The sequence below is a fragment of the Humulus lupulus genome, chromosome 6 (genome assembly GCF_963169125.1).
Source record: "Humulus lupulus chromosome 6, drHumLupu1.1, whole genome shotgun sequence".
In the NCBI taxonomy this organism is placed as follows: domain Eukaryota; kingdom Viridiplantae; phylum Streptophyta; class Magnoliopsida; order Rosales; family Cannabaceae; genus Humulus; species Humulus lupulus.
In genome coordinates, this window is record NC_084798.1 from 220,548,397 (window position 1) to 220,620,485 (window position 72,089).

Here is a 72,089-nt window from a genome sequence, read left to right on the forward strand (position 1 = left end):
AGCATGCATATTCACACAAATATACGACCTTTCAATCTCCTCATCGATACTCGATCTCTTTTGGTACGAAACACAGCATCTCTTTATTCTTAATATATTTTTTCATCTAAATATATAATTTATTTATTAAAAGAAAAATTAATATGGAGTGGTTCTTGTTGAACCCACATGTCTACTGCCAGTGCTAAATGCAGACTCTGAAGCAACAGTGCTAATAGGCACAGCAAATATGTCTCTGGCAATCTTGTTCAACATGGGATATTTAAATCCTGTTACCTTCCAATAATTGCATATATCAAAGAATTCATCAGTCCTAGGTAACACTTTCTCATCCAAATAGGCATCTAACTCTGACTTTACACTCTCGGCACCAGATGCAACTATAACATATGTATCATAGTTAGATAGATCATCTTGTGTTGAAAAAGATGTTGATGCATTATCCATTTGCTGACTTCTTTCGCTCAAATCAGGACATTTAGACTTATACTCATCTAATAGATCATAACAAAGCTTGCGGGCCTTCTCAATTTCAATCTCATATAGATCATTTCCATAAAGTTTAGGAAAAAAATATTCAATCAACATAAATTTGTACCTTGGATCCAAAACAACTGCAACGGTCATAAGTCCATGAATCTCTTCCCAATACTTTTGAAACTTAGACACCATTTGAGTTGCCATATTCTTAATAAACAACTCATCTGATGTCATCCATGCTTCAATTTTCATCTTAATTTTACATATCATTGGGAAAAAAAGATTAGCAGTAGGATACTTAGTTCCAGAAAATAACTCTGTCACCTCATAAAACACTTCCAACTTGTCACATAATTTTTTAGCTCTAATCCAATCATTTTCTGATGGTAGACATTTATACTTTGGATCACGTAGCTTTGATCGTTCAATTACTTTCTTGTACAATAAAGCAGTTTTGAGCATCAAGTACGTTGAATTCCACCTTGTCACACAATCAAGTGACAACTTTTAAGTACATGTCACACCGAGAAGACGAGCAGTGTCCTCAAATTTTTCATACCTCTTTGGTGTGCCCGACCAATAAGCAACACTTTCTCGAATCTTGTCAATATTGTCACCAATAACAGACAAGCCATCCCTAACAATTAGATTCAAAATATGTGCACAACAACGCATATGAAGTACCTTTCCATTTAAAAGGAAAAAACTTAGAATCAAATTGCTCCTTCAAAAGTGGAATCAATTCATCGTTCATAGTACAATTATCTACAGTTACTGTACTAATCTTGTGTTCAATATTCCACTCAGACATGCAAGAACTTAGAGTTTATGTAAGTATTGGAGCATTATGTGGGCATGGCACATATCTAAAGCTTATAATCTGACTATGCAACTTCCAAGAGTCATCAATAAAGTGAGTTGTCACAGCCATATATCCCCTATTTTGATGATTGGCAGTCCACATATCAGTGGTTAAGGCTATTCTACTTTTATTTTTCTCCAAAACTTCTCTAAATTTTTCCTTTTCAATCTTATATATTTTCAAAATGTCAAACCTAATTGTATTCCTTGACACCATTTGAAACATAGGTGAAATAGTATTCGAATAGTCTATAAAACCACTATGCTCTACCATCGACAAAGGGTACTCATGTAGAATGATCATTTCAACCAGCTTTTTTCTTCCTAGTTCAGGATAAAGATTGAAGGTAACTGAGGGGCTTGCATTAGGATTCTTGGCAAGTTGTTTCTGTCTTACTGGACATCTTTCTATGTGAAGAAGTAAGTGTTTAGTCCTCTTACTACTCTCTCCCACTAATTTCCCCCCACAGTGATTGCAAACTGCTTTTATTTTACCATCAATCTTTTGCAATGTAAAATGATCTCATGCAGGAGATGTTTTCTTTCTTTTTATACCTCTACTCTCATTTCCATCACTTCTATTATCAAGAGATTGCACTTCTTGTAAATTTGTTGAAGGAACAAAATCAACATCATCCACACAATTAGACTTGGTAACATCTTGGGTAGACATACTTATAGTTTGATTTAACCTACATTACATCCGCATTATAAAATATATCAAAATAATGATGCATGCAAAACTTTTAAAAAATAATAACTTTGTTGTCAAGCTACTAGACTTGGGTTTTACACGATTTTCAAGCTTGTCATCCAGATCATACAATGCTGGCCTTAAATGGCAGAACTATAGGCATAGCTAAACAGCCTAAATGAATAACTTATTCTCTTCACTGGTCTTCACATATAAGAACATGATATAGAAACTAAACCGGAAAGAAACAGAAGAATGGAAAATGCATTCACTTGTGATTGTTGTTATAAATTTTTCTGCAATTGAAAATTCTATCAATCCAACCAACAACTTTTGTATTTAATATCCTTTTAGGAGGATGAATTAGAAAAGTTAAAGAAAATTGCCCGTGAAGCCAAAATCCGAACCTTCAAATCAGAGAACATCTGCAAATTAAAGTAACTCTTTCCATTTGAGACAAATTAAAAAATAGCTACAACGAAACACTGTTAAGAAATATAATTATATGTTAAATTTAGCCACAAAATAAAATCATATGTTAAACTTAATGTTTTTTGTTATATCAGGATGTCGACAGAGAGAGGCCTAGGTTTTTACGAAGGCTGAGTTTCCATGGCTATGAAATTTATAAATCCCCAAATAAGGAAAACCTAGGAGAGAGAGAGAGCCCACGAGAGAGAGAACCCAGATGAGAGAGAGAAAGAGAGAACCAGATGAGAGAGAGAACTTGCGATTCATGATTGATTCGGCTGAACTGAACTGAAAAAGACGCGAATAACGTTCTTCGGCTGATTCGGCTGAACTGAACTAAAGGCCTCTTGCTTGTTTCCATTTAAAAAAAAAACGTTCTTAAAAAAATATTACCGAGGCAGGTCACAACCCGCCCCACAATAATTAGTACCGGATCGGATCAGGGCAGCGCCCCGCCCCGTTTTTCGACCCGCTTATTCCAGATCAGCATTGCCCCGTCGGATCGGAGCTCCGACCCGCCCCGCTCCACTAGATCATTTTGACATTCCTAGTTGTTAGTATTGCACTAACAATTCACGCTTTCTAAATAACTGAATCAGGTATATTTTCTATATTTTAAAAAAATTTATTATGTTCTAAATTGTATGCAAAATTATTAATAAAATATTTTATGAATATCCAACTCAATGCTAGACTTACCATATTGTACAACTTGTTGAAAGTTGACTAAAGAAGAAATTAATTGATCGACCCTTTGGTCATATCCTTTTTTTTAAATCTCAACATGCTTATGATTTTTTTTTCCCGTACTAGGATTGCTTGAGTAATGGGCAGAGCAGTAGTAAGTATATATCATTTTGGTTGTTGGGAAACATATGAAAGACTTGACCTTCCTAATTGTAATATATTGTAATACTTTATCTAGTCTCGTGCTATTCTTTATCACCACTCTCTCACAACCTCATTCCAATATACAAATATCTTATCTGATCAATCAATGTTCTCTGGTACGTCTTCTTCGATCAAGCTTTTTCTAGTTGATCTCCATGAACGAAAATGTGGTAAGTTTCTTTAACCACAAAGGCCCTTGTAACATGAAGCACCATCCAGGAAGGAAAATTGTCCTTGTATTATTGTTTCAATTTATAACGTTTCAAGTTTCACAATGAGGAATTGAATAAACCACATTAGCTAAAGAAGAAGAAGAAGAAAAACAAACGCCGAGCATTATGCATTTATGAAACAAATTTTTCTTATGACGCCAACCAAAAGGGCAGGCATCTGCATAAATTTGTGCGGTAAGCTAGATTGTCTTGGAAAATTTTGGCAGAGATTTAAGAAGAGCGGGTGATGGCTTCCTCAGAGTGTGAATGAGAAGGATCATCAGTGACATTAGTGTCAAAGCCCCAGCTTGATGAGCACTGCCCAGGGAAACTGGCACGTATGACAAAAGGGTAGATATCCCCAAGGTAACCTGCAATGATTACAAGAATGATCATCAAATTTCGTTCGGTCCTAGCTACATGTTCAAGGGGAAGAAACAAGTTTCGATCTTTAAAGTCAGAAGAACATTAATAGAAATTGAGTTATCGAAACATATGTACCTGAAGACTAGCCATGCCAAGAGTGCTTCCAATCAAATATCGAACTGCAGGATGAAGATCCACCTTCCTCGTTAACCACCATAATGAGCCGATTGAAACTAAAGTGGCTGTTGCCAGGATACGATGGTCAAGCTGTAAATGAGGTTGAAAGGAATATTCTAAGATCACATTGATGAGTATAGGCTCACACGGATTTCAGGAAACTACTGGTCATGCGGAGTTTGAGCCATTGAGCTCGTAGTTCAATGGATTAAAATATATTTTTCTGAATTTGAGATCTCGTGAATACCTTTATGAATCAAAATTCAACGATAAACTGAACCTAAATCATGCTAAGGAATTCTCTCATTAATACATAGTAAAGAAACACCACAGGAAAAAAAAAGAGCTACTATAGCCATCTGACCCTGGGGGCTTTGCTAGCTGGAATGGAGAATATAGCTTGCATCACCTCATCCTCTGTATACTTAGCTTCAAGCATTTGAGCCTGCCTTTCCTTTACAACAGCCCCTTGCGCCACTATTTCCTTGATGACCCTGCTTCTGTTGCTCATTTTAGTTGCCAGCAGCCCTTCATAAAAATTAAGAAAGGCTTCTTGAACCTGTTCAGGTTGATCAAGCCACCTCCCAGAAACATCTGTTATTGCATAAATTCTGTTTTGAGCTCTTCTTTCTCGGATGCTTGCATGAAAGAAAGCAGAGTTTTCATCACCTTCCTTAAGCCAATGAACTTTTGCCTTTTGCTGTAAAAACGATTGATAAGCTTTTTTTGCTGCCCCATACTTATCTCTTGCCTCTTTCTCTCTCTGAATTAAATCCTTATTCAAAGGATCTCGCTGCAAAGCTACTTGAGAGTCCTGAAAGTTCAACCTCAAACGCAATTCAGCACTAGGAATGTCATGGAAATCTTTATTATTCAATTCTTTAAGCATCATTTTCACTTGCTTTAACTTGGATACTAGCTGAAACATAGCTGTCCCCTGAACTTCTCTACTCCAAATACTTGCCAGCTTCTTTTTAAAATCCGGAGCTTGATTCCACATTCTAAAAAACTTGAATGGCTTCTTCCCATAATTCTTTTCCTGAAAGATCGAAAGCAAAGCAGGAGAGTGATCAAATAAATCTTCATTTAGAAAAAACACCTCAGCTTCTGTATAACAATCAAGCCACTTTTGATTAGCAAGCACTCGGTCAATTTTGGAGTAAATACGATTATCCCCTTGCTGCTTATTATTCCAAGTAAAATAATTGCCCCTATACTTAACATCTTCTAAATGACAATGCTCCACATAATCTTTAAAGTCAACAGGTTTTCGAAACTTCACCCGAGCCCCAATACGCTCTTCAGACCGAGAATTATTTGGACACTCATAGTAGTACTTATAGATTTTCTAAGTTTAATCTATAGTTTAAGAATATTAAGTTAACCTAAGGTTTGATTAATGTGACTGATATTAAGGATTTTATTTATTATACTATAAGGTTTAGATATCAACCAATAGGATTTTAAGCACATGTTATGAATGGGTGATTAAGGATTAAGTATTTTTAAGGATTAAATTAAATAAGGGTAAAATTTGAATGCTTTAAGGTCAGTCAGCAGCTTTGAATACGTTGAGGGCTTAGTCAAGGCTGTTTACTCCATTCAAACTTAGCTAAAAATGTGTAATTTCGTGTTTAAATATTCAGCGTATGCCGATATATCGCAGCTATAGGGGGCGATATATCGCAGCACGTAGATACGGAAAACACGAAACGATGCACAGTCGCCTCGGGCATAATGGTCCAGGCGATATATCGCCTACAGGGGGCGATATATCGCCGCCTTCAGTATAATTCAAATGTTTTTGAATTCTTTTTCCTTTCAGCCATTCAATTTCTTCATAAGTCCAGCATCTTTTGAACGAGTCTTCAGCCTCTGTTGAACGATTATTCAAATTATTTTCACCTAAAAAGCTATTATTTTTATTCAAGTAAAATTAAGATCCTTTCATTCCCAAACTCTATAAATAGGACCTAGTACCTAGCCATTATTCACCTTTTACTCTAAGTTCAGAAGCTGCAAGTGCTAGGAGAGTGTAAGAGTTAAACACTTGGGTGGGGAAATCATAAGCTTAATCATTATAAGCTTATCAAACACTTGGGGAGTAAGATTTTATAGTATTTCGGTTTGAAGTATAGATTGGTCTTACAAGTCTTCAAGGTAACCCAACACTCTAGTTCATTGGTTTTATGTTATTTTTTCCTTCTCATAGTCCTCTACTCAGTCTTCTAACCTCATTCTTATTTTGGTTAGGGAATCTAAGTTCTTGAGCACATAAGTTTTGGTAAGTGTGACTTTCAATGGTTTAGTCTTTCCATTTCTTTCATTTCATCTCTTTTTCTTCATTAGACTCACCCTGTTATATATGGTTTTAGGAGTGTTCCAAAAAGTCCCAACGCTGTCCTCTTATCCCGGTAACTTTGGTAAGGAAAATAGGCTAGAATCAATATGTTATATGCTTATGTTATCTTATGTTTTATGTTATTAAATGTATTATGATAAGTATGTATGTATGTAGGCTTGGGCATATGACCCATATGACTAACAAGACCCCAAAAGATTATGGGCATATGACCTACTTAGCTAGTAGGACCCCACTAATCTAATGGGCATATGACTTGTTTAGTCTATGGGACCCCAAGTAACAATGACCATTATAGTATGTGTATGTTATAAGTATTATGTTAAGTCTTTATGTTTCTTATGAAATTATGTTTATGACTATGTGTTAGATTTTCCTTGCTGGGCATTAGGCTCATTCCTTTTTGTTTTATGTGCAGGAAAATAGCTTTAGAGGCGGTAAGGTTCGTGGACGCTTAGAGGTTGTGTATCGATGGTGAATGGAGTCAAGGAGCCGAGCGTTATTCGATTCGAGGATGTAGTTTTGTTTTATGTCTTTTTATATGTATTTTCCGCACTATTTATGTAACATCTTTTACTTTAAATTATGTTTTGTTTTTAAGACAATGGGATCCCATATCCTACTTATCTTATGAAAGTAACTCTATTTCTACAAGTTTCCAATAAAGTATGGTATTTTCGAAAAAATGTAAGTTTTATGTATAGTTTCGTTAATGGTCCAAAAGTCTAGATTAGTGGGTCATTACACTGGTCAATCCTTGGTAACGGAAAACAGTCTTTTGGGCAAGCATTGTTGAGATCTGAGTAGTCAATACAGGTTCGCCACGTCCCATTTGGCTTTGGGACCAACACCGGATTGGCTACCCAGTCCAGGTAAAAGGCATCCCTAATGAATCGGTTTGCCTTTAACCTGTCAACCTCCTCCTTTAGTGCTTTCTTTCTGTCTTCGTCCAGCTGTCTTCGCTTTTGTTGCTTTGGGGGGAAGCTTTTGTCTATGTTCAGTGCGTGGCTTGCTATATTCGAGCTTATCCCCACCATGTCTGAGTGCGACCACGCGAAGACATCCTGGTTTTTCTTTAGAAAGCAAATTAATTGCTATTTTGTTTCGTCTTGGAGGTGTTTTCTGACCTTCACCTTTTTCGAGGGATCGGCTTCTTCGAGCTAAATTTCTTCGAGCTCCTCTAAAGGTTCGAGGTTAACTTTCTCCTCAATCCTTGGATCAATCTCTTTGTCAATCTCTAAGACCGTTCCGTCTTTGTTTTGTATGATGACAAGTGCTTGTGCGCTCGTCTGTTTCTTTCCCCTCAAGGAGATGTTGTAGCATTCCCTCCCTGCTAATTGATCTCCTTTCAATGTTCCGACCCCGCTAGGGGTCGGGAACTTAAGGGCCAGATGCCTTACTGATGAAACTGCCCCCAGCCCGACCAGGGCGGGTCTCCCGAGCAGCACATTGTAGGCAAATGGTAAGTCTACTACCACGAACTCCATTATCTTGGTTGCCGAGACTGGGTAGTCTCCCAAGGTCACGGGGAGCTCGATGGATCCCATGCAGGCGGTTCCTTCTCCTGAAAAGCCGTACAAAGTAGTTGCACATGCTTTCAGGTCGCGAAGGGAGAGTCCCATCTTCTCGAGGGTTGCTTTATAAAGAATGTTGACTGAGCTCCCATTATCTATGAGAACTCGGTGGACCCTTTTATTGGCCAGCTGAAGAGTAATGACCAGCGGATCATGATGAGGAAACTGGACATGGGAGGCGTCTTCCTTGGTGAAGGTTATTGGTTGTGTCTCAATCCTCTGGCTTTTGGGGGCCCTAGGTTCAGGTTCGTAAGAAGACCCGTCCCCGGTCTTCAGCTCGTTAACATATCTCTTTTGGGCATTCCTGCCCACTCCTGCGAGATGAGGCCCTCCCGAGATGGTTATTACATCCCCTCCATCTATCGGCGGGGGCCTGTCTTCTTCCCGAGCTCGGGAATTGTTGTTTTGTGTCGTCAGAGGCGCGGCTACTCTTTGGCTCGCGGCCGCCTGACTAGTACTCTGGTTTTTGACATATTGCTGGAAGTAACCTCTCGAGATCAACCCTTCGTTCTTGTCCTTCAATTGTCGACATTCATCGGTCGTATACCCAGTGTCTCTGTGAAATCGACAATACTTACTGGAGTCCCTCTTGGATTTTTGATTCATCATCGGGTCCGGACGCCTTAAGGGGAGCTGGTTTTCATTAGCCAGGTATATGTTTTCCCGAGACTCATTGAGCTCGGTGTATACTCTGTATACGGAGAAATATCTCTCCCCTTTCTTTTTCTTTCCTCCCTCGGCTTCGGGGTTACTTCCTTCGTTCTTTTTCCTCTTGGAGGGGTTCTCCGTGACAGGCTTTGGAGCTGCTGGGTCCATCGAGATTGAGGCAGAGTTGACCTTTATCGTTGTAGTTTCGGGCTGGGAAGTCGCATTGAGCGTCGACCTCGCTTCCTCTACATTGACAAACCTCTGCGCTCGTCTGTTAAACTCGGTTATGGACCTTACTGGTTTTCTTTGCATGTCATCCCAAAGGGCACTCCCCAGCATTACGCCAGCTCGGACAGCCATTAGGTGCCCACTGTCATCCACGTCCCGAGCTCGGGCGACTTCCAGATTAAACCTTGTTAAATAACTTTTTAGTGTTTCGCCCGGCTGCTGTCGAACGTTAGTTAAGGTTGATGCCTCTGGTCTGACCCCCATCATTGCTCTGAACTGCTTCTTGAAGTCTCTAGACAACTTTTCCCAAGAAGTTATTGAGTGTCTCTTATATTTTTCGAACCAACTTTTGGCAGGTCCTGTCAATGATGCTGGAAACAACATGCATCTGAGCTCGTAACCTACGTTACTGGCTCTCATGATGGTGTTGAACGTGCTCAGATGACTACACGGGTCGGTCTTTCCTTCAAACGTCGGGACGTGAGGGATCCGAAACCCTTGAGGAAATGGGGTATTGGAAATATGGGGAGCAAACGATTCGAGCTCCTCTTCAGAGTCCTCATACCGACCATTTTCTCGTTCATTCTTCAAAAGCCTAAAGGCTTTTTCAAGCTGATCAATTCTTTCTTGGACCGGGTCCGCAAGAGGCACTGTCTGGAATTGATTGTCATTGATCGTGATTCCAGGCTCGCGTCTCCGCAAGGGATCTCTACGCCTATTCAAGCGGTCCCTCAGGTCCGGATTTGTTGGGTCACCATTACCTCGACTTTGGTTTAGATGCTCTCACAAGTCGGGACGATTTCTGCGGTTTCCAGTATTCTTACGACCTCGGTCATGCTTGCTGACCGACCTGGTATCTCCAGAATCATCACTGGTAAAACTCGTAGCATTATTATTTCGTGATGGATTCTTCCCATGTCGCCTCGTCTCCGCCGTGCGAGACCGAGATGTTTGGCTTTTTTCAGATGGGGCGCCTCTCCGCTCCTGGAAAGCCTCCCCGTTTCCTTGTCTTCCCCCCGTATGCCTTTCGCCCTGATCTCGAACGGGTTGAGCATTCCTGCGGGGGGGCGAAGGATATCTTATGGGTGATGGAGGGAACCATATAGGTGACGGTGGCTGCCATCCATGTCGTGGCCTAGACGGTCCAGAATTTGCCCGAGATGGGTCTGTCGCATTTGGTGCACTCCCAGGTATTGAGTCTGAGCCTCTGCAGGGGTTCGGTTATTCTCAGTTCCTGCAGGTACCTCCACAGGCGGGTTAGCCGGGGCCCGAGCCCGAGTACTCCTCTGGGGCCTAGGTGGAGCGGATGGCTCTGCTGGTGCCGGAGGTTGAGCTGGCCTCCTTGTGGCAGCATCTTTTCGTGGACGCCCACGGGGTCTACGGGGAGGAACGTGTACGTCCCTTGGAGGAGGGACTTGGTTTTCGCGCGGAGGCGGGGGCTGAGCCACCTGCGCCTCTGCGGCTATCCCTGCCAACTCCTCATTCCGTTTGTTCGCCTCTGCCAACTGCTGCTTCAATTGCCGGTTTTCAAGTTCCACAATGGGAACATACCGCTCAGGATTGTAATACATATCCTCATCCCTTGGTGGAGCAGGTGGTCCCCGGGAATCGGAAGATCCACTTCTTTCTTCAACATTTGAGTTTTCCATTGGCTGTTTCCCAGGACGTCTTGGGTAATTTTCTTCAGGTGTGCTCTGATTATTAGTGGCCATGACTTTTTCAGGGATGAATGCTTAAGGCTCTCAATGAAAACACCAAACTGTTGACGCCGCTTTTCGTCAACAGTGAAAGAAGAGCACATAAACAATAACTAGTTATGGCCAATTAAAATATAATAATACAAAACACGATTTTTACGTGGTTCAGCAGTTAAATCTGCCTAGTCCACGAGTCTTTGTTATTAAACTCAAGATTATCTCTGAAAATTCTTAAGCATGAATTCTTCAGAGTTTTCTCTCAAGATCCAGAAATCCCGTCCTTTACAATGGTGCATGACCTCTCTATTTATAGAGAAGGTTGCAGAGTACTATCCCACATATTTTGGGTAGTTACTCTTTTTGTGTAAATAAATTAAATGACTTTAAATGCCTGCAATCCGATATAAAAGGAAACGTCCCCTGAAGACCAGGGGGCGTATAACTAATTAAATAATATCCCACGATTTTAGGGGATTTACAGTAATAAATGAAGACTACGTCCCTTATGGACAACACTTGTAGATATTCAAGGTTATTATCGTATATCTCCAAGGTCTTATTCTCCCAGGTCTCTCATCAACGTTCGAGCTAACGACATCTCCCGAGGTCACATGGCTTTTGAGATCGTACGCGCGTTAGGCTCGGAACCCCTGATCCGAGTTCATCCCTGAGGATAGAGGCGTCTCAGGAGCTACCCTTCGAGATCGAGAATATTTCGAGGCCACCATATTCGAGGTCGTCTCAGTCTTGCAGGCTCGATATTTACTCCTAGAACATACTTCGAACTTTACGAGTTCATTCGCTGTGAATCCAGCTTTCGAGGTCATATTTAACATGGCTCGAAATCTGGGTATAACATATACGATACTGTTTAATTTATTAAAAACATAATACACAAATATGACAACTGTATACATTTACCATATCTACCAATTTAAAACAAAAAATAACAATTAAAAATAAACAAATCTGTTTAAAGTACAATATATTCATTCAACATTAACAAAATAAACAATGTCCAAAAAATAAACATAAACTTAGTTGTATATTCATAGGAAGAAATATTCATAAAAATAAATATAAACATAACTTTATATTCATAAAAAGGAAAAAAATTTAACATACAAAACAATCCAAAAAATTAAAAATGACATCATGAGCATAAACATAAAAATAAACAAAATTGCTACTAATAATAACCAATATATTAAATTTAAAATAAAAATATACTAGTGAGTTTATAAAAATAAACAAACAGTCACGTTAAACAGTATCAATGGCGAGTCTCCTCGGGTTCAGACTCAACCTCCATCTCTTCTTCCTTCTTCGGCGAGTTTATGGAAAGAGTATCACTGGCGCTCCTGGTTGAGACCATCGGTTTGGAAGATGAAGAATAGAAATGGGTTTGAGTATATGAGTTTTCGGTTGGGAATGGAGAGAATAAGAGGTTTGGGGTTTTGAATTTGAATTTGAATTTGGGAAAATGTGCAGTGTTTGGGGAAATGTATATAACAGGTGTTTTATGGCAGAGGTTCAAAAAAAACTTGAAATAAACCAAAAAGAGAAAATATTTAAAAATGGTAAGTTTTAACTACATACCCTAATATCACGCTTCTCAATTAATTAGGTAATATTTGTATAAGAAATAATAAAGACAATTTTAGTAAATAAAATGAAAAATTGGTTAAGATTTGTATATATAAATGAAAATATATTAATTGGTATGAATATAGTAATTAAAAATAATATTGTAATGAATTGTGTAAAAACTCCATTTAGATAATTTTTTATGTAATTTTAGAAATACGCCACTAAATCATTTAAGAGCTTTTTAAAAAAAAAGTTAAAAAATAAAATTTAAAAACATTAAGTATTAAAACAACTCTAAGTTTTGAAATTCATGTCAAACTGGCCTTAAATATGAATATGGGGGATCCATTGTACAAATGTCACTTCTAGTTTTTGGGCTTCTTTCCCTAAAAATGTCATTTTTCAATTGGCTTTTAATTTTCAAAAATACCAATTTCTCTTTCAAAGCTTGCATCTTTATTTCTTTTTAATTTATTTCTTTATATTTGCCACAATGCATTATTATTTATGCAAAATAAACATAAATTCAAATCAAATCAAATATTTTCAATAATAAAATATATTACATTAATTTCATATAAATATTGATTAAAACTTAATTATTTTAACACTTAAGAACATTAAATACACATTTTCAAGAACTAATCAAGCTATCAAATTGATTATGTAAAATCAAAGACAATCACATAATAAGTATTATTTCAAGAAAACATGATATACCTAAGCAACTCACTCAGTTGACTCAGCAAACCAATCACGAACCTAGTTCACCACATGAACCATATTCATTTTCGAAAATTTTAATTCCTGGGTATATATTTTTCATAACAATTAGTAAATAGTGAAATCAAAAGAGTGAATGTTATATATATATGTAACAATTATGCACCATGGAACTAACGTTGGAAAGTCCTTTAGACATTTAAAATGTATGTGGAGGTCAGTTTCATTACTTCTACACCATATAATACTCGTCCAAATTATCATTCAGACACAAGAATTTTCCAAGCCAAAATATAAGCTTAGAAAATTCATATAATTGATGATATGATCAAATCATATTGTTATGTCTCAATCGACAATGATAATACTTTTGTTTTACTTTAAAAAACTTTGAAAAATTCATAACTAATTAATATGGAATGAAAAGTCAAAGTCCAAAAAATAAATGTTGAAAGAGCCAAGTAATAGATGTATATATTATGCCATAAGAGTCGCCATTTGAAGCAAATACTTTGTTAGATCAACCTTATCATTTCTAGCATAAATTATTAAATTGTTAGCAAATTTAATCCTTATTAATTATACTTGTAATAATTTTCTTCAATAACACACATAAATAAAAAAAAATTAAAAACTAACCAAATTCTTTCAGCAAAATATGGTTATCGAGAATAGTGATTACTAATTGAAGTGATCATAATATCAAAATATCAATGATAAGAAACCTTTTGAAAAAAATTCATGCTTTTTTATATACAAATTTATTTTAAAAAAACAGAAAACAAAGAGCTTGTCTATATATATGTCCTTGCAATGAAATTGAAAAGTAAAATTTTATGTCAAAATTCAAAAATCTTTTTAAACAAAGTGTTTAACCAACTGGAAAATCAGTTGTTGCAGCAAAAAGTAAAGAACATACTTTAATTTTATATTTTTTTTATAATCTATTATTCAATGTGACTGCCAAATTTTAATATGTTTACTCCAAATTTTATATATAAATCAATACTTACTTAACAAGAACATGCACAAATTAAAATGATGACAACACTAAATTTCTCATTCGATTTTTATTAAATAAAAAAGTGCTAATTAGAGGGAAAAAAATACATTCAAATAATTTTGATCAAGTAAACAGTGAGATCGATGGATAGAATGAAAGTAAATATTGCGAACTAAGAAAATTCAGCTAACAAAACTTCATATAGTCAAGTTTGGAAAGAAAAAAAAACTCTACATCAAAGTCTTTAATGCAAGTCACGTCTCAGACCATAATATTATATGTGCAATCAATAGATGTGTTAAAAGTCTAGCATAGAATAAGATAGGATGAATCAAGATTTCCAAACCCCCCAAAAAAAAGTTTAACGATCAATTATTAAAATCGTTTTGTTATGTATACTTTTGTTTTACGTGGAAGACTTGGAGATGTTTAATAATGAGGTCCATAGTGTCTTAATCATAGATAATAAGAAGACATGACGAATAAAATACCATATTAGTTTCCAATCTAATAAATACATTAAGGTGATCCATTCTTATTCAAGACTTTACACTTTTTTTTTAAAAAAAAAAGTAATTAAATCACCATAGATAGAATTGTAGAGAACAAACTAAATGTGTGGATCATTTCCATCCAATTAGTTTATTGTTGTTTAACGCCCAAACGTGACTTCCACTTAGCGGTAGTTGTAGTATAGATGGGCGGTCGATTCCACAAGAAGGTAAAGAAACAGAGAACAAATAAAACGTTTAGAAGGTAAGTAATGTGAAAGTAGTAAAATGAATTATATTTTTGTTGTTTTGAAGAATTGAAATGAAAGGAAAATAAATGATAAAAGGGGTTTGGTGAGGCATCGAGGTTCCACAATATATTTTGGTCACCTATTTACTTTGATAATTTGCTAATGTATTTGAGTAATAAATCTCTTAGTTGAAGTACATGCATATGTTATTGTTATGAGAAACTTAGAATCGACATAATACCATTGGCAATATGCAATAAAAGACTATTCACAAAATAACAAACTAATATCTAATGCTAGTACTACTGTTATGAGAAATCTAGAAGCGACACTATACCATCTTGGCGATAATGCAGTAAAAGACTACACACAAAATAATAAAATTAATATAAATTATTTTAATAAAATTACATAGAAAAAGCTTGACTGAATCTATATAAAATTAATAATAAATATTAATTGCATAAATAATGATAGAAATAATAAAACTCAAATATTTGAACATTAAAACACTTTTATAAAATCAAAATAAAAAGATTACAAAATATAAAGCTTCACCCATATCCTCATCAAAAGAAAACTCTAGCCTAAGTTAAAAGTCATTCTCACATTTTCCATTGAAAATGTGAGAAAACTAGGCTTAGAGATAAAATGGAGAAGAGGAAATAGAGAGAAAAGATGGTAGGGAAAGAAGTGTGTAGAAAATGTGTGTTTTTCAAATGAAAACTACATCATATTTATAGGTGTAGAATATAAATAAACTATGATGGAAATGACATGTGGCAAGCTATCATTGGTTGAGAGGGAAGCACATGGATTGCTAATTTTTGTTGAAAAGAAGACACTTCTATTGGTTGAAAATGAAGCACATTGATTGTCAATATTTGTTGGAATGAGTTGTAATTAACATATCTTATTGGTGGAGAAGAAATTTCATGAATTTGTGACATGACATCTTCATGAATTGGATTGAGCTTTTTCAATTTGGGCTTGGCTTCTTCAAAATGCCAACTTTCTTCATTTTCTTTTTGCTTTATTTTATTCAACCAAAATTGTACAATTTTCCTACAAAATAAAAACAAATTAAATCCAAATTAAATATTTTCATTTATAAAATATATCACATTAATTCCATGAAAACATTAATAGACTTAATTTATTTTGACAATTAAAATCAATAAATGTGCATTTTTTACCCTTAATCACAACCCCCAACTAGCTTATTGCTAGTCCCTAGCAATTCAAGCGGAATAAAATTATTGCCAAGATGAATTAGTGAACTAGATTATGCAAAATCATTTAACAAAATGTTTAGTGAGAATTTAGAAAATGTTATTTAAAACTATCAAAATTGCAATTCAAGAGCTTTGTGTGTGTGCACCAACCCATATTGTTCTTTCCAAAAATTTACAACACAAACAATATTGAAAAATCACCAAAGAATAAAGTCTCAACTCCAAATCCTCACAAAGGTATTGAAAATATTTTTATGGGAGATGGTTGACACTCTTCGAGTTGGAAATTTATCAATTAACGCTAAAAAATGGATGTTATAGTTTTAGGACAAACAATGTTAACGAATATTGATCAAAAGATAGGCCAATCAATTAATTGGAATCTAAATGACATAAGAACCTTCGGGATTTTGCAAAATGATATTAAGAGCCAAAATAAAGAATAAAAATAAAATACTCAATTTTTTTTTATGAAATTAATTGAAAACAAATGTAGTAATGTTGATTTTGTTGTTTTTTTTATTCGACATTTTTTTTCTTCAACAAAACTACAAAAGATGAAAATGAAAAATGTTGATCTTGTTCTTTTTTTTTTCATTCATTTTTTTTACATATTTTTTTTTCTTTTTTTTAATAATTTTTTTCTTTTATATATATATATATATATATATTTGACAAGAGACAACATAAGAATAAAGAAAAAAAATTACAAGAAATTAAAAAGAACATATTAAAAAGCTAATTTATACAAAATAAATAAAGCCAAATAATTCCAACTCCTAATTAACTTCTTTCCTGCTCTATTTAATATGTTCAAATCAATGGGGGTAGGGAATGATTCAAGTTATTTACAATAAGAGTACTCTAGAGTTAGACGTATATAATTGTGGACTTAGACGTATAACAATATACATTTATGACTGAACAAAAAAGACTTTTAAGCTGTTGATTATTGCTCGAGTCTTCTTTGCAATCCACATCTCAAATTAAAGGGGTAGGCCATGTCTTCTAATGCATGAATGTTTGGTTCAGTAAAGACTTTTCAGCTGTGGATGTTTCCTCGAGTTTTCTATATTGGTTCATATATATCAGTAAAGATTTTTCAGTTGTGGATTTTTCCTCGAGTTTTCTATATATGCTTATTTCTTTTTTATTTTATTTTATTTTTTTTCTGCTGAAAAGAACATGCACATACTGATAGGATGTCTTCTTCTTTTTGTTTTCTTTTTTTTTTTAAAAAGAAAAAAAAAAGAAAAATTGAATTTCACATATCTTTGGAATATTATATATTCTCACTAGTGTCACATAAATTCCTTATTCACACAAACAAAATTTCCAACTTGCTCATCTCTCTCTGTGGTACGTATCACAAAATATCCTCTTTTATTAATTCATTGTTTTCTTTTTCTTGTTATCTGCAGTACGTCTTCTCAATAAATATATATATATATAGTTTATTTAAGTATAGTATATTCCTGGGAAAAGTGGAATAATATATAAAATTTAATGGTATCATTCTATTAATTTCGACATGATGCAAATATTTTATATCTGGCATATCATATTGCCATAACTTTAATAGTGTAAGAATGAAAAAAAAAAAAAATACTGCATGCATATCTCGACTGTTTAAAAAAAATATAAGACATCACCTTTTATTAGATAAATTTCTTACTGTTTTTATTTTTTAGATACGAGACGTACGTGAAAGTGATTATTAATAAAGAAGAAAGAAGAAAATGGTATTGACTACTATGCTGAACTACTACTTGTTTGTTATCATAATTATTGGATGGTTATTAATGGCAAGGTCCTCAACAGTACTAGCTACAGTTTCGAGACCTGATTGTCCAGAAAAGTGTGGAGATGTAACTATTCCATTCCCTTTCGGAATTGGATCATCCGATTGTTTTCTTAACAAATGGTTCGAAATCTCCTGCCACAACTCTACGCCTTTCCTCGAACACACTCAACTACAACTACAGGTACTTAACATTTCGTTATATGATTATGACAAACGGGTTCAGGTGAGAAGCCCCATCAGTTTCTTCAACTGTGCAAATAAGACAAGCAAAAAATCAGCAAACTTAACAGGAAGCCCCTTCTACTATTCTTATGAGAATGGCTTCGTTGCAGTAAGTTGTGGTGCTTTTGCCAAGTACGAAACAAGGAGCGGTAACAAATAAGAATAATTTGTTATAAACCGAAATATGTAAAAAACGGGTTATAAAAAAATTGTACTTTTGAAAATCTAAGGTAGTATTTTTTAAAAAATAAAATAATCAGAGATGGGAAAAAAGTAAAAAAAAAATGATATTTATGAACAAACCTATTATAAAAAGTCATTATATGAAAATTCAACCCATGCAAAATATAAATTGATCATAGTAATATATATTATTTTAATGACTTACTTGATAAAATATTTTTTTAATAGAAATTAAAATGAGATTATAAAATTAAAGCCCATTTTTTCACCAATTTTTTTGAAAGCAACTAAGATGCATAACAGTAAATGAATATACATATAAACTTCACAAAAGAAATTATCATGAAATTAATATTAATAAGACAATACAATAATAAGCTATGAATAAAAATCTCAAAACATGTAAAATGATAATCAAATGTGAAATAATTGTATATATATAAGTTATATAAACTTAATTAAAGAGCATATATTTTTTAACATGATAAATGTAATTAATTAGATTTGATGTAATTACATACGTTATTTGCTAAATATAATAAAAATATGTAAAACTATAATTTTTTTATAATGAATTTTAATATTAAATTTGATAATTTTTGTTATAGTATGAAAATTGTGTTTCAATTTCTATTTATAAATATTATTAACAAATATAATTAAATAATAAATTATTAGAAATAGAAAACATGATGTTTTTTATTTATAACTTGCAAGTGCTCAATTAATTCTTCACCATTGATAATTTCTTAACATTATTTCTAATGAGTAATATATTATCTACATAAATTGATTTGTCTTTAGTTGGTAAACACAAAATTCGTCAATATTTTGTTAAAAGTCATAGATTTTAATTATCTCATCAAATCTAAGATTTTAAGAACGAAAAACTTACTTAAATCCAAAAATATACCTATTCAACTTGCAAATTTTTCATTCTTATCCCGGTACTCTAAAGCATTACGACAAATCCATATAAATGACTTCTGACATATCCGTGTAAAAGACTTCTTTCTAGCTAAAATATCTATTAGACCACATCAAGTACTAGTCGATGATGGTTAGTATCTTCTAATACATATGGACCAAACACAGACTTTTCAACTGTGGAAATGTTTCCTCGATTCTTCTATATTTTCTTTTTCTTTTTTCCCTAAATTAATTTCGTGTGTCTTTCAATATTATATATATTCTCACTAAAACACACATATACCTTCCAAATTTCTCATTGATGAAAAAATAATTAACACTTTCCATATCGATCTCTCTGGGAAATATAAAAAACGCTCGATCTCTTTTGGTAAGTAACACAACATCTCATAAACTCATACCATATCTTGCTGTTTCTTGGAAATAATTTTATCCCTCTATATTTATTTTTTATGTTTTTTAATTTCTTATTATCTACTTTCTTCTCAATATATAGTTTATTTAATATTTATGAGAAAGTAGAGTATTTATTTTAAATTTCTATACAGAATCATTCAGTTCATTTCTAGGTATAATTTATTATTTTGAGCTACAAGGCAAAGTAAGTTGTACATATAAAAGACTTCATAATTTTTAGTGTTATTCCCATAAATTTTCAAAAGGTTTGAGATTAATTTTAGGTGTCGAAATTAGAATTTAAATAATTTATTGCACACATGCATGCTTTTTCTTTTGTGTTTGAAACAATTCCATTATTATGTAGGGTAATTATATAATACATCCCCCAAAAGGGGCATACCATTACATTTTTCTTGTTTTAAGCACGTGAAATTTTTGTATGAAATAGATTTGTTTGATCTTTGGTTTCTACAAAAAATCTTAGTTTTAGTCATAATAAATTTTGTGACTAAAATAAAAAAATTTGTGACTAAAGAAAAATCATCTTACCTATATCATTACTAAAAAGTCAGTGGTTAAAATTATTTGTCAAAAAAAAATAATAGGTTGTGACTAATAACACTATATTAGTAACAACTTGTGATTAAGTATGACTTTTTAGTCACAAGTAATATTTTGTTGTTACTAAAAGTAGCATTTAGTCACACAAAATATATGTTGTGACTAAAAAGTTATCACTGAATGTTACCTTTATTTATAGTGGGGATAGTGAATTATTCAAAATTTATAAAAAAAATTTGAAAAAAAATCGCACATAATTATGTTATGTTGGTAATGACTTATGATCAGATTTTAACTTTTATAAAGAGTGTTAAAAATTAAACTTTTAATTAATTGAGATTAAATTTTAATAAGGATTTTTAACAAATGTCACCAAAAATATAGGACTTTTAATTAATTGAGATTAAATTTTAATAAGAATTTTCAACTAATTTTATATTAAACTGATAGATATTATTGTTAAATTTAAATTGAGATTATTTTTCTTTTAAAAATAAATTGATATTATTATTACTTTTCTTGGAGAAAGAATTTAGCATTAATTGAATAGAGAGGATTGAAAACAACGTTAGTTTATTTTAACGTTGTCAAATAATTTTATTAATAATTAATTAAATTAGATGACGTGTCTAAAATTAATTGGTGGGACAGTATAACGGGGACAACAAATTTTTTTTCAGGTCTTCTAATGCATGAATGTTTGGTTCAGTAAAGACTTTTCAGCTGTGGATGTTTACTCGAGTTTTCTATATTGGTTCATATATATCAGTAAAGATTTTTCAGTTCGTGGATTTTTCCTCGAGTTTTCTATATATGCTTATTTCTTTTTTATTTTATTTTATTTTTTTTTCTGCTGAAAAGAACATGCACATACTGATAGGATGTCTTCTTCTTTTTCTTTTCTTTTTTTTTTTTAAAAAAGAAAAAAAAGAAAAATTGAATTTCACATATCTTTGGAATATTATATATTCTCATTAGTGTCACATAAATTCCTTATTCACACAAACAAAATTTCCAACTTGCTCATCTCTCTCTGTGGTACGTATCACAAAATATCCTCTTCTCAATATATAGTTTTTATTTAAGTAGTATATTCCTGGGAAAAGTAGAATAATATATAAAATTTAATGGTATCATTCTATTAATTTCGACATGATGCAAATATTTTATATCTGGCATATCATATTGCCATAACTTTAATAGTGTAAGAATGAAAGAAAAAAGCAATATTTCATGCATATCTCGACTGTTTAAAAAAAAAAAGACATCACCTTTTATTAGATAAATTTCTTACTGTTTTTATTTTTTAGATACGAGATTACGGCAAAGTGATCATTAATAAAGAAGAAAGAAGAAAATGGTAGTGACTACTATGCTGAACTACTACTTGTTTGTTATCATAATTATTGGATCGTTCGTAATGGCAAGGTCGTCAACAGAACTAGCTATACTTGCGAAACCTGGTTGTCCAGAAAAGTGTGGAGATGTAACTATTCCATTCCCTTTCGGAATTGGGTCATCATCATCCAACAATTGTTTTCTTAACAAATGGTTCGAAATCTCCTGCCACAACTCTACTACGCCTTTCCTCAAACACACTCAACTACAACTACAGGTACTTAACATTTCGTTATATGATAACGACTACGACAGTAGACAACCCGAATGGGTTCAGGTGAGAAGCCCCATCAGTTTCTTCAACTGTGCAAATAAGACAAGCAAAAAATCAGCAAATTTAACAGGAAGCCCCTTCTACTATTCTTCTGAGAATGACTTCGTTGCAGTAAGTTGTGGTCTTGTTGCCAAGTACCAAATAAGGAGTGGTATCAGCCTCGTCCAGGATGGGTGCACCAGCAGCAGTTCCACCTGCTCATCATCATCCAATAGTAGTAATAATGTTGATTTTAGTAATTGCCACGATGGCGTTAAATGTTGTCGTGCTTATTTCGAAGGTGGTGACAGCTTCAAAATCTCCATGGATAATGATTCTAGTACGACTCTTGCAACAAATCGTGATAACGAATATTGCAAATATGCATTCCTGATTGATCGTTATGAAATTGATAAATACAAAACATCCCATGATTTGGATTATTATGTTCCCGCCCTACTAAGTTGGTCCCTTAATGTTACGTATTTCGACATGTTTAAAACTCAAGTTCTGCCAACCAGCAGCTTCGACTGCGACAGCTATAATGGTACTTTAAATTCCTCTCTAGATAGGATATACAGCTGTCGCTGCGGTTATGGATTTCGAGGGAATGCGTACATTCAGGACGGGTGTCAAGGTAAACCTCAATCCACCACTAATATTATTTAAATTAATTCATATATATATATATATTCTTGGATGTTTTTGTTAGTTATGTATAACAAAAATAAGCTATGACTAACAATCTCAAAACATGTAAAATGATAATCAAATGTGAAATAATTGTGTATATATATAAGTTATATAAACTTAATTAAAGAGCATATATTTTTTAACATGATAAATGTCATTAATTAGATTTGATGTAATTACATACATTATTTGCTAAATATAATAAAAATATGTAAAACTATCATTTTTTTATAATGAATTTTAATATTAAATTTTATAATTTTTGTTATAGTATGAAAATTGTGTTTCAATTTCTATTTATAAATATTATTAACAAATATAATAAAATAATAAATTATTAGAAATAGGAATACATGATCACTTTTTATTTATAACTTTCTTTACCCAAATTCTTCATCTGTGCTCAACTAATTCTTCACATATGATATTTTTTTAATATTGTTTCCAATGAGTAAGATATTATCTACATAAAAAACTAGGAATACAACTATTTGATTTGCACTTAGTTAGTAAACACAAGGCTAGTCAATATTTTGTTAAAAGTCATAGGTTTTGATTATCTCATCAAACTTAAAATTTCAGGAACAAGAAGCTTGCTTAAGATTTCAACTTGCAAATTTCAACTTGCAAAGCATTCTAACTGATCCATATAAATAAATGACTTCTTCAAGCTAAAATATGTCTTTTTCATTTAATTTATGAACATAAATATTGGTTGATGACTTGACTATTGGACCACATCAAGTACTAGTTCTAATACATGGACCAAACACAGATAATTAAAAAGGTAGGGTCTAAGCAAATTAAGACATTTTCTTTCCTCGAGTTCAGCTAAGACTTTTCAATGGTGGATATGTTTTTCCAATATTTGCTTTTTCTTTTGTGTTTGAAACAATTCCATTATTATGTAGGGTAATTCTATAATCATCCCCCAAAAGGGGCATACCATTACATTTTTCTTGTTTTCGGAACGTGAAATTTTTGTATGAAATAGATTTGTTTGATCCTTGGTTTCTACAAAAATTTTTAGTTTTAGTTATAATAAATTTTGTGACTAAAATCAAAAAATTTGTGACTAAAGAAAAATCATCTTACCTATGTCATCACTAAAAAGTCTGTGGCTAAAAGTATATGTAAAAAAAATCACAATTTATTGTCACTAAATGTATTTTTAGTCACAACAAACTTTATCACTAAAAATAATAGGTTGTGACTAATAAAACTATTTAAATTAACATTTTAAGTTGACGAAAAACGGCGTCAACAGTAACATTTAAATTTATATTAATATAATTATTAAATATCTAGTCTTGTATTATATATTCTTATAATAATAGTATTTAATAACATTTGAATTTAAATTTAAATGCATATTAATATAATTATTTTATATAGTCTTATATTAAATATTATAATAATAATAATATATTTTATAATATTTGAATTTATATTAATATAATTAATAAATATTATTTTTTAGTTAATTTTAAAAATATATTTCGTTAAATATTTAAAATATTCTGTTAAAGTTAACCAAACAAATTTTTAAAGTCAAGAATTTCTGCACTTTTTATATAGAAAGATTTATGAGTTCCTCATATATAAAGGTTGTTCATAAATGCAATTAGTTAAGACTTATTATTATAGTTACAGTAATTTTTTTTATAATCTATATATATATGATAATAAATAAATAAATAATAAATTTTATATTAACTAAAAAAATTATGTGCTATTTAATTCTCAGATATTAATGAATGCATTGAGGGAGGAGCGTATTGCTACGGAGGATCTACTTGCGTGAACACTTTCGGGTACTATCGCTGTAGTTATAAACGCAAAGCTATCTTTATAGGTATGTCTTTATACCCAATGCATATATATATATATATATACTAGTGTAAAGCACGAGCAACCCGTTGACAATATTATTTTTTCTCTTGTGTTTTGCTTCTTGTCAGGAGACTCAAAATAATTTCAAAATAAATGAGTAAAAAAATATATTTGCGTTTTGTATTTTTGTACGTGAAGAAAGTAAATAATAATATAAACAAATAGTTCATAATTAATAATTAGTTACTCTCGAGCTTGAAAATTGAATTACATAAATTACTTATTGAATTTAAGTTTTTTTTATTATTATTATTATGTATTTTTCCACTCCTCTAGTTCTCTGACCATTTTTCTTTGTTTAATAAATTCATAGTCTGTGAAAAAATAACTTGGTTGTAAACTAATATTTTTCGAAATATTTCATGAGACTATTGACAACTTCACAAATAGTTTACTAATTTGGCAGAAATAAAATGCCTCATTCTCCCATTAAAAAAATAATAATGATTACATTGGAAATCAATAAATTATAGATATAATTATTCTTAAAAACTTCAATGATGTGTAAAGTAAAAATTAAATGAGGAGATTCAATAGAAAATAAAACTAACACAGTTATTACATTAATACAGACAATTTATTTAAATGATGAAAAAAGAACACATTTTCATTACATAATTTTTAAAAAATACTATTAAAAAATAAACCTCAATACAAAATAAGAGAAGAAAGGGAATAAAAATAGAAATATTCGAATAAATTTTACTGAGTAATTAATTTAAGAAAAAACGAAAGTATACAATGATAGTATTAAAACATTACATGATGGATGATGGTTCCACATAAAGAAAAATAACTTGAGAAGACAAGAAAAAGTAACAAAAAATATAATAAGTAAATAATATTAATAATAAAAGATAAGTGTCAAATTTTTATTTATTCAATAAAAGACAAAATAATGTAATACAATGTCTATACGTGTGATGATTTTATGATTAAAGAAATATAAAAAAACAAAATAAGTAAAAAAAAACAAAAAAGAAGGATGTGCAATTTATCACAAAATATTTTGGTCTTGAAAATTCTCTTGAACAAGCCCAAACCTGGGTTTATATGGATGTAGCAACTAATTATTTTGGCAGCAAAAGCCTAATTGAAGCTATGACCCCGGCATTATTATTTTTTAGATATATATATATAGTATAGATATATAGGAGATTAGTTGTAAAAATACATGCTCTCCATTAAATTAGATCATATTATAAAATCAAGAATTTGGAGAAACAAATAAATATATATCTTATCGTAAAATTATGCAAATAATTTTACAAATATAATTAAATGAGATTTATGAGCATATATACATATATTTTTTTAGAATCAATTGAACATCCAACAATAAAAAAATTTGTATAAATATAACACGTGGTGGATGGTGTGTCAATTTCTGCAACAAAAAAAAAAGTAAGACTGAAGCAGGAACAACCAGGTGGAAACAGTATAAAGACGGTGAGATGAGAAGTATGTAGTTAATGAGATATATAATAAACAAAATAAAATTTGGTGTTAAATTACAATAAACTCCCTAGAAGAAGCTAAAATAAAGGGTATAAAAGTAAGTAAGAAAGTAGTATATGTAAGATAAGAAAGTATACAAGTAATAATTATTTAATAATAAAATTGTTTAATAATATATACTTCTTACTATATATATATATAACTTTTTAATAAGAGAAGACAAAAAAAATAGATGACCAGCGATGAAACGGTAATAGTGAACAAAAAAAGAAAAACAGGAATGTAATCAGCTATCACTACCAGACAAAAAAAAGGATGACTCAAAAAAATTATCCGTGCATATATATAGTATAGATATATAAAATTTTCTTTGTATGTATGTGTGATTATCTATTCATCATAAAATAATATTTTTTAGTGCTTAATTACGTAAAACATAGTAAAAATTCATAATAGTAGTGCATCTAGGAATTCATTCCACCAAAAATAAAAATCAATAATAATATATATTGGAAATATATAATGGAACAAAATTTAAAAATTACACACATATATATACTAGATACAAGCACGTTTGCTTAGTTTTATTTATAGAATTTATTAATTATTTTTATTAAATTTATATTAATGTCATATAAATTTTGAAATAAATATCATATTTTAATTAAATAATTTATTTATTTTTGTTTAAGTTTATATTTGTTCTAATTTTTGAATTTGGGAGTGATAACAAGAGATTATATACTATATGTTTAATGTAATATTAAATATTATACGTAGATTTTAAATTTAATTTTCTTGCTATTTTTTTTTTTTAAAAATTGTTGCTAATTCATAGTATATTATATTATATGTTTAATATGATATTATTCTAACAAGTGAGTTTAAGTTTAATTAAATTTTATTTAAGTTATAAAACATATGATTTTATTATTTTTAAATAATTATCATTATAAAATATCTCAAAAATATCATATTTTAATTTGTTTAATTATTTATAGTTTTAAAATAATTATCATTGTAAAATATCTTATTTTAATTTGTTTAATTATTTATTATTTTTAAATAATTATCATTATAAATATCTCAAAAATATCCTAATTTAATTTTTTTCAATTATTTATTTTATTTTATTTAAATTTAAGTGTTTACAAACTACCGTTAAATATAAGAATATTCTATTAAATATAAAAATATTTCGTTAAAGTTAACATTAACAAAATAAAAACTGTTAAAATCAAGAATTTCCCTTATCTACACATTTATTATATAGAAGAGATATACAAATTAAATAATAAAATAATGTAATTGGGATATCTATTCTACTATTAGAACTCATCTATCCACCTGATCTCTCATTTTTACAAAAAATCTTATACTTTTACTCACAACAAATTTTGTGAGTAAAAGAGCTTCATTATATTATATTTTAATTTTGTTATTAATATTTGAATTATAGCACATTTCCAAAAGAAATAATTACATCTTAACTGTTAGGTACCTACGATTACCAAAAAAGCGTAGCAGGATGTATTTTTGATGCAAAAGAAAAAAACTTAGGAATTTAACTGTAATCGTGTTGAGAAATTATGTATTTTTACCGCCAATATCCATATATTTTAATTAATCATATTTTTAATAAAAATTTATAAATATATTTTAAATCTATCACAAATTTTAATTAAATAAATTGAGGCTTTTTTGTCACCCAACTACCCTAAAGTTTGAGGTTTGTACGCATCTAGACAATCTTTTTTTTCAGCGAGAAAAATACCAGAAATTAGTATAATAGTTGTTCTGTCACTCTTTCTATTGATCTTAGTTTGCATTGTAATTTAAGAAAAACACAAAAAATTATTTTGCATTGTATTTTGAACAATATTTTTATCAAATGAATAATAGTATATTTCATTATCTAGCCTAGAAACCAAAACAGAAAGAAAAAAAAGCAAATGTTTGATAAATTTCAATTTATATATTATAAAACTTATATCAAAAAATTAAATTTTAGAAGAATAGAAATAAGAATATTAAAAACTCAGTTTAATTTATGCTTATTTAAAATTACAAACTAATTAAGAATAAGTTTTTAAAAAATTCCATATTTCTATAAATGAATGATTATGTTTATTTATTCATACATGATAAACAGGTGTGGGGAGTCCTCTTGGATTATTAGTTCTACTTTTTAGTATATGGAGACTATACATATTCATAAAGAAAAGAAAAGAAATTAAACACAAGAAAGCATTTTTCAAACGAAATGGTGGCCTTTTGTTGGAACAACAGATACACTCAAGTGAAAACAATGTCGAGCAAACGAAGTTGTTCAAGTCAAAAGAGTTAGAGAAGGCAACTGATAATTTCAATATAGACAGAGTTCTTGGGCAAGGAGGCCAAGGCACTGTGTACAAAGGAATGTTGGAAGATGGAAAGATTGTTGCTGTAAAGAAGTCTAAAATAATTGATGAAGCCAAACTCTCTGAATTCATCAATGAAGTTGTCATTCTTACACAAATCAATCATAGAAATGTTGTCAGGCTATTGGGATGTTGTCTGGAGACAGATGTTCCACTTCTAGTTTATGAATTCATCCCAAACGGAACACTTTCTCAGTATATTCATGACAAAAATGCAGAGTTTCCTTTCACATGGAACATGAGATTACGAATTGCAACTGAAGTTGCAGGAGCTCTTTCATACTTACACTCGGCAGCTTCTTTTCCAATTTATCATCGAGATGTCAAGTCTACGAACATACTCCTTGATGAAAAATTCAGAGCAAAAGTTGCAGACTTTGGTACATCAAGAACTATCTCCTTAGAGCAAACTCACCTGACCACTTTAGTTTATGGCACATTTGGCTATCTAGATCCAGAATACTTTCAGTCTAGCCAATTCACAGATAAGAGTGATGTTTATAGTTTTGGAGTGGTTCTTGTCGAGCTCTTGACCGGACAAAAAGCAATATCTGCAACAAGGTCAGAGGAGGAAGGAAGAAGTTTGGCAACATATTTCATGATGACAATGGAGGAAAAGAGCAGTAAATTGTTCGACATTCTTGATGGTCAAGTTCTCAAAGATGCGCCAAAAGAAGAGATCTTAATTGTTGTTGATATTGCAAAGAGATGCTTACATTTGAATGGAAGGAATCGACCTACCATGAAAGAAGTAGCAAAGGAGCTAGAGAGGATTAAAGGCATTGATAATAAAGATTCCAATGGTATTCAACATAATTATGAAGATTTAGCATATGCACAACCTGAAATTGCAGACTACTCTTGGAATGTTTCCACATCGTCAACAAGGTTAGCTTTTGATAGTGCTGCTACTAGCTTCTCGTTGCATCAAGAATTACCATTGTTGTAAGGGTGAACAAATAGTAATATCCTTTTTGTACGTAGAACTCTTCACTTATTTTTTTCTATCTCGAATTTAGAGATCAATTATATATTGTGGTTTACTTTATTGGTTAATATTGTTAACTTTGGTTTCATCTGATTGTATAAGCATTCAATGCTTGGTACTTTTACTATGTAAAATAATATAGTATTATTCCTGTTTTTGTATGGTTTTGGCCTTTTTATTTTTCCAATTAGTTCTTTTTATACAAATTTTTATTGCCCACTATCTAATAAATATTATCTCCATAAATATTATCCTTACAAGTGAGAATGATGGTGAACATGCATATTTACACAAATATACAACCTTTCAATCTCCTCTTCGATACTCGATCTCTTTTGGTATGAAACACAGCATCTCTTTATTCTTAATATACTTTTTCATCTAAATATATAATTTATTTATTAAAAGAAAAATCAATATCGAGTGGTTCTTGTTGAGCCCTTGATTGAACAAAAAGCAAGATCTACAACAAGGGTTAAAGGAAGGAAGATGTTTGGCGACATATTTCACAATGACAATGGAGGAAAAATTAGTCTCTTTGACATTCTTGATGATCAAGTTATCAAAAATGAACCAAAAGAAGAGATCTTAATTGTTGTTGACCTTGCACAAAGATGCATCTTTACATTTGAGTGGAAGGAATCGACCTATCATGAAAAAAGTAGCAATGGAACTAGAGATGATACAAATAATTGATAAAGATTCTAAGGATAGTGATAAGCGTACAAAATGTACGTTTATTTATAACATTTTCAGATGGATTTGGTTGTTTTTCTCAAGAGAAAGTTTCTATTTAATCTGTTTGGTGAACTTGTGCAGTTTGTCGTTATAATTCTGATTTGTTCGAGAATTTGGTTAAATGTTTGTTTTAGTAGCCGAAAATTGGCTAATCTTTGGAAATATGGTATAGGCGATATATCGCCTGTCTTGGGCGATATATCGGCATAAGAAGGAATTCCAAATTTTGGCTTTGCAGAAACGACATCAGAAACTCGCGTTTTTATCGAGAAAATTCACCAGGCGATATATCGCCTCATATATGCGATATATCGGCACGAGGGTATTTTTGGAAAGTATTATGGAAATTCGTAGGTTTTTGGGATTTTGGTAAGAAGAATAAAAAGAAGATAGAGAGGGACAGAAAGAGGAGGCATTCTGACGGCAAAGAGAAAGAAACAGAGAAGAATCCGCGTTTATTTCGTTTGTGTTTATTTTTATGTTTTTGAATTTTAGATTGGATGATGAAGTTTAATATTATGAACTAAATTCGTATTTAGAGTATTTTAATGTAGTCACTGGATATTCTATTCGTCTTTAATGCAATTTCTATGAATCTTTGAATTTATGGTTATCTATTGTTCTTATGTTTAATGCTTGTAATTGATTGGCCATCTGTTGCATGATTATTGGTTTTAATTCAATATCTGAAAAGTGAGAATTGGAATAGCTTTAGACAATAGACATAGATTTCAATTTAGAACGAAAGTATCAAATTGGTTTGTGTAGCAATTAGGTTTTTGTTCTTAATGCGGTTTATGTGTAGAATTTATCACAGACATGTAGAAAATTCACAGGTAAACTGAATATTTTATATCTTGAGAGAGAATAGAATTGTCATTAGTAAACTTGCTATAACCATAGATCAAAGAAACATATTAGTTGTATTATTGATTGAATAGAATTGAAGGTTGATGAAGTTAGAATACTCTAATCTTTCGCTTATATTAAATTTCGTTAATTAAATTGTGCTTTCTTAGTTTATTGTTCATTGTTAATTGTCATTAAAATTTCATTAGTCAAATAGAAATAAAAGTTTGCTATTGGTAATTAGTAGATCAATTCCCTGACGGAACGATAATCTATTTCCACTATTATTACTTGTTTATTCAATTGCGTATACTTGCGCAGTAGTTAAAATTCGCAACAGATAGTCAACATAATTATGAAAAGCTAGAATATGCACAAATTAAAATTGTGGACTACTTTTGGAATGTTTCAGTCATCGAAAGACCAAATATTGTAGTCGTGTAAAGAGTACTCCCAATGGAGAAGGTAAAATATTTTATTCTTTATAATATAGAGAAAAATGGTTAAATAGTCTTCCATTAAATGGTGTAAACTTGTTTTTTTTTTACCTAAATGAATAGTATTTCTCTATATGTAGTTAAATACTATTTATCAAGCTATAAATATTTTATTATTTTTTATAAACTTTTGTATATATATATGATTGTGATAGTATTATATTTAATTATTTTATTTTTTTAAATGAATAAAATATTTTTAAAAATATAATATTTAAATGATGTAGAGAAAAAAATAGAGAAACTGATGTATGGTATAATGTAAAAGTTTGAGATAAATTATAATAAAGTATGTTTTTGTGATATATTTTGTAATATAGAGGAGAACATCCATTGTGAGTGTTCTAACACGTGCAAGTACGAACATACTAGACACCCAAGCAGTAAAGCCAAAGAACCATATCCCAACCATTTTCTAAGTATTAAGAGATTGCACGGTGAAAACATTTCTCAAAGAAGCATGGCACATATTGACCTTGAATTGCATTATAAACTTGTTACTGATTTTAGAAATATAGGGTATTTGATAGGAATTTCTCTTATTAGATGGTACCAAAATTATTATATTTCAAATGTGTTACTAAATTAGTATATATAAAAAAAAAGATTAATTTGTATATTATAGAAAATTTATTGACCAAAATAGTGCAGAATGTACCATTTGTTACTATTTTTTTTTTTTAAATGTAGGAACCTGATAGGAAAATTATATTTCAATGAAACAGAGGGTATTAAATATGTATATTTCCTGTTTTTTTTTATAGTTTGGTTGGTCAGTTATGATTATAGATACTAAACATGGTCATATACATGGTCCTATCAAATGATGAATAGGCACACAATAGTTTGGTATTTAAATGTCAGTAAAAATGAAAGTTTTAGTATTTTAGCAGTAAATTTCTTAATTTGTGTTGTGGGTCGCCAACAATTTTCATATTAGACATATATGTTCTGCTTCTGTATGCACTGCTCATTTTGGTGCACATTTTATGTACATTTATCATTATTGTAAAACTTATTACAATATAACAATTAGATAATTTATTACAACACAAATTTAAACAATATAACATGCATTATTGACTACTGAAGAAAAAGATAGTATTAAAATATATTGTAATACTTTATCTAGTTTCGTGCTATTCTTTATCACCACTCTCTCACAACCTCGTTCCAATATACAAATATCTTATCTGATCAATCAATGTTCTCTGATACGTCTTCTTCCATCAAACTTTTTCTAGCTGATCTCCATGAACGAAAATGGGGTAAGTTTCTTTAACCACAAAGGCCCTTGTAACACGAAGCACCATCCAGGAAGGAAATTTGTCCTTGTATTATTTCATCAATTTATAACGTTTCAAGTTCCACAATGAGGAATTGAATAAATCACATTAGCTAAACAAGAAGAAGAAGAAAAAAAACAAAAGCCGAGCATTATGCGTTTATGAAACGAATTTTTCTTATGACAAAATAAGAAAGAACTCACGATCAGAAACACCAACCAAAAGGGCAGGATTTGCATAAATTTGTGCAGTAAGCTAGATTGTCTTGGCAACTTTAGGCAGAGATTTAAGAAGAAAGGGCGATGGCTTCCTCAGAGTGTGAATGAGAAGGATCATCAGTGACATTAGTGTCAAAGCCCCAGCTTGATGAGCACTGCCCAGGGAAACTGGCACGTATGACAAAAGGGTAGATATCCCCAAGGTAACCTGCAATGATTACAAGGGGAGGAACCAAGTTTGGATCTTTATAGTCAGAAGAACATTCATAGAAATTGAGTTATCGGAACATATGTACCTGAAGACCAGCCATGCCAACAGTGCTTCCAATCAAATATCGAACTGCAGGATGAAGATCCACCTTCCTCGTTAACCACCATAACGAGGCGATTGAAACTAAAGTGGCTGTTGCCAGGATACGATGGTCAAGCTGTAAATGTGGTTAAAGGAATATTCTATGATCACATTGATGAGTATAGGTTCACACAGAACTGAGGAAACTACTGGTCATATAGAGTATGAGCCATTGAGCTCGCAGATCAATGGCTTAAAAGATATTTTTCTGAATTCGAGATCTCATGAATCCCTTTATGAATCAAAATTTAACGACAGACTGAACCTAAATCATGCTAAGGAATTCACTCATTAATACACAGTAAAGAAACACCACAGGAAAATTACCTGCACCAACGAAGTATTCTCAAAGAAGTTGCGAATAAGTGGCTTCATTTCTAGAACATCCTCAGGTATCCATGTGTCGCCCATCTTCGGAAAAGTATTGTAGGCATGTCCCTGGAAATTCACAAAATCATTATCATGATATGCTACTAGCAAAAAAACAAAAAAAATTGCATACTACCTACTAATTAATTTGTAAAAAATTATGAGCAACACAATAACAGTTGAAGTTACATACAGCATCATTTCCTGCAACAAATGCTCCTGAGACAGCAGTAATGCCGACGAGTAAGCTGACAGGAAGAGCAAGTCTCTTTACTTTTGCAGCCCCCTTAACCCAGGACATTGATTCTGCAGGTGGTTCGGGCATTACCACCGAGAGACCTGTCCAAAGAAGGCCGCTGTATATAACAAATGCCGAAGTGAGATGAGCTGCAAGCCGATACGGGCTTACTCTAGGCTGTGCATATTCAGATGGTGGTTCCTATTTGAAAAAAGAGAGATCATTTAAAAAGGCGCAAACCGCAACATTTTTCGATTCAAATTTGCAAATACACTTAATATAAGGTGTCCTACCTCTAAACCACTTTTAACCATCCACCATCCAATCAGACCCTGCCCAGCACCAAGGGCGAAAAGAGTAGAGAGTTTCAGTCCAAGTCGTACGGTAATATATCCCTTACGAAGAAAATATGAAAATGGCAAAGCAAACATGATACCAAGAGCTCTTCCCCACATACGATGAGCATATTCCATCCAGTATATAAATTTGAAATCATCAATGCTCATTCCTCGATTAACCCTGAAAAAACCATCATCCATAAATTCAAAAAATATTATTATGATTATAGCAAATGCCATAAAATAATCTTTGTTCAAACTCCAAAAGAGTTCACCTCAAAACCGTTAAAAACTAGAAAGCTAAGCATCACAAACCATTAGCAATGCTACAAATACATGTACTGTTCTTCTTTCACTGACCGCTTATATTCAGGAGACTGCTTGTACTTCTCGAATTCCTGTAACCATTCCTCATCCGATAGAGGAGGGAGCCCACCACTAAACTTCCAATCAGTCATCGAAAGACCAGATCTTGTTAGTCGTGTAACACCTCCAAGTACGACCATACTAAACACCCAAGCAGCAGAGCCAAAGAGCCATATCCCAACCATTTTCTGAGCATGAGGTCCTCCATTTACAAGTAGCTTCAGTCCTTCATTACTTTTTGCATTAAGAGATTGCACGGTGGAAACATTTCTCAAAGATGGCACATACTGACCCTGAATTGCATTATAAACTTGTTACACAAGTATTACATTTAAATTGCATGAACACTATACATGAATTGTGTTCCAATCCCCAAGCGAAACAGAGTTAGAACAAAGACTTTCATTACAATTAATTGTCATGGAATACAGGGTCGCCATAAGAAACACATGATATCTACAATTGCAATGACAGTTTACAGAACTCCACAATCAAATCTATGACTACTGTGACAATGCTTTATGGATTACATATATATAAAAAATGAGAAAGTTGTCATTTTGGGTGTCTCGAAATGGCATTTAATGAAGTTGAAGCTAATCAATTCGGCTCAAAGTGTTTGAAGTTGGTTCAAGTTTCCATATAACAAAATTTAGCAAAGTACAATCTCTTAGTTCTAAAGATAAAGATAGAAGAACCTTAGGGGAAGATCGGAAGTCATGCAGAATTCTCCGTACGATTCCAGTGGAGAAAAATCTAGATGTCTCCTCCCTTGCAACTTTAGACGAAGATGATGTTGCTTGGGTGATGTGGTTGTAGAGAGCCTTGCGGTTACTCTTCACCAACAAAAATGGTGATAATCGGCTCCGGAACATCTCTCTTTCTTTCTGTCTCAATACCAATGCCAATGTGTGAGGGTTTTACCAGCCCATATAGGGTTTTAGCTTCTACTAACTTTTTTTAATAATAAAATGTATTTTCTTTGGAAACTAGTAAAATAATTATATCATAAACCATTTTCAAATCACAACTGAGATTCTACTAGCAAGCAATTACAACCGTGTTGTGGTTGGTGGCATATAGAAATGGCAAATTCTAAAGGATTTCCAATCTAATCTCATGCCAAGTAACTAAAGGAGTTCAATATAAAGCTTCCTAACAAAAAAATTGTAGAAATAGTTGTCAAAGGTTGAAACATATACAAGAGAAAGATGAAAGTTATTCAATCTAATGATGGGTGTTGAGACATTAGCTTTAGCCATACTATGGTTTATTAAGAACAACAAAACCTTGCACATGCTACTAATGATTCATGACCCCTGAACTCAATCTTTTGTTTCTAATAACATTGAACAACGAAACATGAAGCAGTTTGTCGTCACTATAATCAATTCTTCACACAGACATTTTATCAAACACTACACATACCAACTACAACACCTACATTTTATCAAATATTATCTATCTATCTATCTATAAATATAAATATATATATATATTTATATACATATAACAACTACCACAATACTAAATACACAAAGCCATAAAATGGAGACGAATTGAGCCTCCTCCGAGAGAGAATTGAGTTGAGAATGAATACGTAGTGTGATAAAGGGAGAATGAATAAATGCAATAGTCAAATACATACTTAACCCAAGAAAAAAAACTAAATTTTGTACAAGATTCTGCAACTAAATACACACACTTTCCTATTCAAACTAAAAATCATTTAACATTTCATGTAAATACAAAATCAGAGCACATAAAGAGAGAAAAAATGGTAATACCTGATTAAGGTTGTTATTCGAAATCAAAATGCTAAGTAATCTGCAACGGAATGTGAAAAGAAGGTCTGAGAGACAACTTAGAAAGGAAGAGAATGAGAGAAAAGTTCCAAGCTTGAGATGAGTAAAAGCTCTCTCTTTCTTCTATAAAACCTTCGAAAAAAGGAGAGACAGTCGGTTGTGACCTGCGATGGTTTTTTTTAATACAAAGGATTGTTTTTTATTATTATTATTTATTTATTTAAAGAGAATTTGGTGAGAAATAAAGAAGGAAAAATTAAAATTATGACTTATTCTTTTTTTTTCGTGTGTAGTTTAAAAAAATATAAAATTAATTAATGAGAAATTTGTGAAAATGTCTTTTCTTTTTTAAGTGATTCTTTTATTATATTTGGTTTGGAAAGTATTTTTGTTAAAAAAAAATTTATGACCGTGTACAGTATACAGTGTTGTTATTTAGAGTATTTTACAATTTTTTATAAAATATCAAATATTTTACACTTCAAAAAATAAGGTTTAAACAAATTAATTTCCAACGTCTATAAAAAAAAATTAGTTAAGCATACAACAAGTTATTTGAACTTTGTTTTTTACATTTTAAATTATTTGAAATTTCTTGAAAAATTGTAATATACACGAGCATAAAAAAATTACGCTGAAAATACTTCTCAAGCCAAAAACTAGAGAAGATGTACCGGTGTGCCCCTTTTTGGAATGCACCGAAAAATTCCCCAAAAAAAATTATATAAAGTTGATAAAGAAGAACACAAATGAAAAATCTCAACTTTTTAGAATTACTTTGTTATGATTATGCATTGATTTTTTCATATAGGAATAAAAACCATTCTTTTATGAATTTTGTTTTGTAACTTTAAACTTGTTTGACTGATAATTAAATAAAAAAAATTGAATATTCATAATAAAAAAGATAAAGATATTACACTCTCAAAGATAAATTTATGAAAAATTAATTTTTTTTAAAAAAGAACAAACTTACTTTTTATATTATATAATTTTTCTATTGAGAAAATTTTATTATTAAGTTGTTACATATCATTTTTATAGATTAGAAAGACTTAATTCAAATGAAAGAACTATAATTTTCATTTTATAGATAAAGTTTGACCGAATTTTCGGTCTACTGTTTTTTTTTGTTGGTGTTTGTTATTTTAATTATATAAGTGTAAATCTTAAAGTTATACCATAACTTCAATGATTTATTTTTTAAGGTTAATCTTCAATAAGCAATAGCAGGCAACCTGAGTCAAATCTCAAAATGCGAAACAAAATCATTAATTTCTCTCCAAAAAAGACGACAATTCTCAAATAGGGCTTCACTTTAAGCCCTACCAGTGGGGCTCTCAGCTATTCTCGATTCTAAAAAGTTTTCGACGTGATTTTTTTATGACTGTATATATTGTAGTTGTTTAGAGCATCCTGCAAATTTTCAGAAAATTCCGAATAGTTTGCTTTCCACACGCATAAAAAAAAAGTAGTCACACGTGCAATAATATGTTTAAACTTAGTTTTCGGTACTATAAACTATTTAGAATTTTCTAAAAATCGCGCGGATGCTCTAAATAGCTACACGGTCATAAAAAAAATCGTACCGAAAACTGTTTAAAGATCGAGAACATTGAGAGCCTCACCAGTAAAGCTTAAAGTGAAGCATCTATAGGAGAATTGTCACATATCTCTTCTATACAATAAGTGTGTAGATAATATAAATTATTGGTTTCAACAGTCTTTTATTTTTTTGATATTAACTTTAATAGAATATTCTTATATTTAACAGAATATTATTATATCTAATGGTAGTTTGTAAACATGAATTAAACTTAAATAAAATAAATAATTAAAATATGAATTTTTGAAGTATTTTACTATGATAATTATTTAAAAATAATAAATAATTAAATAAATTAAAATATGATATTTTTGAAATATTTTACAATGATAATTATTTAAAAATAATAAAATCATACGTTTTATAACTTAAATAAAATTTAATTAAATTTAAACTCACTTATTAAAATAATATCATATTAAACATATAATATAATCTACTATAAATTAGCAACAAATTATTTTTTTTTAAAAAAACCAAAAATTTCTAATAATTTTTGTTATTATTATTATGTCACTTTTAGTCAAGTAATAATAATTTAGCAACATTCATGTATATGATGAAAACACCAACATGCAATACAATTGAGATTTTGGCTTATAATACTTCCACAAATGAGTAATGGATACTAATTTTTAACACATGATATAACATGGCATTAAAATGAGTTCGGTTATGATAAATGAAAAGCTATGTTCAACACAAGTTAAACAACACTCTACTCTAGACTCTAGAGCTCAATGGTTATGTTCCAAAGGTGCAATTCTTGCTCTGAAACTCTCAAAACGACACTCACCAAACCAGATGTTTCGTCGAATTCGAATTCCACATCCTCTGAATCAACTACAACTCTCTTAGGTGCTGTGGATGAATAAGCTCCAAACAAGCCACAACCACAAACTCTCATCTCCACTCTTTTGGACTCATCATCATAATAATCCACTCCTTTAATGGCTCCTCCTGAGTTCAACATCTTCGTTAGCCCAATTGGAGCAAATCTCACTCCATTGGACAACTCCTTCACTGGAACCACAGTAAACACTTCGTATTCTCTTGATTTTAGTGTCACTGGCAAAGATGCATCCTTGGGAAGATACACTACTTCTCCTGCAAATTTATAATCAAACAATTTCTATCGGTTTAAAAGCACTAGTGAGTGAAAAATAGTGTGTGAGATTGAATGCAGCGAGTTTCATTGGCGAGAGAATAGCATTCTTGAGGCTTCACTATATTTACCAATTCTTATTTATTTTCCACTTTCTAACAAGAGATTCAATAGTTAGTGAGATCAAGTTTTGATAACAAACATACCACCAAGATGGGAGAATATGACAGCATCACCACTCCAGTTCTTATGAGCCACCTTGTGCAGATAATTAACATCTCTGGCTCTAATAACCCCAGTGACTGTGCCTGGGTGTTCATCGTGGATAAGGTTCTTCTTCCCAACCTTGCACCACCCTGCTCCCTGGCAGTTGAAGGCTCCAACAACTCCAGAAATTGCGTTCATGTTCCAAATCTTCAGAAGGCTGCAAATTGTTGCACAAGTGAACTTTTTTGAGGAACATGGGAGTGAACAACAAGAGGAGTAAAAGCTCTAGACTAGAGCAGTAGTCTTGGAGTACCTTTTTCCATCTCGGGCAGGATCCGAAAATAAACAATCCCTTGTTGGTCTTCCAGGTAGTCTGGCCCTCAAGATTGAACCATCAGGAAGAACAAGCTTCTTCAGAAGATTGAAGTCATGTTGACCAGGCTTATCACTGCATTGGTAGATATAATTGATATGACAACCATTTCTTCTACTAAGTGTTTGAACAGAAAGACAGAATGTAACCAAAGACAATACCTAACATAGATAGCACATCCTCCTACTGCTCGTGCTGCTGCATGGTATTCCGCCATTGGATGCAGGCTCTAACATTCGGAAAGAAACACAAAATAAGAAGCCTAACATATTAAGAATAACACTACTTAAGGTGAGGGACTCGAACCTCAGACATTGTGGCACAAACCACATGCCTGAACGTTCGAGCTACCACACTTGGATTTTGTGATAATAGTTTTCGAAGCTCACATGAAACATATCCCAATCAGGCTGCATGAATTCACCAAGGAAAACAGTGTTGTAAGCAACTGATGCAATATGAATTGTGTGCGAGGCTGGATCTCTAGGCCAAAAATCATCTGAAGCCCTTATAACCGCACTTCGTTTAGCACTAAAACAAAACCAAGAAAGGAAAAAACATAAGTGCCATGCCAACTCAGTTGCAAACAAAATCTGAATTCATGAGAGCTTAGCTACCTGTATAAACCATCTGTGTTATGACTCATACAAGAAATAATCCCATTATCAGGAAAGTTTCTGGCAATAGATGCCTCCAATGCCTGATGATATTTTCTAGCCAGTTTCACCCTTCCACCATGGCCTGCCCCAAGAGTCTCAAGAATGTTCTGAACATCAACTTTAACACCATTCACGCCGGCTGATGAGAGGTAGGAGTGAAGCTCATTGTAGAAGTTAAAAACTTTCTCAGGGTTCACAAGTCCAAGACCATTCTTGGTAATGTTTTCCAAGCAATCACAAGCCTCAATGGACTGAACTCCAGGGGATGAAACAGGATAAGTCATCTTGGATTCATAGTGTTCCATTTCGGTAATTCCTGGTCTAACACCACCCCAGTAGCCTGTTATTGCATGCCACACATAAACATGCCTGAAATTTCATCAAAACAAAGTTAACAAGGAGTGTAAATTGACTGAAGTCCAAGTTGAACCATCATTTCAAATCAACAGTTCTTACTTACTTCAAAGCATGTTTTTCTCTAATATCAGACACAATATGGCGAAGACCTAAAGCTGGATCCTCCACTCTATGACCCTCTTTGCCATCTTTCTGAAATTTGTGGTTTTCTTTAATATGTGTTAACCTGTTTGCAAAGCTGAAAGATAGAAAGAACTTAGCAAGAAACTCAACCAAATAGCACAAAAAGAACCCAGCACGCCCTCTAAAAGAACTTACTTTGCTGAGTTTTCTGCCTTGTGTTCAGTACCAGTAGGATCCATGTCAACAGACTGCCAACCATCGTCGATTATGACGAATTTCGCAGGACTTCCACCCTTCTCTAAGCTGCCATAGAAAAAAGAAAGAACAAATGAGCACCTCCTTCTATTTGAAGAAATTAAACTAAGCATAAAAAAATCAATTAATACCTCTCCAATCCTTGCTTAAGGCCCTCTGAAGTGACATCAGTGTAGAAAGCATCCCATGTACACCATCCAAACCAGTTCAACATGTCTGGCATCTGAACCATTCATCATCAAAATAAGTATTGACTCGAACCTCAGACCTTGTGGGAGCAAACAAAACATTTGATTCTTTCATAAATTTTATAATTATATTACAAATTCTGGCTCCGTCCTTGGGAGCAAACCACATGCCCTGATCATTCCAGCCACTCATTTCGGTTGAAAAAGTCTTAAACTTAAAATGAAAGCAAAAACAAAAAAGCATTGATAACTAACCTTCTTTCTCTCACGGTGACAAAATGTCTGTAAATGCTTTTCAACAGTCCTGAATTGCACAATTGAATGAACAATGTCAAAGATCAGAACCCAAAAGTTGAATAGCAAAATCATATGATATCAGAGACTTACTTGACAGCATTAGTGACAACATCAAAAGGGTCTGATCCAGCTCCAACAAACACCAAATGACTTCCCACAAAATCCACAACAGAAGGGTCACCTGTAATCATTATTCAGAAAGAATTGATTTTTTTGTTAAGAAAATTGTGACTCAATCGATTATTGATATTGATAATGGTGTATGTGTATGTGTATGTGTATATTACCACTTTCTAAGCAGATTTCAAGCTCATCATGTTGATTCCCTTGAAGAACAGCCCTGAAGTCACCCTCAAGAATGGGTAAGAAAACAGTGTAGAGTGAAGATTGATCATCATCATGAGCTTCCACAATCAAAAATTGAGTCTCAAATGGAACCTCTTTTCCATAAGAACCCATTCTCTGTGTCATCCACCACATTTTGAACCTGAAAACACACATGAAACGCAACCCCCTGTGCACCACCACCATACATAATCCATTATTACAGCAACAAACATTATAAATATATATATATATAAACTATGTTATGTAAGTTCCCAAAAGGAAAAACTCATAAAAAAATTGGCTTTAGAATGTGAAATTCAACAATTATTTCTTAGAAGTCAGACAGGATTTTTTTACAGAAAAAAGTTGGAAACTTTGTTTGGTTTTTCAGAATTTCAAAATTAGCTTAAATTTCAGTCAGGATTTTTTACAATGATATCTTAGAATAACAGTAGAAAGACTTTGGATGTGTTAAGAAATGTTTGTAAAGCTGATCAAAGAAACAACTCCAATTCACTTTTCTAGTTCAAAATCAAAACTTTTTTCTCAATTAAGCAGGCTCTCTCTCTCTCTCTCTGTGTCTTTTGTTTTTTTGGAAAGAAACAAATAGAAAGAAAGCTACAATGTTCACAAATGCACAATAGAAGAGACTAATAATACAACACCAAAAACAGAAAATACAGAAAAAGTTGGAAACTTTTTTTTTTTTTGCACCATATAAGAAGTTTTTTCAGAATTTCAAAAAGAGAGAGAGAGTTGTTCAGGCAATTCGCTCTGCTTTGCTCTGTTCTTAATAATAAAGATCAATTAAAAACGAAATTGAAGAGATACTCACACGTTTGTACATAAATGTACACATGTATATATTACATAAACATACATATACATATACACACACACACACTATGTAATGTTAAAAAACCTGGTGAATGAGAGAACCCCAAATGAGTTTTCTAGTTCAAAACAGACTTTTTATGCAGAGCATTTTAAATATACATTATACATATATAGATGTAAAAAAATATATATTATAAAACAGAAAATAGTGAGAAAATTGGAAACTTTATCTGGGTTTTGCATTATACAAAAAGCTTTTCAGGCAATTCTCTCTGCTTTGTTCTGTTCTTAACAAAACAACGTTGAAGAGGTATTCACACATTTATACATACACATGGTATACATACATACATACATACATACATACATACGTATACATATATGATATGAAACTTACTGAAGCTTGCCGAGAGTGAACACACGGCGACTACCAATCTGATCAGAAACAACACCAAGGAATGCCCCACGAGCCAAATCACCAGCACCGGCGGCGGGAGTGACAACAATGTTGTCAGGAACATCCACCAGCACAGTGTGCCCCAACACCGTCAAGTTGCCCTCCGCCGCCGTTATCCCTGCTCCGACCGTCATCGTTCTCCTCCACCAAAACCCACAAAACAAAACACAGCTTTTTATTATTTTCTATAAGATATAATATAAATGAGTCTGTGATCTGTCTAGCTAGCTTGGTTGGTATGATATTTATAATGTTATATATATACATATATATATATATGAGTGCCTCGGGTATCGTGTCAAACTCAAACATTTACTGTATTGTGATGTGTTATGCACTGTCACGTACTGTATTACTCTTTCTTTCTTTTTCATTTTTCATTTTTCATGTGAAATGAAACTCAAGTTCCAGCTACCAATTTTCTGTTTTGTTTCAGCAAAGAAAAAAAAATGAAATCTTTTCTTTTTTGGATATGATTTAATCTGAGCAGATGAAGTGAATGGTTATGATAAAGATTACATTTTGATTTTTTTTTTCCCTTAAAAAAGTACATGTGTTTTCGTTTTTGTCAATTGTTGTTTTATTTCTTAATTAGTATGAAAAATGAGCTAATTTAATTAGTGGGAGACATTGTAAAGTGGCCGATGTGATCATTAAAGAATTATTAATAAGTTATTTTGTAAAGAATATTAAAAAGTTCATAATTTGTGATTAAATATGATCCATTTATAGGATTATTCTGTAGTAAGGGTTTCAAAAAGAGTTCGACATGTGAAATTTTTTTGTATTTTCGACTCGTAAATAATTTTTGGGTCGAATTTTTTTAAGATCGTGTTTATTTTAGTTATTTAAATCATCTTGCAAATTTTCAGAAAATTTTGAATGATTTACAGTGCTGAAACTAGATTCAAACATGTTATTTTCTACGCGCATAAAAAAATTAGTTACGCGTGCAACAATCTGTTTTCAAACTAGTTTTCGACACCGTAAATTATTCGTAATTTTCTGAAAATTTGCAGAATTCTCTAAATAACTACAATATACACGGTCGTAAAAAAATCGCGCCGAAAACTATTTACAAGTTGAAAACACAAAAGATTCTTTTTGAATGGATGTATTAAAATCAAATTTCTTTTAAAACATAAAGAATACATAAAAGAGACCAATTTTTTATATATATATTTGCCATAAAGTATATCATTTACATTAACAATATTCATTTCTTTAAATATTTTAAATTAATTTCTTTTTTATATATATTTTCTTATTTCATTCGTTGGACTTTCGAATAATACGTGGCATGGAGACAAGAGAGTCATCTTAGGAAGTCATGGTCACGTGATACTGGCCACGTGTCGAACATTGATTGGAGGACATGTCTAAAGAAGAAAAGATCAATAATAAAAGTCTGAATTATATAAATAAGAGAGGAACACGTCGATGTGAGGTGGAGAAACGTTAATAAAGGCCATGCAATGCAATTATTGAATTAATTAATTTTTCAAAACAAAAAACACGGTGGTCAAAATAATATTTTCCATTATTATTATTATGGAACTCATCTTCGGTAGGTGTGTAGGACAAACAAAATTAATAAAGGTGACTCGGAGCCACGTCAGATACAGTGGACAAAATAACTCGATCCCACGTGGCATCAAATCATGTAATATATCAATATCACATTAATTAGTGATAGGTACATTGACTAACCAAAGAGGATTAGAGTGCCATGGCATCGATTCCTTTCTTATTTTATATTTATGAGTTTTGTAGCTAAATACTAAATCTAACTATGTTTTTTTTTTTAAATCAGTATGTTTTATTTAAAATAAAAATAGATATAATATAAACTGATAAAAAAAATTAATTTAATGAATAGATAATGTTTTACATATGTAAATGTTAGTGTGGTATATTTTTATATTATAAATTGTCCTCTTTTATTCATAAATTATATCCCATTAAATAGGTGCTAAAAACAAAAAAATATTTCAACTTTGTTTGGTTGGATCATAGGTTTTTGGAAAGAAAATTATAAACCACTAATTTTAAATTCTTTGCATCCGTGTTTGTTTGAATTCTAATAATTTCGATATTTTAAATTATCTTGAATTTTTTTAAAATTTATAATAGATCTTTTGTAACTATATTATACACTGTCATGTAAAAAAATAGAATTGCAATTTTTCTATCTACTGAAAATACTAAAAGAAGCTACAAGGAGTAATTAAAAATCATCACTATAATAATGGTATGTATATTATGGACAATTCTCCTATAAAGGCTTCACTATAAACTCTACCGGTGGGACTCTTCAGTATTTTCGATTCGTGAACAATTTTCGACACGATTTTTTTTATGACCGTATATATTGTAGTTGTTTAGAGCATCCTGCAAATTTTCAGAAAATTCCGAATAGTTTACAGTACCAAAAACTAGGTTCAAACATGTTGTTTTCCACCCGCATAAAAAAAATAGTCACGCGTGCAACAACATGTTTGATTCTAGTTTTCGATATTGTAAATTATTCAGAATTTTCTAAAAATAGCGCTGATGCTCTAAATAACTACAATATATACGGTCATAAAAAAAATTGTGCCAAAAACTTTTCAAAAGTTAAGAACACTGAAAGTTCCACCGATAAAACTTAAAATGAAGCTCATATATGAAAATTGCATTATATCATATACAAGGGAATCAAATTATCCTTTCTTCTAAATTTGGTATATTTTACAATTACAAATAACGCAAGAATTAGTAGCCACTCATAGTGGAATCATACATAATATATATTTATGTATAAATATACTTTGACAATTATTAACAATAATATTTGAAATTGAAAAGGTGTTTTTGGAGTATGATCAATTATGATTAAGAAGTTGCAAAAGTGGACATAACTATTGAGTACACGTATTCTCCTACACAAAGTTATTACTTTTAATTTATTAATAACTAATAAATAAATATATTAAGATAATATAACATTAGAATTATTTGGTGGAATTCCATTATATATTCCCATATGCTTGTAACTATATAAGAGTATAAGCATCACCCAAAGTTATTTATTTATTATTTTCCTACAATAGAAAGGAATAAATAAAAAAATAAAAGCTTGCATAACTTTAATTAAATATGCATATAATTTTATTTATAGATTCGTGTTATGTTGTACTTTCTATGTATGGTCTAATAATAAATATAGTAATTATTCTCTAGCTCTTGGCCAATTTATACCTTTATTGACCAAAATAATAGGAATAATTAATGTATGTTATAAAAAATAGAAAAATTAGTGAAAATGACAAGTGATTTTGTTTTCTGACTTACTTTTGATAATTTTTTGCAAAATGACATCTGTCTAAAATTCAACCTGTTGTCTAAATTTTTCGACCAGCTGTTTAAAATTATCATCTGGCTGTTTGAATTTTTCGATCACCTGTCTAAATTTTTGACTAGCTGTCTAAATTTTGAGATGTCATTTTGCTAAATGACCAATTTTTCAAAGTTATTTTGCACTCTAGCCTAGTTTTAATAATTCTTTACAAAATAGTCTCTCATAATTTAGGCAGGTGGCCGAAAAATTCAAATAGTCGGTTGAAAAGTTTAGACAACTAGTCGAAAAATTTAAACAACTAGTCGAATTTTAGATAGAGGTCATTTTGCAAAGAATTATTAAAAGCAAGTCAAAGTGCAAAATCACTTAAAAAAATGTCATTTTTACTAATTTCTCTTAATAAAAATAGACAATTTTACCAAAGGACCCTTAAAAATATTAATGATTGGTATAAATTTAATGTTTCATAATTTCTATACTCCAAAAGCAATTATTAATTATTTCAACACCAACAAAACAAATTAAAATGAAGCTTTTTATTGTTAGACAATATATAATCTTTAGTGCTTGTTATTTTTTAATATACTAAGTAACATATATACTAGCTAGCTAGGGTGACGAAAAAGAAAAATAACACATAAATACATTGGAATTTAAATTGACATTAATTATCCCAATAATTATATTCATTATAAGGTGGTTCGAATTTTGTTCCACATTAGAGCCAATCGTTTAAAGGTTGATTGACTGGATAGTTATTTATAATTTATTTAAAAATTATAAATAAAAAAACAATACTTCAAATACATACAAATTAATCAAAAGTGTACAACAAAATTTGTCCTATGTATATGGCAATGAACATAACACGTCACTAATGGACACTTCTAAGGAGCCTACGAAATATAATGAAATAAATTTTACTTAGAAACAATACAAAAAAGGCTCAAACTTTAAACCAAATTGTGGGTATAATAATAAGAATGTCAAACTAAAAAATGGTATTTTTATAATATTTTTAGAAAAGTGGTATTCTTCAATAAACTCAAAACTTTGGCATGGCATCTCATCTCCACAAATATAATGTGGAAAACCCATTAGGATATCATCAACTAGCTTTGGGCTTCAATAATGGGATTTGAATGAGTGAGACTCCAAAACACTAATAAATATGTCAATTTAAGATGGAGATTTTTCATAAATGTGACTTTTATGCTATTATTATGCAAAAATATGAAGATTATACTTTTCTTAATTTATATGAGAAAATTTATTAAAGAAAAAAACAGAGTATGGGAAACACAATTGCTAACTAACTAAATATGAGAAACTTGATTAAAAGTAAAACTATGACATAAAACAACTTTTATACAAAAATATGGGAAACTAAACCCATAAAAGTAAAAATTCTTAGAAAAAGTCATAGAATAACTTTTTTTGAAAAAAAAAACATATTTTTGCAAACTTTATTAAAAAAACTCATATAAAATGTAATTTCCTCTAAAAAATCAAATTAAAATGATCACTGTTCTTCTTGGTGTACATTTCGCATTATTTTGATTGTATTAAAAAAAATACATGGAACGAATATATAACTATGTTTAGAAGAAAGTAAAAAAAATATTTAGTTTTTCATCATATATAAAACTAGCTTGATCGTTGAGATGAGATGAGTAACTCATACCATTTTAGTTCTGGTCATAATATGTTCTTCCTTTTTTTATTTTTCTCTTATTTTTTTTCATTTTTTCTCTTTCTTTATTATCTTAAATTAATAGGGTTAATGTATAAATTGACGGATCCATCTCAAAATGAATTGATTATGAATAGAACGACACATAATCTTATAAATGTTTTGATATTAATATGCATTTTGGATGCAAGGCAAATTAGTAAAAAATTCACTCCTATATTTAATTTTTAAAACTTATAGTGTTTAATTTATTAGTTAGTAATCATCATAATTAAACACGTGCTTATTGATAATTACTATCGAATTCATACACACAAGAATCCTTATTAAATATATATATTCATATAAAAATAAATAATAATGAGCGAAACACATTCCTTAAAAATTACATTATATCGCAAAACACAAAAATCAATAATAAGATGATCATGGAAAACGACATTTGATGATACAAAACGACAATCTAATGAAAAGGACTTAAACATGAAGAGAAAAAATACTTTACAGAGAAAAACAGTGACAAAGTTAAATAATCCACCAAGTATATTTATATGTGGTTCAATCGTTTTTAATGATCAATATATATATACATATATATATATATATGTTTGTAGAACACTGATGATGATGATGACTTTTTTTTTTTTATAAAGAATTATCTTGGTCTCGTTCTTGTGTCTTTTGATCATCATGATTATATGTTCTATGATCAGTAACTAATACATGTTTTAATTAATAAGTTCAAATTATTAAGATCACAATTTCGATACATCTTCCTATATATATATATATATATATATTCAATTTGATTATTATTATGCTTTTGATCTTTGCATGATTCCCTTTTACTCTTATTAAGTCCTAATCTCTATCTCATTTTGTTAATTAATAATTAGTGGTATATATCTAAATATACACAAACATATATATATATATATATGAATCGTGTTCAGAAAGTGTGTTCATATAGTTTTGACTTAAATCATAATCATGCTTAAGCTGTTGGGGCATCATTATTATTATTATTATTATTTTCTGTTTTCGAATTATGATGCCAAAAGTAAAATTGCATGCTGCCAAAATATATATTAATTAATAAAGGAAAAAGTGAAAGAAGATTTTACATTTTTTTTAATTTACATCTTTAAGATTCATATATATATATATAATATTATGAAAGAATTGTCAAAAAAATATATATTGTTATTAATTTTAAATTTTTGAGTTAGTGTAGTTTATTAGAAATAAATTGATCAATAACGTATATAAATATCTATATAATTATTATAAAAAGGAAGTAGATATTTTTTTTTTATATATTGGTGACAGGCTTGATTCCCACTAAAAGATTCTAACAACAAAGAAAGTAGATATATGTTTGTACCTTTTTTGGCTTATATATTTAATTATTATAGAAGAAAGACTTAATAATAACGATCACTATTATACCTAATATAGTAATATATGATAGGAAAAAAGTAGAATGAAAAAAATACCTAATGAAATTAATTAATTAAACCATATTATGCATGGTGTATATGTATAGTGGATAATTCTCCGGACTTCATCTTAAGCTCTACTGGTGTGGATTTTTACTGTTTTCGACTCGTGAATAGTTTTCGGCTCGATTTTTTTTTATGATTGTGTATATTGTAGTTGTTTAGAGCATCCTGCAAATTTTCAGAAAATTCTGAATAGTTTACAGTACCGAAAATTAGGTTCAAACATGTTGATTTCCATGTGTAGTCACGCGTGTAACAATATGTTTGAACTTAGTTTTCGGTGCTGTAATCTATTCAGAATTTTCTAAAAATCGCGTCGATGCTCTAAATAGCTACAATATACACGTTCATAAAAAAAAATCGCGTCAAAAACTGTTCAAAGATCGAGAAGCTCCTGTAAAAGAATTCTCTTATGTATATATATAAGAGGTTGGTTCTCTAGCTCCCACCTACTATTAATTAATTTAGATGTTGCATTGATTTTAAAGATAGAAGGAGATTTGTTGGCTTATATTATTACATATATTTCTAAATTTGGATTTTAGATTGAGATATGCCAATAATTAATAAATGGTAATATGTCGATTCATGAACTAATGTTATATAATTTTTGCTTAACGGTACAACTAAAAATTTGGTTATTTATCCAAATGGGGAAACTAATAATGCATGTACAAATAATAACAATGAAAATCAAATTCAAATTATAGTACTTGTTACATTCTCTGTATTATACATACATATATATATATATATATATTAATATATACATTCGAATAAAAAATATTCTATGTGCCCTTGAAATCAAGTTGAAAGTTGATTTTTACCACTTAATTAATTATTTTCATTTTTTACCACTTAATTAATATGTAGAAGGATTATATTTTTTTTTATCCTGTGTTTTATCATATTATCTGTTTAGATTCTGTAATTTATAAAATAATTCAAATAAACACTTAAATCCGATTTTGATAAAGAAAAAAAAATTAAATATAACAATACATAGTTACTAGGTAGAATAGTCGTGATTTTGTCTTGAGTTGATAGTTTGGTGAATTATATGTGATTTTAGTTCAACAAACTTTGATCAATATCGAGTTTAATTAGGAGTCTATTTAAATTATTTTATAAAATACAATATCTAAAAGTAACGAGATAAAACAAAAACTTAAAAATATATAAACCTATATATATATATATATATATATATATATATGGATATAGTTGCTAGATTTGTAAAGTGGATTTTGTATGATCGGTGGGCGAAGCAGATTGAAGTTGACTGCATTATTAATCCGAGTGTATATATAAGAACAACCCATGTGTAAAAAACTTAGATTGTAAGCAATATATATCTCATCATACACACACATATATATATATATACCTTATATATCATCATCACTATCATGTATTACTTATATAACACATATATATATAGATATAAGATATATATATATACATCTCTATGGTGCTCTAATCATATTCCGTACATCAGTACTCAGTACCTCTTATACTCTTCTTCTTCCATAATCTTTACTTACTAATAATCTTTACTTACTAATTAGTTCTAATAACCTTATTTATATATATATGGAAGAGTTTTAAATGGTTACTACTCATAGATGGGTACTAATAATTATAATGATTTGATAACACAGTGACTTGGTATAGCAAGTTACCAACAGGTAATATTAATTTTGAATTTAGTTTTTTTTTCCATAATTAATAGTATTTTCAACCAATGAAAAATACTAGTTATATTTAGAAATTGACATATATTTGAAAAATGAAAAAGTTTACAATATTATATTTTCATAATAAATACACATTTTCATAAGGTAATCCTTCCAAAAATTTGAAAAAATCAAAATTTATTTTTAGAAATATTAATTAACAACTATAAATATGAATCATTGATCTTAATCCAATGGTTAATATTAAGTAATCATCTATGAGTAGTAACCATTAAGAGTGCACCCATATATATATATATATATCATAATAAAAAAAAGGTCGTTTCCACCAAATTCACAAAAGACTACATACATAACTATATGTATATATATATATGTGTATATTTGTGTGTGGATATGATTTAGTGGATGGTGAATGGTGATAGAGAGAGTTATTCCAATTCAACTATATAGCATAATTGTGTTTGTGGACTTCTAACTCTTGTAATATACAAAACGTGATTTAATTAATCAATAATTAAGATGATAAAAGGCTATATATATATATACATCTTTTTATAACATGTGATTATATATATTATGGAGAATTCTCTTATAGGTCTTTACTTTAAGCTCTCAGTGTTCTCAACCTGTAAACAGTTTTCGGCACGATTTTGTTTATGACCATGTATATTATAGCTATTTAGAGCATCCTGCAAATTTTCAGAAAATTCTGAATAGTTTACAGTACCGAAAACTAGGTTCAAACATGTTGTTGCACGCATGACTAATTTTTTTTATGCGCGTGGAAAACAACATGTTTGAACCTAGTTTTCGGTACTGTAAACTATTCAGAATTTTCTGAAAATTTGCAGGATACTTTAAATAGCTACAATATACACGGTCATAAAAAAAATCACGCCGAAAACTGTTCACGGGTCGAGAAACACTGAGAGCCCTACTAATAGAGCTTAAAGTGAAGCTCCTATAGAAGAATTGTCCATTGTTTATATATACTCATGTTTTCATTATGTGGCCATAAGATGAAGATCACAATTTGGAGGCATGTTGTTATTCAATTTATGCTCTCTTTGCATGATAGCCCATTCCTAGTACTTAATTAATAATTATCTCTAAATATATATGTATATATATATTGTATTTGTTTGTTGAGAAAGTGTAGTGTTCATGTATAGGCTTGACTAAATATATATCATCATCATGCTCAACTTATTGGGCCATCAAAGAAAGCATGTCTATATGCCAAAATATATAATCATTAAAGAAAAGTGAATGAAGAGTTCAATATCTATTTTCCTTCCTTGTATGTCAACACACCAAAAAGTTTGAAGTGTATATAGATATACATATATATATATAGAGAGAGAGAGAGAGAGAGCACATAGATATATATTTTTATTATATGTTTGTAGCAAGGCTTGTCTCCTCCCACTAAAGAATTCTATGGACAAAGGAAAGTATATATATTACTATTACCACTATCTATATATATAAATGATATTTATTTATATATATAAAGAGAGAAGCTTTTTAATTCACTCTATTTTCTTCTTTTTATTAACTACGTACCTAGGATGGTAATAAAGTTTTTTTAATTATATATATGTTTAAATAATATATATTATAAATTCGAAAGTCATAAAAAAAATTGCGCCATAAACTATTCACAGGTCGGAAATACACAAACCCCACCGGTGGAGCTCTTTTTGAAGACCCTACAGTAGAATCTCCAAATATATTTATATATAATATAACAGTAATTAATGATATATGTATCTAAAATATGCATTTAAATATTATACACAGTAACGTGGCAGTTTAGCCTAATCAATCACATTTATTAAAACTAAAAGTTATTATTTTAAAAAAATAATATTACGTCACTGTATATAATAATTAGGTGCGTATGCATGATTTGGTAATTTTATTTTAGAGTAATTCAAAGAAAATTTACTCTTTGAATGAAGTTATAAAACAATTATTTTAACTTCTTTTTTTCAAATTATTTAAAATTTATTAAAAATATTCTATATATACTAATATTAATACATAATAATAATAATAAAGATAGCTAATAGGAAAACAAAAGGATAAAGAATAGATGATGATGATGATCTTTATTTATATACAAATTAGAGGGCATGCAATGTTCTACAAATATTCTATGTGCCCATGAAATCAAGTTGAAAACTTGAAACTCATCATTTTTGACACCCTATTAATTCATATATATGTGTGTATATATATATATATAAATATTGTGGTGTATGTGGGTTTAGTGTAATCTTTGGGCGAAGGAGATGGAAATGGACTGCATATATAGATAGATATAGATATATTCGAGTAGAAAGAACCCATGTGTTAAAACGTGGATTGTACCCTAAAATTCCACTATAGAAAGATAACACACCTTATCATCACTATATATCTCTTTCAATATCATGTAACCTTTGAATCCATTTATATATATATATATATATATATCAATTAATAACTATATAATAATTACTCATATATAACACATGTATATAGGGGAATTCTCCAATAGCGGTTTTATTTTAAGCCCTACCGATAAAGTTTTTCAGTGTTCTCAACTCGTGAACAGTTTTCGGCACGATTTTTTTATAACTGTATATATTGTAGTTGTTTAGAGCATTCTACAAATTTTCAGAAAATTCCGAATAGTGTACAATACCGAAAACTAAGTTCAAACATATTATTTTCCACGCGCATAAAAAAAAATTAGTCACGTGTGCAACAACATATTTGAACCTAGTTTTCGGTACTGTAAATTATTCAAAATTTTCTAAAAATCGCGTCGATGCTCTAAATAGTTACAATATACACGGTCGTAAAAAAAATTGCACAAAACTGTTCAAAGACCGAGAACACTGGGAGCCCCACTGGTAGAGCTTAAAGAATAATTATCATCTATATATATATATATATATATAGCATGTTTCACTCCTTGCTCTATAAACTTTTTCTTACTTAACTAGCTATAGTTCTCTAATAATTCATCACAAAAAAAGAGAGTTTATTTTATCACACAATCGTCAAGCAAACAGTATATGAAAGCGTGTGTGAATGTGATGTTTAAGTGGTGAAAAAGAGTCCAAAATGAATATAAATGAGTTCACTCTAATAATTTCCAAAACGTGATCTATTTAATTAGTAAGAGATAACCATGATCATAATAATTATTAAACACGTGATTATGGATAATTACTATTCACATAATATAATATATTTCTCACACATGTATTTGTCACGTAAACGTGTGGAGCTATATATACACTTTCTCCACACAAATGCCCCTTATTTAATATTTTGAATTATATGACCTTTTTTTTATTTACTATTCGGTAACCTTTGAATCCATTTATATATATAATATATACATGTATCAATTAATAATTATATAATAATTACTTATATAATACATATATTGTCTGATTGACTAGGTTTTTAAAAGCTGTTTTTGAACTTCTGAAACTCCAAAATATTTTTGTTATCGGTTGGGAACTACTGAGTTTTAAGTTTTACATTTAAAAAATTCTTTTAACAGAAGCTAACTTTAGCGCTTCTTTATGAAAAGCTAAAAACAAAAGTAGAAACTCGGCCAAACATAGCTATTATCATGTTTCACTCCTTGCTCTCTAAACTTTTTTTTACTTAAGTAGGTATAGTTCTCTATATATATATATATATATTTTAAAAGAATGGTTTCCATGAAATTCATCACAAAAAAAAAGAGTTTATTTTATCACACAATCGCCAAGCAAACAGTATATGAAAGCGTGTGTGAATGTGATGTTTAAGTGGTGAAAATGAGTCCAAAATCAATCAACACCTATATATCTATATATATATATATAGTTCGCTCTAATAATTTCCAAAACGTGATTTATTTAATTAGTAAGAGATAACAATGATCATAATAATTATTAAACACGTGATTATGGATAATTACTATTCACATAATATATATATAATATAATATATTTCTCACACATGTATTTATCACGTAAACGTGTGGAGCTATATATACACTTTCTCCACACAAATACCCCTTATTTAATTTTTTTTTTATTATATACATATATGATTTGTTTGAATTATATGACCTTTTTTTTTATTTCTTCTCATGTCTAGATATGGACAAATATAATAAATATATTATACTTAATTACACTCTACACTATAAAACTTATATACATTGGGAGAAAGTGACTTGTTATATATTTTGTTGACTCCATTAATATTTTTCTATTATTACTCTTCTTTATATTGGCTATTATTTAATTTTTATACCTTAATCAAAGATAGAAAAAATATATATATAATCTCTTAAAAATAAAACAAAATAAAATTGAAACTTCATTTGTGTTCAAAACTTGGATTCAATTATAATTAGGAGGAAACTACATTAACCAATATAAATCCAATTAAGAAAAATACACACCTAATTTCTACATTTGTTCTATTATAAACAACTACTTAATGGGACCTTATCTAGTTGAAATTTTTTAACTAAGAATTCAATAATAATCAATTACAAACGTTAAAAAAAATATTTCGTTCTTTAAACATAACACTTATCCCACTCAATCTTCATAACCGAAATCACTCTAGTGAAAAATGCTAATCTCTTTTGAGATTTCAATCTTAAGTTTTTTTATGATTTATCTTAAAATTCTTTCGAGAACTCGACAAATTTTCATCAAAGAACGCCTTACTATCTAGTAAACTCGAATAATAATAAAATAACAAAACCAATAATTAACACCTTAATATTCACAACTAGGTAATACAAAAATAACACAAACACTTGCAATGTTAATAATTTTAAACATAAAAGTAAAGACAATCATCTTCAATTCTCATATTCTCTCCATTATTTTTATTTTCTTATTTGGGAATTTATTTTCAAGAGTGAATTAATTTGGCACAATTGTGCAAATGATATGATATGTTCTCTCTGATATTATATGAGTTATAGCTTCTAGAAGACTTAATTGAAGAAAGAGAGAAAGAGATAGGCCTTCTAGAAAGAAAGAGTTGAAAAGACCAAAAAAATAAAAAAAATAGTATAATTTGTATGTAATGAAATTGAAATGTGTAAAATTCCACTCCATAAATTGAGGTTGAGTGGTCCATTACTTCTATCTCCAATTAGATCTTTTTTTGCAACCTTTACGTGTAAAATTTTAATTTTATCACACCCAAACAAAAAACAAATTAAAAAATATATATATTAAATTGTGTGGACCCAATAAATGTTTCACTTTTCAACAAGTCCTCTTTAAGTCTAGGGGAGAGAGAGTAAAAGTCTCTCTTTTTTCATTTTTGTTTTGGAAAATATCAACTTAGCCCATCGACATCGTATTTTATAAAATAAATTAAAATAATATCTTATATCTAATTTTAGTAAAAAAAAAATTCAAATATAAGCTTTCATTCTCAGCTTCTCGACCACTTTCTCTATTTTTCTTAACTCATCGCATCACTAATAACTTGAGAATTGATATTTTAATTAAAAATATTTTGACCAAAATCGTGTCTTGGGTACTATTTTGATTCATTTTGCAAAACACAAGGTCTGAATTATTATTTAACAAAACACAGGGGCCGATTACGTATTCGGGAAAAACACAGAGGTCAAAATAGTATTTTTTCCATTTTATTTATTTATTTATTTAAATTTTGCTAGGAAACCCTTCTAGAAGCCTTGGGGAGCAGGTTTAAAGCCACAAATTCATTTGAAACCAATCACACTATTTATCCCCTACCCTACCTTTTATATTAGCTCTTTTCATTTGGGTGTTTATAATAAGAGAATTTGGTATTGTTTTTTCTTTCTTCTTCTTTTTCAAAAATAATAATAATAAATAAATAAATAAATAGAGAACACTTGCTTAGTCCTCTCCTTACTTGAGGAATTTTCTTAGTACCATATAGTGAATAAAGGCTTCTAGAATATCACAATTATTGGCAATTTTTTCTATTTTAGAATAAATTAATAATGATACATTTTTAGTTTATTGTGTGCACTAAATTTATTATTTGTATAAAAATAAATTAGACTAATTTACACATATATTTCTATTAATTTTTTAATTGTGATAAATATAGTTGGATCTAACAAATCTAATAATTGAAACTAAAATACTTGTTATGATAATAATTTCTACTCCAAATCTACCAAACATTCTATTTTAGAATATGTATCTAATATTTGTAAAATAAAATAAAAAGTATTGTATATTTTTCATCAATTTTCTTAAAGTTGGAATCTTTTCAATCAATTTTGACCAAAATTTAAAAAAAAATTACATATAAAAAATATTGTATATATTTTTCATCAACTTTTTAGTTTATTAATTAATCATTTTTTAATAAAGTTAGGATTTTTTTCAATTAATTTTGACCAAACTATTTGTAAAAAAATCTACATTAAAAATAAAATTAGGTAGTTTGTTTAATTATAAATTTTACATGTAGCTCAACACTTCAAAAATTAAAAATTATTGAAAAAAAATTGGAGGGAATAAAACTAACTAAACTGTATGTAGTATTGGTTAGAGAATATTTAATGTAGATGTTCTAGAAGAACTTCAAAATTATTTATTTATTTTTTATTAAAAAAGCCAGGTCAGCACACCCACTGAAAAAAATGCTGTCTTTTACCGAAACTAACAACACACGGTTTCCTCCTCACTTTCCCATGGATTTTCGTACCCTCCAAACAACTTTCTCTCTCCTCGTCATTGACTCCTATATATGCTCTCACACTACAAACCCGTTTTCCCTTAACTCACAATTCCCAATTCAACTCCCACTCTTCTCAATTCCCAATTCACTTTCATCTCTTTCTCTCAGCTATGTCCCAAACCCTAACCCTAGCTCTCCCAACCCTCTTTCTCTCGCCGGAGAATCGACTCCGTTCCACCGGCTCCGCCTCCGCTTCTTCCTCCCTCAGATTTCGGCCGCCTTCGTCCTCCAATCGATGCAGAGTTTCCTCCGTCAAGGCTTTTGCCGTCACCGAAAGGCCCAGAACCACCGCCGGGAGCTTCTACGAGATCCTTCGCGTTAAGAGCAACGCTTCTCAGACCGAGATCAAGATGGCTTACCGGAACCTAGCGAAGCTATACCATCCCGACGCTTCTTATTCCGCCGAGTCAGTCTCCGACGGCCTTGATTTCATAGAGATTCACAACGCTTATGCTACGCTATCTGATCCTTCGGCTAGGGCTATGTACGATATGTCTTTGGGTAGCCATTATCCGAGGTCGCCGTTGTCTTCTTCGTATGGGTTTAGCTCTACTCGGAGATGGGAAACCGATCAGTGCTGGTAGAGATATAATATTGTCTTCTTCTTCTTCTTCTTCTTCTACGATTTGGGCTAATGTATATCTTTTCAAGTTTTGGCCTTTATTTTTGTCTTTTTCTCATTTTTCTCATAAACCCAATTCATATTACCAAAAAAAATGAGTATTTGTAAAGAAAAAGATGCCATTTTTGACAATGGCATTGTGGAGAGAAATTTATGTATATACTGATTCTACCATTTTCTTCTTTGTTATTGTTCAATTTTTTTCCCTCCTGAAAAGTGGGATTTTTTTTTTTTTTACTATATCTTCAATGTATGCAAAAGATGCCTTCTTTTTCTTCTAGAAAAGTTGGAACTTTGAATGAATGGTACATTTTGTTCTCTTTGCACCATAAAGGATAGTTTTTGTTTCATCTTCATCTTCTTTTTGTTAAGCTTTCAATTTCGCTTGTTCAATGGTGGATTGTATGAGTTTGGTGCCATTTTTTTTAAAGCTTTTCTTGTTTTTGTGTCATTTTTGCCTTTTCTTGTTTTTAAAGGGAGTTTATAGTTGGATAAATACAGAGCACCTGTTGACAGAGTGGGGCTATATAATCTTTCCCATGTGGATGTTTTTTCTTTGTTTACAAAAAAAGTGGTCGGTGAGGCTTTAGATTATAATTTAGTGACTTTATATTATTATCAATTACCTTACTAAGGGATAATTCGGAATTTTGAATTTTGACCCAAATGAATTTAAAGTTATCGGTATTTTTTTGTGTTCAAATTGGAAAAAATTAATAATAAATGGCACAAATCAAAATTGGTTAAAATTAAAAGAACTTAGATCATAATCAATTGAAGAAAAGGAAGAAGAATCAAGAAAGAGAATAAAAATCAACCAAAATTTCCAACCTATTTTAGCAGATACAAAAGATTTACCGATTGACTCTACAAGGTGGTGAGAGAGAGAAAGAGAGAGAGACCCTTTAAGCTTGGAAATCACTTGGACAATTTTGTACAGAAGAACACAGGCAACTACTAACACTAGAACAAAGACAAAAAGACAGTCGAATTGGTAGTAAATGTACTTTTTGCACAAGGGTAAGAACAAAAATATCAAGTGGATGATGGGTGGTGATGGTGGAGGTGGTACTTCTACAACACGAAAAAGAGATGAACAAAACAATGACTCATTTACATGTCATAAGCATGGAGTTTATGACGTGCATGAGGAGTCTGATACTCGTTATCTCTGCGCCGTTGATTGTAGGCAAGTTGCGTTGATGGTGCAGTATCTGATAGACTTGCTCGAAGATGGGTCTTACATGCATTGCGATCATGGGGTCTGTTGGGTTTATGGCTGCTGCAACATCCGTCATCCATCCCAGCTTTCGGGATGTTTCCTTGTTGATATCACATGCCAACTGTTGCAACAGCGAAAGCAAGACTCCTTGGCTTAGTGGAAGTTGAGCCATTGACAATAGACCCCGCAGATCAACCTGTCAAACGGTGCATTTTCTCATCAATATCACCGAAACCACTTGCAACTTGAAAGACAATCTAATACTTGAGTTCCTTTGAGAGAGAAAGGGAAGAAGAAGAAAAATACCTGAGAACACAACCATGATACAATCGTCAAGTCCGTTCTTTGTAGAGCTCCAGTGAAGGCCTCCTCATACTTGCGCTCGGATATCAACCTTGACAGTTCTTTTGTTGGATCCAAAGGCACCTCAACCTTTCAAAGATAACAACAATGTTCATGAGTGCAAGCACAAATAGACTTGCATGAACTATAACACTAGTTTGTTGTAGAAATATTAAAAAAAAAAAAGGTAAACTTCAGGAGTAGAGCAAACCTTCTCATGAAGACCACCCAAAGGACCATTACTTAGTTGGGTCACCAAGGGATTTACTCCACTTGCTTTTGCTCCGGCAGCTGCAAGAGCTATCAGCTTCCGTTGACCATCAGCCAACTCTCCACTTAATGTTTGAGTGACAGATGACGCTGCATTCATAGCATCCTGAATACATTCGATAGCATACAGTTTTCAGTAATTCAAGCCAATTGACAAATAGGCTATAGGAATAAAACAAAACTAATATCCTTTCATAGCAAGTTAACAACACATGTTTATTCAACAAGTACTAGTTCCAACAATTTTTTCTCAAGATATAAAAAATATATAATTTTGGTGACATGTTCTGTTTGAATACAGAAAGAATTTGTACAAGTTTATAGCAAACGGCCTCAAAACAAAACAAAATAAATGTACACACCCTTAAAGTATGTGCCAATGGAGAGTGTGAACTCTCAAAGTGCTGCTGGGTCGCATTAGTGTGTTCAGCCATTCCCTTTTGAAACGTAGCATCTACTTGTTCAAACATGGCTTTGCATGACATTTCAAAGGCAGGGATCACCGAGGAGTCAAAGCTAGACTTCAATGCCTCCTATGAAAAAGATGGATTTTCATTCATTAGATCATGAACTCCCAACTATCATGCTTCTAGTACCATTGGCATTGCAAGTTAAAAGAGTCCAACTAAATACAAACTAAAGTTCAAGGAAAACTAAATCAAGGTGCCTGTATACATACCTGAAGCGCTTGTTTACCAGAAGTTTGAAATTGTGCTTGGATTTGTCTGGCGACTGTAGCTTCAAGTTTTGAGTTGACTGATTTCTCCAACTGATTTACTGCCTTGTCACCTACTCCTCTCTGGAAGCACAAGCATTAAGTCAGATCCTAGTAAAACTTTTTTCAAATAGAACTCTAAAAATCTTCAAAATTCTAACCTGGAAAGATTCTGCAATAGCCGAAGATATTGTTTTCTCAATAGCTGGAGTAATTGCTCGAATTACAGCAGGTCCAACTGCTGACATTTCCTTCTTCAGTGTCTTATCTAGCAAGGTTGGTAAGTCTTTGTTCATTAAGTTACTAACTAAACTAGAAATTTGCTGAGTTCGATCCCGAAATATCTTCTCATTTTTCGCATTCTCTTCTTGAAAACGAGCCCATAAAGCATCGTTACTGGCCTTAACAGCCTTCTCCATGCTTCGTCCAATAGCAGCCTCCAGTCTTCTTCCTTCCTTTGTGATTGGGACTGCAACCATCATTGACATCTGCTTCTGCACATCTTTCTGCATGGTCATTAGCTGCACAAAGTGATGAAGAAACAATAATTAGACATACATACCTTGAACCAAAATAAGGATTTACACAACATGTCCTTGATAAAATAACATCCTAATTTCTAAAAGCTGGAATAAACACCTGATTAAGCATCTCCTGCATGGCCAGAATTTGAGGAAATGCAGCTTCCAGACTTGAACTTCCACCTGGTTCATTGCAAGAATCCACTGAATTAAGCACGTTTGGATATGGAGAAGATGCACCAGATGCTTGAGAATTTTTCGCCTTCTTTTTCGATTTTGCATTTGGAGTCTGAGTAGGAATAACTGCGGTAGAAGTAGAAGATTCTGAAGCCTTTGCAGTTGCGTCTCTCGTAGAGTCCTGATCTTCCTCACTGGCATGAGTAGGCTGGGCCTGTGCCTCTGTACTGTTGGCATCATCAACTTGCCGAGTTTCATCTGTACCACAAGTTTCGGCTGATATTGCACAACATTCTCGAGCCATCTCAATACCAAGATCCGATGCCTGGGAACAAAAATATTTTTCTTTGTTTTCTGAAACGTTTGTAGATTCTTCCTGAACTGAGAAATCTTCATTTTGATTAGGTCTTGATTCACCCACAACGTCAACTTCCAACTCAGCATTATCTGCATCACCATTGACAAGCACATCCTGGATGTTTGCCTCATTTCCAGCCTTGCCTTCAACAGATTTAGTGCTCTCAGAGGAAGCTGCCATTAAAATCTCAGAAGGAGTTATGAGATGAGTTGGGTGTTTGAACATGCCAGGGGTACTACTAATGACACTAGAGAAATCATCTTGTGAAACTTTCTTCTCACCATTCCTAGAATCATCATCCACTAGGAGCATATCAGACAAGTTTGAACGTACAGCATCTATTTGTCTTTCAACTGGATAATCATTATTTGCTTGCTCTCCAGCATGATCACTAAATGAAGAACCAGACTGAAAGGTATCCAATGGAGTTTTAAAACCAGAAAGTCTCCCCGACAACCTAGGGCTCAAAGGAAGAGGCGGTGATGGAACACAAACAATGTCAGCATCACTTACTGATGGTGTCAATACAACAGGTTTCAAATCTGTACTCCTAGTCATAATTTCTTTAGAAGATGTTGCCTCGGTAGAAGAGCTAACAGGATACCTCATGGCACTCTCGGAGTTGCTCACTTGTGCAGTTGGTTTACTTCCAGAGGGGTCCAAGCCACGGAATCCTTCAATGGCAGTTCCATCACGTGAAACATTGGACTCAGACCTATCTAGTGCTGAATTCTCCATTGGTGGAGGCAAGCATTGAGATAAATCCAAAGCATATTGCTGAATAGCCTGTGTCTGGACACAATAAACCTGAAGAATATGTTCCCCATGGGGTGATATACTTGTCCCAGTAAAACTCAAAATTGGCATGGTCACAGTAAACTCTGCTATGTAATCCATGCGCGTGGCCACTGGGTTGAGACCGTATTCTAGGTGTACAGCATATATAGCATTTTTCTTAGCATTTGCAAGTAAGAGAAGGCCTGCTTGCGGCAGTGCTACAACTTGATTAAAGAATGCCTCATCTATTCGAGGTTCAGTTGAACTCTTAAGTTCTAATGTCTGGGTACATTTCCATGATTCAGCATCACTTGGTAACAACCAACCTTCTTCACTTGCTGATGCCCAAATCTTCACTTCCCGATTGAGAGGACCCTGCATCAAGTAAAAATGAAATTTAATATAGAAAGTTATAGTTTGCTGGTCATTCTGATAAGCAGCATTGAAGTGCTCAGCTGATCAAAACTGAGGCAGCACAAGTACAATTAGAACATTATTCGACCAAAACTTCAGAAGCATACAGCTGTGATTAGTATAATGTGTTCTGGCCTGTGGGGAGCAGCTAAGAAGGTAGCTGCATTGACAGGATAGCCATCATGGGGTCTCAATACCGCAAGCGGTTGTGCTTTCCTGTCTTCCCAAATCTTTATCTGCACACATTTTATGTGAACATTAATTTAAACCTCCTTCATCACTAAATAGATGTACAAAATTTAACAATACTGAAGTACCAATTAAAAAGTATTTTACTGTACTTTCACATTTCTTTTGAAAATTGCAGTATATAGTAGCATAAGTAAGTTTCTTACAAGTTTTATCATAAATTTGTTTCAAATCAAAATTACTGATAGTCCAAGTGAGAACACTTTTGACAACAACCACAAGAGGAGAATAAATAAAGAACAGATAGAGAAGAAAGAAAAAGAAAAGAATGAGAGTACAAACCGTGCCATCCACAGAAGCAGAAACCAAACGAGTGGCCATCCATTGGCACATTGACAAATCAGTTATTTCTCCATCATGCTTACCAACAAATTGGACACCATCAACCAGCTTCTCTACTGGACATTTAATAGGTTCCTCAGCCGAAAAGGCTTCGCCCTTCCCAACTTTTGTAGTATCAAATCTCAGAACACGTTTTCCAAACCCAACTACCAACATTTCCTGCATATGAGTGTTCAGATGATTACAATCTTGTAGACATTCGGACAGTTCCAAACCGCAATGATAATTGCAAGCATTTAAAAAGCAAATGAGGCAATCATTTGCTCATTTATAAGCATTACTTGTTTGTGGCAGTGCCAGCAAATTCTGGGATGTGAAGCCTCCCCCTCGCCAGTTATTTGAACAGCAATGACAATCTTTCCTGTGATCTGTGGTGTACCTTCTTCATCAGGACCTTCAGATATTTTCCAAACATATAGCCGTCCTTCTACACTCACACTGCAAAGAAGAACATCAATAACCAGAAAATAAAGCAGAAAAAGAAAATCACAATGATAGAAAGAGAGATACCTAGCCAAAAGGTGAACATCTTCAGCAAAAAAAGCCATGTCTGTGACCCTCTGACAGAAGAAGACATTACACAGATTAACAAAAAGATAATAAGAATCCATTTTTGTTTCTCCCTTTACTGTAATCCCATAGTCTGGATAATAAACAAGACGAAACATTACAAAAGAAAAGAAGAACATTTCAACTATATAACCATAGTTGTATTATTTCTACCTTTAAATCTATAATATATTTCCACTAAACCATCGAACAACATCAAATAACTTTAAATTTACTTCATTCAGCAAACATCAATGAACCTATTTGCAAAACTAGGCTACCGACCTAACCATAAACCAGGAAACTATAGCAAATGCTATGTAAGTACGTATCGAGAAAAAACCATATGCCTGACCACTTAAGCAACCCTTCGAGTACAAAAGTACTATTTTTAAAGGCCAATATAATATGTAAGGCGCACCAGCATGTTCAATGCAACAAAGTAATTAGTAATACCATGATAAATAAAGATAAGAACAGTTCAATCAATAACCATTAAGGCATTGTAAGTAAGTTCCACAAAAGCTAAAACATACTAAGTTCTTTAGCACATAACGATGTATCTAAGTTCATTGATTGAGCTATAAAGAAGACAATCCAAACCTGAGTGTGGGCTCGAAACAAAGATCTCAACGCAGTGTGAATATTAAGAACACGAATGTTTCCCTGCTTCAATCCATAACATATATACGATTTATTAACCGCAATTTGGCGACCCAAAACGAGCTGAGGATCCGAACCATACTTGGTAATGGGGGTAACTTCGAGCTGGGGTTGCCCCTCACCTTGAAGCCTAACAGCCACATCATAAACCACATGATCCCCAATCAAATGCCGACCCTTTGGAAGCTTACTGCTCGGCATTCGAATAGGCCCAGTTGGGTTAATTCCCATTGAAATCGTCGAGGGTCCAGAAAATTCCTGAACTCCCCCAGATGAGGGCTGGGGAGGCGGCAATTCCATATTGGGGGAGGAAGAAGAAGGAGCACCGAGCAGGGCCATGATTCGGGCACCTGAATTGGGATTGGATTGTTGAAGAGGAGGAGGAGGAGGGGATGGTTGAAGAGGAGGAGTAGGGTAAGAGAGAGATCTCTGCTGGTGCAAGTTAGAAGGAATCTGATGAAGCTGGTAAGCCTGTTCATGCGAGTATGGGATTTGTTGCTGTTGAGGAAGATGGTGTTGGTGGGGATGGTACTGGAACTGGTGGTGAAACGGCGACGTTTGGGGCGGGTAAGAGAAGGCGGCGGAGGGCGGTGGGTACGAGGATGGTGGGTTTGGGAAAGGGGTTGAAGAATTCAAATTGGGATTGTTATTAGGGTTTTGAGTATTTGGGTTTGTGGGTTTAAAGAACGTTTGCATATCGAAAGGCTGATGTTGTTGTTGGGGTTGGGGCTGGGATTGTGGATTTGGATTGCCAGGGGAAGCCATTAAAATGGATCAAGATCAATGGGGGAGAGAGAAATAGATAGAGAGAGAGAAAGAGGGGGGAAAAAAGATTGAATCTTTGAGGAAGATTGGATTGATTTGTGGAGAGAGAAAGTGGTGTGGGGAAGAAAGAGAGTGAGAAAGGTGAGATTTTGAGAGTTGAATTTGGGAGATTGGGCGAAGAAGATGGTTTTTTTTTTATTGCAGAGTGAGATCTGAAGTGTTGAAGAAGAAGAAGAAGGCTTTGGAAAGCCGTACAATAACTCAATTCAACCCCAAATGAAAATTATACTATTATTAAATATTAGATTAACAGGACAAATTAATATTTATACTTCTTCAAAAAAAATATTTACATGTAAATTTTTTTTTTTGCTAAGAATTAAATTATATTAATTATTATTATTATTTTAAGAAGACTTTGATTTGAGAGGGGAATGACTTAAATTATTTATTTTATATATTTAGTGAATGGATGATATGTGTTTTAAATTGTGTTTTGGATCATAAATAGCACAATTATATATTTAAAGTTATAATTTATGTATTTGATATACTTTATTGGACAATTATATGGTAGAGCCTTAAAAAAGAGTCCTACTATAGGGCTCTTTTGTGTTCTCAACTCGTGAATAATTTTCGGCGCGATTTTTTTTATGACCATGTATATTGTAGTTATTTAAAGCATCCTGTAAATTTTCAGAAAATTCAAAATAATTTACAGTGTTGAAAAAAGATTATTGCACGCGTGACTTATTTTTTTTATGCGTGTGGAAAATAGCATATTTGAATTTAACTTTCGGCACTATAAATTATTCAGAATTTTCTGAAAATTTGCAGGATGCTCTAAATAACTACAATATACACGGTCATAAAAAAAATCGCGCCGAAAACTGTTCAAAACTTGAGAAACACAAAAGAACCCTACGATAAGGCTCATTTTAAAGGCCCTACCAAAGAAATTTCTTACTTTATTAACAAATTATCATAATAATTAAATTTATTATAAAAAATTATCAATCATCCATATTTATTGGTTGAACCGATCTCTCATGGAATAAAATCAATTTCACATGATATAATGTGTCATTATATATATTACAATAACTAAGTTTGGTATCTTTAATTCTATAATATTTATTAATAAATTCATTTGTATGCTTTTAATTTATTTTGTCATTTGTGATTATGTGTTGATAAAGTTCATTTCTTTCATGATTATTTATTCCACAAGATCTTAAATATAAATATTATTTACTTATTAGTGAATTGGTGACATAATATATCTTCATAATTTTTTTATTTGTAAAATGGGATAATATTACAAGGGGGAGTTATTTTATTCTATAATGTTTATTAATAAATTCCAAAGTGTTTAATTTGAATTGAAAAATGTAAGAAATAATACGAGGGTACAACTACTTATGCTTTTCATTTGTGTTTATGTGATGATAACTTCATTACCTTCATGATTATTTATTCTAAAACATCTTAAATATAAATATAAATGTTTTGTAAATTGGTTATAGAATTTTAATAGGGTGGGGAATCCCCGTTTAAATGGGGAACGGAGCGGAGATGGGGATCATTTTCAATCCCCGAATGTTAAATGGGACGGGACGGGGATAGCACTGCCCACCCCGATGGGGGCCCGTTTAAATTTTTATATATTTTTGTAATATTTTATATGTATTTTATATCTGTGTTTATGTGTCAATATATTATAGTAATAACTTTTTTAATATTTTAAATTTTATTTATGATAATGTTTAAGATTTTAAATAATAAATATTGTAAAATATTTTAATTTACATATAATTTACGATTTTTATTTTAAAATTTATTTTTTAAATAAATAGGTTTTTCATGGGGATTCCCCGTCCTAATAGAGGATTCCCCACCCCGCCCCCAACGAGGAACAAACGAAAATAAGGCAGGGACATGGATTAAACATATAAATAAAGACAGGGGAACATTCCCCACCAATTCTGCGCCCATGTGCATTACAAATAATGTTACAATAGCAAAGATTGGTAGCTTTTATTCTAATACATTTAATAAATTTATAAGTGTTTAAATTGAATTTTAAAAAATTGAAGGAGTAAATATGATGGTACATATGCTTTTTATCATTTGTAATTTTGTGGCAATAAAATTCATTTCTTTCATGATTATTATTTATTTCATAAGATATTATTCAAATGCACAAACAAAGTTGCATTGTTTTTTCAAATATTGATGGTAAGTAAGTAAGACAAAAGAGCATTGGAGTTTGTTCTCTTATTTATTTTTTCTTATAATTTGTATATATTAAATTATGCTACTTATAGTAAGCTTTTCAATATGAAAACTATATTAAATAAAAATGCTTTGATCATTTGTCGTTTTTATTATTATTATTATTGTAATATGCACCAGAAGATAAGTTAGGAACCTATTTGGTGATAATATCATATAATATATATATATATAGGGCCAGTGTGAGTACAAGGAAAAAATTGATATTTTTATAATATGTATATACAAAATGGTATTTGTGTAAAATTAGAGGTCATTTTGTATAGAAATTTAATGGCATTACAAGCCCTTTTTGATTGAGGACTTTAGTCACAAGTCTGGCTTACCTATCTCTCAAGTCGGTCATATATATATATATTAAAGACCAAAAGATTTCATTTTAAAAAATAAAACTAAAACTAAAAGTCTAGTACAAATAGTTTAGATAATGACACTGCAAAATGTCAAAATAGTGTTAATATCACACCATATTACAATCCAACCGAACTTTATTTGTCCCACTATTATGTTGTCAAGATGTAGTACCCCACCAAATATGGTGGATTACTATAACAACGGTAAAAAAAATTATTTATTTTTTTGCTTTTTATATAAGTATTTAATAATAGAGTAATTGGTGAAAATAACATTTTATTTTTAAGTTATTTTGCACTCTGGACTAATTTTAATTAATACCACAATAGGTGAGCAAACGACAACAAAAACCAATAGACTCACATAATATGACATACATGCCAAAACCATAATCATCAACAAGAATCATACTATCAAAGATAGTAAGTAACCAAATGTTACGTCTAAATTTCGACACCGTCGTAAATGAGTCTTGAAATGTAGGCTCGTAAAGCGTAACTTGTTCATGTTGGTGATCGAGCATAAGTTCAGAAGGCTCGAGCTTAAGCATCAAGCTAGAAATAACGAATCTTCTCTGATGCATGTGTGTAATTCGAGTCTTGGTGCAAGCTCGAAGGTGTTGGTCTCCGAAGATTGAGCTCGATGAAATCATTGGCTAAGGATGAGCCTGACTATTATAACGAGCTCGAAGTGTTGGTCGATCTCGAAAACGTGTAAACCTTGCGTTTGATGTCAGAAACGCGTTTTGTACACGACAATTGTTAGGAGATCCTTATTCCTTAGAGATTTGTTATTATATGATATTAAATCTCAATTAACATGAGATATTATGTAATTAATGCATTTAATTATATTTATTTCAAATTTGAATTGTAATTTCTTGAAATAAGGGGAAGATATTTTTTTAACCAGTTCTATAAATAGCCTGGAGAATTTTATTTGTAGGCATGCACAATTTAGTACTGAGAACACTAAGCTAAATTTATTTGTAAAGCTCTGAGAATATCACAAATCAATAACATTGACTCGTGTGGACTAGGCAGATTTAATTGTCGAACCACATAAAAATCCAATTGTTCTTCCTTGTTTTCTTAAATCATTGTTAAGTTCTCTTTGACGAAAAACGGTGTCAACTCATAACATTCCTAGAATACTTACTATCAAATCCCACACATGACAACAATCCAAAAAAGAAAACATAAACCTAGAACAGTAATGGTAAAGAAACAATAAAAATAACAACAAAACTAAATAGCAGAAGAAAAAAAACGTCCAAAAATTGCAACAAAATCTCAAGTAGAAAAAGTCTCGAATTGTCCAATATTAGGCTAAGAAAGCCACTCCAAGTGTCGTTGCAAAACCAACAACAAGCACCGTCGAGTAGCATTCCACTCTTCGGAGCCTCTCCCTACAAGGCAGCTAGGTTTTTCGAGATAGTAATAACAAAATTCAAAGAAAATGCAAAAGTTGATTAACATGAATCTTAATGTCTTCACTATATGTTTTAACATAACATGCATGCTACTTCTTATATGCACTTCTCAATCCCCATATTGTAGTCCCTAAGCCTTCCTTAATTTTTATTTTAAATTATTATTATTATTTTTATAAAAAAAAGTTTTTGACATTAAGAAAATTAGGGCATGATTGGTAAAAGGATTCAAATATGATTTTATGTTTTCAAAAAATAAAAATTGTGGGACCTACAATTTTGTAACTTCAATTCTACTGAATAATTTTGAAAACGAAAATTTTACATTTTCAATATAATCTTACTTTTTTAAAAAAAATATATATATTTCTTGCTAATTTTCTTTTATTTTTCTTACAGTTTTGATTTTTTTTCTTTTGTCTTTTTTACAAGTCAATCTATTTTTTTAAGGTTATTTTGTATTTACTTCTATTTAAAAAATTTAGTCATCTATATAAATTTAGTAAAATAATTAATTATAAAATCATATAACAGAAAATAATTTGATTCTAATTTACAATATATTTGCTAAAAAAATTCATTGATTAAATAAAAATTACAACAAATAAATAAATAAATAAATAAAATATTTTCACTTCAATTATTATTATACCAAAAATATATATATATATATATTACATATTCAATTTTTAGATTTTTTATCAAAAAATTATTCAATTTTATAAAACTAAAAAATAGTTAACGGACAATACATTCAATCACATTTTCATAAATATATTTTCAGACACTAAATCTAGATTCATTTTTCAGAATCCTACTCTTTCAAAATACAATTTTTAAATCACTAACCAATCATGTCTTAAAAGCATATAACTTTAATTTATAAAAAGAAATCAAAGTTAATGACAATGCAATATTGTTATGAATTTAATTAATGCACTATTATTAAATTTTAATTTATCAATATAATTAAATTTTACTTTCAACTGAACCAATCTCGTATTTAGAATCTGTTATATTTTCAAATCTAATACTAATCACAGATTCAGTTTTTTAAAACTCAAAAACAGTTTACTGACATTGAACCAATCACATTTTCAGAAACATGTTTTTAGTCACTAAATTCAGATTTTCATTTCAGAATCTCACATTTCAAAAATACAATTTTTTAATCACGAACCAATCAGACAAGAAAATCCTACACTACAATTTCTCTTAAAAATGAAAGAAAGAAAAAAGTGATGAAGTCCTTTTAAAATTTAAAATCACCACTAGTCATATCGGGTCATGTTATGGCCAAATCAATATTCTTTGTAAAAAAAAATCAAAACTATGAAAAATCCCTTTTATGAGGAATTAATATGAGCATGCTTGAATACATACAACAATAAAATCATGATATTATGGCAACACCACACTTGTGATTAAAAGAATCATTTGATTTGAAAGAATGAATCTTGCAAAGCCATAGAAATAGAATGATAAAAATTAGAGGTTTATGATGTGATGGGAATGCGGTGGTTCTTCGTTCACATCACATAAATAGTCTAAGGAGTAATCATCTTCCAAAAAGCATATAAAAGCTAAAAGGTAATACTTTCATGAGATCATTGCATTGCTTTGATGAAATATTATAAGTGATATTCTTTTTTACTCCATCATATTAAAGTCTAAATATTATTTTTATAATGATATAAAAAATTAGGTTATCTAAAAAATAAATATATTAAAATTTGATTATTGTGCAATCTAAATGTCCACAATTTAGTAGATGATCTATTTACATTGCTTAGAACTTAGAACTTAGAAGTTTATGAAATTAGCTAGCATGGCCTAACAAATTAATTAGTCACCATCATCTCATAACAATGTTATCATGCCTTAGTACAAGAAGTACTTCCTTGAGCTCATAAGTTGATGTGACATACATGATGTGTCCATCGGCTCAAGCACGAAAAACACGAGAGGCACACATGAGCGTTACCATATGGTGTTTGAATTATGTTGTCAATT

General features: G+C 31.1%; 5 protein-coding genes across 12 annotated transcripts; 2 read left to right on the forward strand and 3 right to left on the reverse strand.

Moving 5' to 3' along the window:
* The first annotated feature begins 17,175 nt into the window (after window positions 1-17,175).
* Window positions 17,176-29,317, forward strand: LOC133783443 (wall-associated receptor kinase-like 6). 4 transcript variants are annotated; one of them, XM_062223069.1, is made up of 6 exons: window positions 17,176-17,313; window positions 17,646-17,696; window positions 17,776-17,939; window positions 21,364-22,341; window positions 24,145-24,252; window positions 27,901-29,317. In XM_062223069.1, exons 4-6 carry the CDS (start codon window positions 21,411-21,413, stop codon window positions 29,115-29,117), a joined length of 2,256 nt encoding a protein of 751 aa, XP_062079053.1. In that variant the 5' UTR covers window positions 17,176-17,313; window positions 17,646-17,696; window positions 17,776-17,939; window positions 21,364-21,410; the 3' UTR covers window positions 29,118-29,317. The 4 variants fall into 4 exon arrangements, with proteins under 4 accessions (XP_062079053.1, XP_062079052.1, XP_062079054.1 ...); XM_062223068.1 differs by having other exon boundaries at window positions 17,646-17,939; XM_062223070.1 differs by lacking the exon at window positions 17,646-17,696 and having other exon boundaries at window positions 17,765-17,939.
* Window positions 29,318-32,200: 2,883 nt separating this feature from the next.
* LOC133783445 (cytochrome c oxidase assembly protein COX15-like) lies at window positions 32,201-36,392 on the reverse strand. 4 transcript variants are annotated; one of them, XR_009870898.1, is made up of 9 exons: window positions 36,195-36,392; window positions 35,106-35,294; window positions 34,402-34,700; window positions 33,997-34,222; window positions 33,659-33,904; window positions 33,424-33,534; window positions 33,041-33,172; window positions 32,730-32,952; window positions 32,201-32,571 (listed from the first exon to the last, which is right to left on the reverse strand). XR_009870898.1 is itself a non-coding variant. In XM_062223076.1 (9 exons), exons 2-8 carry the CDS (start codon window positions 35,280-35,282, stop codon window positions 32,782-32,784), a joined length of 1,362 nt encoding a protein of 453 aa, XP_062079060.1. In that variant the 5' UTR covers window positions 35,283-35,294; window positions 36,195-36,392; the 3' UTR covers window positions 32,201-32,571; window positions 32,746-32,781. The 4 variants fall into 4 exon arrangements, 3 of the variants coding, with proteins under 3 accessions (XP_062079060.1, XP_062079059.1, XP_062079058.1); XM_062223076.1 differs by having other exon boundaries at window positions 32,746-32,952; XM_062223075.1 differs by having other exon boundaries at window positions 32,558-32,638; window positions 32,746-32,952.
* A 2,000-nt stretch (window positions 36,393-38,392) lies between these two features.
* On the reverse strand, window positions 38,393-43,243 carry LOC133783444 (probable galactinol--sucrose galactosyltransferase 1). Its single transcript, XM_062223073.1, has 13 exons — window positions 42,944-43,243; window positions 41,670-41,896; window positions 41,473-41,563; window positions 41,341-41,389; window positions 41,029-41,120; window positions 40,838-40,945; window positions 40,623-40,757; window positions 40,121-40,531; window positions 39,893-40,034; window positions 39,665-39,732; window positions 39,444-39,578; window positions 39,130-39,347; window positions 38,393-38,925 (listed from the first exon to the last, which is right to left on the reverse strand). The coding sequence occupies exons 1-13, from the start codon at window positions 43,135-43,137 to the stop codon at window positions 38,549-38,551; spliced, it is 2,247 nt and encodes a 748-aa protein (XP_062079057.1). The 5' UTR covers window positions 43,138-43,243; the 3' UTR covers window positions 38,393-38,548.
* Window positions 43,244-57,974: 14,731 nt separating this feature from the next.
* LOC133783448 (chaperone protein dnaJ 11, chloroplastic) lies at window positions 57,975-58,964 on the forward strand. Its single transcript, XM_062223079.1, has one exon. It carries the CDS (start codon window positions 58,120-58,122, stop codon window positions 58,591-58,593), a length of 474 nt encoding a protein of 157 aa, XP_062079063.1. The 5' UTR covers window positions 57,975-58,119; the 3' UTR covers window positions 58,594-58,964.
* Window positions 58,965-59,420: 456 nt separating this feature from the next.
* Window positions 59,421-66,262, reverse strand: LOC133783447 (enhancer of mRNA-decapping protein 4). Of its 2 annotated transcripts, none has more exons than XM_062223077.1 (12): window positions 65,171-66,262; window positions 64,529-64,578; window positions 64,300-64,456; window positions 63,959-64,177; window positions 63,535-63,663; window positions 61,820-63,388; window positions 61,342-61,701; window positions 61,145-61,264; window positions 60,828-60,998; window positions 60,407-60,571; window positions 60,160-60,285; window positions 59,421-60,049 (listed from the first exon to the last, which is right to left on the reverse strand). In XM_062223077.1, exons 1-12 carry the CDS (start codon window positions 65,993-65,995, stop codon window positions 59,741-59,743), a joined length of 4,200 nt encoding a protein of 1,399 aa, XP_062079061.1. In that variant the 5' UTR covers window positions 65,996-66,262; the 3' UTR covers window positions 59,421-59,740. The 2 variants fall into 2 exon arrangements, with proteins under 2 accessions (XP_062079061.1, XP_062079062.1); XM_062223078.1 differs by having other exon boundaries at window positions 64,529-64,661; window positions 65,171-65,308.
* Window positions 66,263-72,089: the final 5,827 nt, after the last annotated feature.

Excerpts from the sequence above, each read along its gene's own strand:
- LOC133783443 (XM_062223068.1), top strand. The coding sequence starts at position 21,411 with ATGGTAGTGACTACTATGCTGAACTACTACTTGTTTGTTATCATAATT. Across the intron at positions 22,342-24,144 it reads CATTCAGGACGGGTGTCAAG|ATATTAATGAATGCATTGAG; the intron begins GTAAACCTCAAT and ends TTTAATTCTCAG. Across the intron at positions 24,253-27,900 it reads ACGCAAAGCTATCTTTATAG|GTGTGGGGAGTCCTCTTGGA; the intron begins GTATGTCTTTAT and ends CATGATAAACAG.
- LOC133783445 (XM_062223076.1), bottom strand. The coding sequence starts at position 35,282 with ATGTTCCGGAGCCGATTATCACCATTTTTGTTGGTGAAGAGTAACCGC. Across the intron at positions 33,535-33,658 it reads TTGTTGCAGGAAATGATGCT|GGACATGCCTACAATACTTT; the intron begins GTATGTAACTTC and ends GTGAATTTCCAG. Across the intron at positions 33,173-33,423 it reads AGAATACTTCGTTGGTGCAG|CTTGACCATCGTATCCTGGC; the intron begins GTAATTTTCCTG and ends CCACATTTACAG.
- LOC133783444 (XM_062223073.1), bottom strand. The coding sequence starts at position 43,137 with ATGACGGTCGGAGCAGGGATAACGGCGGCGGAGGGCAACTTGACGGTG. Across the intron at positions 41,897-42,943 it reads TTCACTCTCGGCAAGCTTCA|GGGGTTGCGTTTCATGTGTG; the intron begins GTAAGTTTCATA and ends GGTGGTGCACAG. Across the intron at positions 40,532-40,622 it reads AGAGAAAAACATGCTTTGAA|GCATGTTTATGTGTGGCATG; the intron begins GTAAGTAAGAAC and ends ATGAAATTTCAG.
- LOC133783448 (XM_062223079.1), top strand. The coding sequence starts at position 58,120 with ATGTCCCAAACCCTAACCCTAGCTCTCCCAACCCTCTTTCTCTCGCCG.
- LOC133783447 (XM_062223077.1), bottom strand. The coding sequence starts at position 65,995 with ATGGCTTCCCCTGGCAATCCAAATCCACAATCCCAGCCCCAACCCCAA. Across the intron at positions 63,389-63,534 it reads ACATTATACTAATCACAGCT|GGTCCTCTCAATCGGGAAGT; the intron begins GTATGCTTCTGA and ends TACTTGATGCAG. Across the intron at positions 60,050-60,159 it reads TATCATGGTTGTGTTCTCAG|GTTGATCTGCGGGGTCTATT; the intron begins GTATTTTTCTTC and ends ACCGTTTGACAG.